The sequence below is a fragment of the Quercus lobata genome, chromosome 10 (genome assembly GCF_001633185.2).
Source record: "Quercus lobata isolate SW786 chromosome 10, ValleyOak3.0 Primary Assembly, whole genome shotgun sequence".
In the NCBI taxonomy this organism is placed as follows: Eukaryota; Viridiplantae; Streptophyta; class Magnoliopsida; order Fagales; family Fagaceae; genus Quercus; species Quercus lobata.
This window is the reverse complement of record NC_044913.1, coordinates 33,652,004-33,724,092: the sequence shown is the minus strand read 5'-3', so window position 1 is coordinate 33,724,092 and position 72,089 is coordinate 33,652,004. Positions and strand designations below refer to the sequence as shown.

Here is a 72,089-nt window from a genome sequence, read left to right as displayed (position 1 = left end):
AATCAAAGCTTCCTGAACCACAGCACATGCAAACAATTCCGGGTATAATTCCTTCAAAGGAGTAGGACCACTCCAAGGGTCATGCCAAAACCGAATACGATTGCCCTCTCCTGCTGCAAACACCACATGACTGAAAAAGTTGTCTGCACCTTTCCTAATATTCTTCCATAATCCACAACCATGAGTCCCTCTCACAACTCTAGTGCACCAACCTCCACTCTCTTCTCCATATTTGGTGGCTATAACTTGACGCCATAAATGAGTAGCTTCCTTCCCAAATCGCCAAAGCCACTTCCCAAGTAGAGCTTGGTTAAAAAGCCCAATCTTCCGAATCCCCAAACCCCCTATCTCCACCGGCCAAACAACCTTTTCCCAAGCAATAAGCGGATATCTGAAAACATCATTAGAACTCCCCCACAGGAAATTCCTCTGAATCCTCTCAAGTAGGTGACTTATACAGAATACATTACATGACAACCTGAATTACATATTGATTGGACAAAATTTTTTATTAGAGAACCTAAAACTTAACATATTATGGTTGGTCACGCAAATTTCAAGGACCACTAAAAGCTAAACATTAGTTAATCTTTATGCTAAAAGTAATAAAATCTTGAAATAAGGAATTGTATCGATATTGATTTTAGATATTAAAAAGCTTAGTAATAACAAACAAACAAAAAGTAGTAAATATAGATGAATAAAAAAAAGTAGTGGTATCGTTTCAATGCTTATGTAGTAAACGGCGAGGTCCCTCCTATAAAGTATAAACCAGAGCCCCTTCATTCATTTGATCAATGCTTGTTAACTTTTATGGTTCACACTTTTTGGCTCTACCTATGTATTTCTTGATTGGTAAGTTACACAAGCACACAATGGGTAATGAACCCATGACCTCATCCTCCACCTAGCAAGAGGTGCCAATTGAACTAGAGCTCATTGGCCTTTTGCTCTACCTATGAATTATTCAGTAATCAATCCTTTTAGCTCTAACAAATAAAAATCCACCAAGTATAGAACCGAAAATCGTACTCACAAACAAATCAATGATGATGATCTCAAAAGTATTAGATGACAAATTTGATTTTATAACATGCATAAATATTTCCATCCAAAATTGTCGCAGATCAAAGACTTCAAGAAAGAAATAAACTAGTCAAGAAACTCACGCAGGTGCTTTAGCCATGGTTTGCACTCTTTGGCTCTACCTATGCATTTCTTGATTGGTAAGTTACACATGCACCCAGTGGGTCATGACACATGACCTCATCCTCCACCTAGCTTTGCACGGGGGAGGAGGCGCCTGTTGAAGTATAACTCATTGGCCTTTTGCTCTACCTATGAATTATTTAGTAATCAGTCCTTTTAGCTCTCACATGTAAAAATCTACCGAGTATAGAAACGAAAACCATTCTCAAAAAAAAATCAATGATAATGATCTCAAAACTATTAGATGACAGAGTTGATTTTATAATGTGCATATCTATTTCCTTCCAAAATTGTTGCAGATCAAAGACTTCAAGAAAGATATAAACTAGTCAAGAAACTCACGTCAGGTGCTTCAGCAATTGATCAGCTCTGAATTTCTCATTAGGCCCTCCACACATTAGTACTAACTCCTTGAACTCTGAATGAACACTTTCACATATTATGCCTAGCTTGCCAGATATTATACTGCCCAATTCCACATGAATTGGATTTTGGATTTCAGACATCACCTAGCAAAAAGCAATGGCAAAATTAAGTACTCTTGAATGTTGATATTAAAACATGCTAAGAGCATTGAATAATTGAAAATTCACACATGGATTAACAAACTTCAACCGTCAGCATCAAATAGGAAGACTAACATTCAGAAAATAACTAAATGCAAGAAAAAAAGGCAGGGGGGAGGGGGATTCGATGTAAATTTTAAGCAGGGAAATCCTGCCCCACTGCTAAGGGAGAAAGAAACAAAATCTAATGATTGTTTCTTTTGGGTCAGTATTTCTCTCTTTTTATTCTATTCTTTTTGGTGCATGAATGGGATAAATGCATTGTCTTGGGCTAAGGAAGAAATACAACTAGAGTATGTTACCCATAGGTTTTGAGTAGAGTGGGTGATATGAAGAAATACAACTAGAGTATGATTTGAATGAAAAACACATAGAAAGCTAAGGAAACAGGCTAGAGAAGTAAAATACAAGTAATTGTGATTGATTGGTGTTGCATGTGTAAGAGGGGTGAGAAGACCACAGATCATTTACTCCTACACTGCACTGTAGCTAGAAAGATAAGGAATACAGTGTTTTCACTATTTAGGTTCATTGGGGTATGCTGAGTGTTCTGGAGCTTCTAGCTAGCTAATCTGGCAAGTTTAACGGGCATAGAACTTCAGTATATGGAGCATGATCCCTTTTGCCTCATTTGAATGGAGGAATGCACATACATTTGAAGGGAAAAGAATGCACATACATTTGAAGGGAATGAGAGATAGATTCATGACTTGAAACTTTCTTTCTTCCAGACTTTGTTTGAATGGAGGAATGCTTCAGGTTTTTTTTCTTTTAATTCTTTGCCTAATTTGCTTGATTATTGTACCTTCCATGCAATTTAGTTTTTGACACTTCGCTGATTCCATAGTCTACTTCCTATGTGATTTGGTTCATTGTATTACATCATCTTTTTTCAATGAAGTTCTTAACTTATCCATAATAATAATAAGAAGAAGAAGAAGAAGAAGAAAATCATAAAAATAAATAAACAAAATAAAATAAAACAGGCTACAGAGCGCAAAGGGACTCCTTTTTTTCTTTTTTTTTTTTTTTGAAAATAGGAAGGACTGTCAAAAAATAAGTAGCTGACTGATGCCTGTTGATGTTCTCAGTAGCCATTAGCCACATCATTGAGCGTGCTGAGTTGTGCATGGTGGGATGCTATATCAGACCATGTTTTAAGCAGTATAGCTATAATTCATACATGAACATATCAAGCATTTATTTTACACACATAATTACCAAATATCGATACTGCTCAATCTTAAAAACAAATGTTTCACTTTATATAAGCATTTTATTGTCATTATTACACAATTAAAATTAAGGTCAAGCCTGGCTCAGATTGGGATAGGTACTCCACACAACCTACATAGCACAGGTTTTTTACACTTTCAGTCAAGCCTTTATTCTTATATTAAATAAAAATCATACAGCCGACATAGTTCCCAACATCACATTAATGGTTTATGCCTTAAAAATTATGTTCCTACATCCTAAAAATTATGTTCCTACATGAAGATGCTAAAGATTATAGATTGACTAAGTATCATGAAGCACAGAACTTAAAATAAATAGGATAATATACCTGTCCAATCACAAACGCATAGTTTCCCTTAAACCGCTGCCTCAATTCACTCTCTGGAGTAGCCAGAAGTTTCTGAGTACAACCATTACTGATCCCTGATACAAGAGCAATCAAAGCTGTCGTGTCAAAGTTAACAAGATCACCTTCGGCTAACAAACCCCTCATTTCCTGCTTTTTTTTCACATGTGAAGGGAAGACTTTGAGGCCCGAAATGAGTGAACAGAAAGTATCAGCCGCAAGTTCCGAAAGCTTTGGCACAACTGAAGCAACAGTTGTTGAGCCTTTGACAGCACTTAAAACAGTAATATCATCATCATCATCATCATCATCACCAGCAACCTTTATTTCAAGCACACATGCCCCTCTATACGATTTTCCAAGCACATTTACATTTACCCACTCACCATCGGAATCATCAGAGAAGTAGAAATCAGAATCAAAATCAAAAACAGAAAAGTCCAATTCAATCTCATACGCCCCGAATTCTTCCCAAAGTTTTTCTCTAATAAAGGTGTTACAGTGGAGTCCATTGGAGAAGAAAAGAATGATAGAGGAAGGTTTCAAAGTTGTTGAAGAGCGGGCTAAAGTAAGGAGTTGTTGAAGTCGAAATTTCAAGCCCTTAGTTTTTTTCTTAGGGGATGAATCCCAGGAAATGTAGGTAGGGTTTCTATCGGATACAATAATCCAAACAGGGTTCCTGTTGAGAGTACAAACAATATCAAGATGATGGACAGGTGAGGAAATGGGTTTGCAAACTCGAGAAACTCCAGTTATAAAAGGCTGTTGGAGAATGTGAACTATTGCCTCAAGGTGCCCAATATTCAAACTGGAAGTGGATGATGAACGGGTGAGAAAATTGAGGTCAGAAAGGGCGAGTCTGAGGAGAGTGTGCCTGCATGACTGGCTCACGCCCAATCTCTCTATCCTATCTATCACGCCCTTGCATCTCTCTTTTGCCAATTCCACTTCTTCTTCTATACCTTTCTGCTTCATCATCTCTCTCTCACTCTAATTCTAATTCTATCCTACAATTGTAATTTACACCGATCCAGAAAAATAATAATATGGCCATTTTTTTTTTTTTTTTTTGTGCTCAAAATATGGCCATGTTTGGTAGACTATTACAATCCATGTAATAATTATTGTTTAGTTATTCTTTAGTTTAATTATGTTTTTATAATAATGAATACTTCTTTCTTATAAATAGTTATTCTTTAAAATGAGGGATAATTATTCTTTTTTAAAATAATTATATTAACTATTACTTAGTGTAATAATTTCAAAATTTAATATATTTCTAAATAAACAAACTTTCAATATACATCTAATAATTATAAAAATAAAAAATTACAAAAAATAACATATATCTCTCTTAAATTTAAAAAATAATAATTTTAAAGAGATATAATTATATGAGTAAGATATTTCTTAAAATAAATTTTCAGTTTTATTCTAATGTTATGACTCACAACTAAACTTATGAATAGGTTTAGTTATTACATTACAATATATTTTATTTATAGTAATAAAGATTACAATTTATGTCGTAATCCTCATTCCGTGTACCAATTGTACCCTAATATGAGCGTGTATGATAACTAATAAGGTTTTTTTATTTATCATAATTTTCCATTCGTCTCATCTCAATTTACTTTTCTTTTCTTTTCTTTTAATGGGATCTTAATTTGCATTTTGGTTTTTCATAGATAACAAATTAACAATTGTCTCATCATTTTTTTTTGTTGGTAGCAAGCTTAATTATGCTTTGAGGCTTTTTTTTTTGGTTTATGTATAATTTTGTATTTGTTCCAATTTGAGGTTTATGTATATGTTCAATAATTTTATGCATTTAAGAACTACTCATTCAGTTAAGACTGTTGTTAGGCTAGGCTCTAGCCATAAATTTTAAAAAAAAAAAAATTAAAAAGAACGTTGAAATAATATTGGAATCATTTGTTCATGTGTAAATGTGTTCATTATTTTATGCATTTGTGGGTGTATTAATTTTTTTTGTGCTACATCTCATTACATTGTATGTATTTTTGTGATTGAAAATACATCAACCATGAATAAGAATAAATGAAAACTATTAACATTTTTAAAAACATAAGAGTTTTTTAGCACGAGCCTAGTGCGAAGATGGTAGTCTATAGTTATGCTTTTAAAAATGTTAGGAATTAACTCACATTTGAAATTATCATATTTATGTGATGTCACATATCTATTCTTGAATGACATTTTACTTTCTATCATTGAATATATACATACATATATATATATATATATATATATATATATATATAAAATATGATTCCACTTTGGATTTTAACATGTTCATAGATAGGAATACGAGAAGAGACAAACTATTGAGTATTTCATAATTATTTGAAAATGCCAAAATTTCTAAACTATTGAAAGTAAACTTCAACAAATTAAAGGGGTTTAAGTAAAGGTAATTAAATCAAATAATGACATGTGTCATCCAAATTAAGGTCACATTGACATATTAAAATTTGTCACGAGTCATTTGACCCACAAGATAAAGATAAATTTCCTATTCAAAATTGATGGATAACTATCTTTATTAAAATAAATAAATAAAATAAAGATAAATTTCTTATTCAAAGTTGATGGATAATTATCTTTATTAAAATAAATAAATAAAATAGAGATAATTATTTATCTTTGTTAATTATTATCTTTATCAAAATATGATCTTTATCAAAATAGATAAATAGAAATAATTATCTCTAAGCAAAATTTGGGCCAATTAGAATCTACTACATATCTTCAAGCATATCAATTTTGAGTAGAGCTTATCCCCTTAAACAACAATAAATAGAGGACGCTCTAGAGAAATTATGTCTCAAAAATCTTTGAAGAACTTGAAGAACATTCGAAGGACGACTTGAAAAACAACAAATATCTAACAAGCTTAAAACCAAAGATTTGTTGTGAAGACTGTTCGATCTGTCTTCCAACCAATGTGATGAAAATTTTGCAAACACCTTTTTCAGTTTGTTTGATTTTCTACAATTGAGAAAATTTTGTGTTTACACTTTACACTCACCTCCTCCACCCTACTATATGATTATAAATAAATTAAAAATAAAGTCAACAAATTAAACCATCTAAACTGTTAAAATATTTTCTTTAAAAAATCTAATCAATTAGAATTGTTTAACATCTTCATACCCTAGTACAAATATAAACCAAATAATAACAAAATTACTGTTGGAAAAACTAGTTTTGCATCTTATACAAAACTCGCAATGAAAGTAACACAATAATCTACTTCATTCATGAGAGATAACATGTAACATTGAATTTTAGAACAAAGAACAAAAAGCATACCTTGATGTAGTAAAATTCAAAACAAGACTCGAGAATATCTTCAATCTTCATCCCAATTCCACATGGTACCCAAGATGAGTGGTTTCTCAATCAGTTCTTACATACATTGATTTTCCTTTTGAAAAGTGTATTCCCAAGATGCTACAGAGATAAACTGTTTTTTTTTTTTTTAGTCATACGTACGTTTTAACTACCTTGACAGTTACTTTATTTAATAACTCTTATTAAATAAACAACTGACTATCTAATTAAGTTAGCCTTTTAAGCCAGTCCAATTGGACTTTAGTATGTGGTTTGGGATGGGACCAAAGGAATAAATAAGACTCTAGCCCCATTGGGCCTCAGGCTTATCTATCAATTCTTAACAAACCCAAAGTTACCATTAATTATATAATAAGTATCACTATGGAAATATAATTGCACTCTAGGCCTTATTAATAAATTATATCCCAAGACTCTAATATAATATCATTTGACCACTCTATGAAATATCCATAGTGAATAAAGTCATAATAAATTGTCACTTTGTAAATAACTATTTTATTTCTTGAGTCACCGGTTTAATCTTTTAGTTATTCATATTTATAAAATCTAATTTCATTAAATATAAGTTTTAGTAACTCTTACTAAAGTGGTCGGCCCTGAATAATCAGTTCCCATTAAACTTATCTCAATGGGATATTTCATGTCTCTATGAAAGACATTATGAATTCCATCTTGAGAATATGTGTTCCCTCAATATTACGTGTGGTTATCCAACATATTGAGATCTTGACCGTTAAATTAGATCTCACTCCTAATATATCAAAGTAACCTACATTTTATGATCGGATTCACTATCCTTTCAGGATTGAGAGTCTATGAAATTAGAAGTTGTGGAATTAATTATTCAAGTGACAGTTGTTAATTGAATAATTAATTTTACAACATTCCAATTCAATATGTCTTACACACTTAAGACACATCAACTAGAAGTCTCCACTTCTATGATCAAGACAAATCATCTTAGTTGATATGTTATAGTCTTCGCAGATAAAATGTCCAATTTCATCACCGACTACGAACTATATTTTGAGTTTACAAGGAACTTGTGATTTATATATTTTGTAACTAAATCACATACAATGTATCTCAAAAATTATGATAATGTTCAATTAGTTCATTTACAAATAGTCTCATATAATTAAACAATTTAATTATTTATAACATGTCAATGAATTGGATTTTAGGGCATAAACCCTAACAATTACATGATGTCTTCAATCCATGGTAAATAAACCATATCTTGTTCCTGCAAAAACACGATTATACTTTCTCTCAATCGGCCATTAAAATTGCACAAAATTATTTTTCAGTGCTTTACACGATAGTTTCTTCATAAAAGCTTGTACCCTCTCCCAATTTTATTTATTTATTTATTTATTTATTTTAAAGATTGCTTTCTGCTTCAAAATTTTCTGTTAAAATTTTGAAAGATTTAATGATACGTAATGTCAAATTAAAGACCATAACCAAAAACAAAGTTCAAGCTTTGTTTTGAGATTTGTACCTTTATCGGAAAATTTTCCAATAGGATCATCTAAATGGAACTTCTGGAACTTCTAGAACTCCTAATAAATCTACACAAATTAGATTATATAACAATAATCATACGAAACATTTATCTATATGACACTTTGAGTATCTTTTTTTCCTTTTTCTTTTTTTTTTTTGAGAAGAACACTTCGAGTATCCTGATTCCCCAACAATATTATTCTTGGCCTTCAAAAGCAATGTGATTGAGAGAGATCCTATCTCTCCAGTTTGCCAATCCTATAGTTGACCGTTATTATTTCATTATACAACATATAACTTAAGGTATATAGACATAGTAATTTGGTGTATGAAGTTTCTTTATACTAACGGAAATTTAAGACCTCATGAAAAATGGAAATTTTGATTGTTCTACCATTAACAAAAGTAATAATGATAGTAGTAGTAGTAAACAGTACCATCTTGAGTCTTCACCATTAGAGGCATCATGGTTTGGGTAAATTGATCATTAACCTTTTGGAACTTCAGACCCATTGCCATCAGCTATTCACCGAAGTGAATTGAAACTCAGTAGCGGTGATGCTCCTGTGACATAAATTCCAGATCTTGTGCGTGTGTTTTTTTTTTTTTTTTGGTTAATTATATGACATGAACTGAAAGAAAATGTTGAGTAAATACTTTTTGGATTTTGTTTTTGAGTGTCTCCCTCTAGCACATAGTCACTTGTTACCAAAATGCAAAAATGGTTGTTGCTCTTGGTACAAAAAGAGAGGACTTGAGGATAGGAATGGGGAGAGATTGGATAACATTATAACTGCCCAATGATAATGGGGGAAATTTGCCATTATTGGGTGGAAGTTTGAAGTTATGTGTGTTAGAATTTCCAAGACAATTCAATTAGCGGAGGATTTTATTTTATCTATACTACTATTTAAGGTGATTCCTTTGCTTTGAATCCTCATTTTTTTTTTTACACTCTTATGTTTAAGTAGAAATAAAACTAAAGGACAATTCAATAAAAATACAACTCTTACTCCCACTAAAACATTCCCTAAAAATAGGTCACTTTCCTGTTGATTTTCAAATTATTTTATCCATTTACTAGCTTTATCATAATTTCCCTTTTTTTTTAAATTTCTTTGGATAAGTTTGTTTTAAAGACATGAATTAGTAGAAAAGTGTCCTATTTTATTGACATTTTAAGTAAAGTTTGAGATATATTTTTGCTGGGTTGTCCTCAAGTTTTTTCCCCGTTAAACGTAAGGTTTAGGGGTATTTCGGAATCATTTAAAAGTCCAATCCAAATAAGGGAATCCTCTTATAAATAATATAAATAAATTATATTCTCAAAATAAAAATTATATATATAAAATAAAAATACAAGTTTTTTTTTTTTTTTTGGCTACAAAATAAGACCACTAAGCCCAACTTTTTCACTTTTTTTCCCTTTTATCAAGACTTAAACGATTCTCTCTCTCTCTCACTTTTCTTTTTTTTTCTTTTTTTTTTTCCAGTTTCCTCTCTTCATATTTAGTCATTTTTTAAAAGTAGGCCCATGACACTCCTAGTTGTATTAGTAGTTCTAAATGAATGAAAAATTATGACACTAAAAAAAAAAAAAAAAAAAGAAGGTCTCATTGCTCGTGTGAAGCATGTGTAATGAGGCTATTTTGTTTTTAAAAAGATGATAATTGATTGTAGTTTAACCTATCCAATTGTCAACTGTTTTAAGTGGAGACTAAAAGTCTAAAACAGGGGTTTCTTTGTATTTTTTGTATTTTTTTATGTAACTAGTTTAAAACTCATGCATTGTATGGTTTTAAGTATAAACTCATAAAACGTATAATTTTATTTTAAAAATAGCTAAATGAATTATTATTTTATAATTGAAAGTAAAAATCATGCTATATGTGTGTGTATATTTTTCAGTCAAAATGCCCCAATAAAGACATAAGTTGGTGTATCATCAACTCAATGAACATACATTAGTCTAAAAATAAAAATATATCTAATGCTATTAAATGACTAAGTATGGCCCTGCAAGATACAGGAAATGTAAATCAGACATTGTCATACCCAAGGACCGCAACCCAAGCAAAGTGTAGGAAAGATAGATGAAACATGCCTACATCCAAGGAGTATGGCCTAATAAGATACATGAAATATAAAACAGACATATGCCATACCCTAAGAATGCAGCCTAAAGCTGGATACAAGGATGAGAACCCTAAAACAAGGCTTTATATAAAGGCTAAGAGAGAGAGAGAGAGAGAGAGAGAGAGATAAACCACATGGTGAGGCTAAACCTCATAATCTATTGAACATTGACCTTTTTGGGCTTGCGTCTTCTTACTTGCATCCTTGCCCTTTTTGCTCATGCCTAGGAAGTCACGCCTTTGCTTCAAGTGTGTACATGCAATGACAAAGGAAACAAGCTAGTAGACAAGCAAAGAAACAACTAGAAAGAAGGCATGCAAAAGGGCAAACTAACAAAGAGAGCCAACTGGGGGCGAACAAGCATGTTAAGCACACAAAGGGGTGAACAAACATGTTATCAAACAAAATGGGGTGTCCTAGAAGGACAAATGTAGGTTTGGAGGGTGTCTATTAGGGGTGAGCAGAAAGTCACCGGCACCGATCCAACCGACTGGCGCCGATCGTCCCGCACCGCCATTGCAACCGACCGACAAAGCCGAAGCCGGCGATTGGAGCGCGAAGGGAATCCCGATGCCGGTGCGGTGCGGTCACCAGAGCTAGAAATCCGAAACCGATACATGCCGAACCGAACTGATACCTGCATGTATATCGTTCTCCACTTCTCGGCTTCTCCAGTTCTTCTGAACTGAGTCTAGTTCTAATAAAGATAATGATGCTATATGAATCTATAATTCTTATTTCTTAATATATGACTTAATGAAACGGAACGTTTCAATTTAATAGGGTATTTAAAAAATAAATAAAATAAAATAAAACGACGTAGTATTACTTTAGGGTTACAAATTTTAACAAGTATATAAATGGTTCTTTTCACATAACCTACCTCAGAACTCTCTCTTTCTCTCTCGCCTCTCTGCTACTGCTGCAACACTGAAGCTGTTGCTCAAAGCTCACTGCCTGCTAGTCTGCCGCAACACTGTCGATGAGTTTCATAGTCACAAACAATTAACCTTTCTTCTCTCTCTCTATACTCTATGTCCACGAGAACTAACATCTTTTTTTTTTTCCCAACAATTTGATTTTGAGGGAGACTGAGAGAGCTATCACTCTTCAATCATTCACTAAGAAAGATTTTGAGCTATAATCACTCAAAATATTGCTTAGTATTTTCAAATTTTTTTTTTCAGTATTTTTGTATTTTTATTTTTATATTTTTTGACTTGGGGATTTTGAGCTACTTAGTGTAACTACTGTGGTACTGCCATACTACCTATTAGGCATTGGCTTTAGTTTATTTGTTGTAGGATATATTCATGGTAAAGCATTTCTTTGGTCAAAAAAATTATTTATTTATTTATTTTTACATGAAAGTCAATATTAATTTTATTTGCATTACATTCTGATTATAGTTGTTTAGGTTATATATATTGAGATTGAGTAATGTATATTATTGGTGTCTGATTGAGTAATGAGTAATTATGGTATAAGTATGAGTTGGAATATGCTTTTGTGTGTTGGCTAGATGTAGAAAAATATTATTTGGCATTTTTACTTCTTCTTTTTTTTTTTTTTAATTTGACTTTTCTTTTGCTTCTATTTTATGTGTGACTAGATTTTTCATGGCTTGCTAAATAAAAAAACAGTTTGCATTTACTTGAAATCTTGAACAGGTTGATATATTGATATTGGGCTTGAAAGCCCAATTTTTATTATTAAAAAAAACAGTTTTTTTTTTTTTTAAATATTTCAAACCGACCAAACCAACTAAACTGACCTCAAAAAACCGCATTGCTATAAGTCGAAAAACCGACTCTAGGCGGTGTGCATCGGTTCTAATTATGAAAAAACTGATCTCTATCTATTCGATAATAAATTTGGAAAAAAATCCGCCTCTACCGAACCACGCACACCCCTAGTGTCTAAGGTTCCATTATATTGGAGTACGGACGCACACATGCCATCAAGTAAAATTCCTAAAAGGGACTCGGGGTCTCATGTATGAAAGATGAGTGTGAACTAGCACGAGATGGTAGGAATTAGGCTTGATGACATAAGCAAGCATAAGGACTCATGCATGAACATGTAGGTAGGCGTGCAAAGATGTAAAGAAACAAAGAGAGTCAAACAGGGGCACAAAGCAAGCAAGACAAGCATAACATCGCATGGAGCAGAGAAAGGTTATGCGTCAAGCAAACTAACATCATGGGGATGTGTTCTCACAAGTGGTCACACCTAAACAAACCACAAGAGGGACAGATGCAACCACACAAACAAGTGGCCTTGAAGACCAAAAAGCACAAGTCCATGGAGGGCACAAAGCATGGCAAGAACCTAAATCTAGCCAAAAAAACATGGATATAAAGTGTAGAAGCAAGCAAGCAAACAGATGCATAAAGAAAATGATCCAAACCCTTTAATGTAGGCCTAGGTGTATGGAAGTAGGCCTGGACCACAAGATCTAGATTTACACCCTACCTAAGGGGCAAAACACAAGAAAAAAGTATAATAAGAGATTAAAAAAAAAGGCTATAGCAAGCACTAGGCATAGCATCCAACATGTAGATCTAGGCATAGACATGGTAAGGAGTACACAAACATGTAGATCTAGGCATAAACATGACAAAAAGCATGGAGACAAGTAGATCTAAGCATAAACATGGCAAGGAGCACATGAACATGTAGATCTCAGCATAAACATGGCAAAAAGCACCTAGGCATATGGACTTAAGCACAAACATAGTATTTAGGCATATCGTAACCCAAGAAGGCTATGCTAACATCATCAAAACAATAAAACATGTTACAAAGTAAGGAGACATGCTAGAAAAACTATAAAACACGCTAGGAAGCAAGATAAAGCAAAAGATATATTATGAAAAGCAATAAAACATATTATAAAACAAGAAAAATTAAAGGGTTCAGATGTAGCTTATAGTAGCTAAAAAGCTACATCTACACCCTTAAAATCTCAAATCCAAAGTCCTAAGACCAAGGAGAGGAAGAATAGTACAAGAACACTACCTCTTGATTGTTGAGAAAAGAGATAAATTAAAGGTTTTTGGGTGTGTTTGGGAGAGAATATAGAGAGGAAAAGAGAGAGTATCTACCTAAAAAAGTGCTCCAAAATGCCTAGAATCTTTTTTTTTTTTTTTTTTTTTTTTTTTTTTTTTAAATTTTTTTTTTTAAATTTGGGGGTCTAGGACTTTATATAGGCTTTTGGCACACTTCCCGAGGCTTGGCGCACCTTTAAGTTGTGCCGGGTTAGGCCAGTAGCCACTTTATATGCGCTAGGTTGGGTATGTTAACATCAGCAATTTTGTCTTTTTCTTGCTTGATTTCAATCACATATTGGAAGACTTTCTTGGACTTCGATTGAGCTGATCTTGGTGTCCTTGGAAAGGTTTGGATGTTTAGTTTGTAGAACACTAAAGAAATTGAAATTCCAATGGTCGGATCTAGTTATGACCTCTGGAAGCATGCTGACGCGCTCCACATGGTTTTCGAGATATCTTAACCGTTTTAACTCCGATTTCGACCCATGAATAGTCCTTGGAAAGGGAATTCCCCAACCCATTCTGATAGTTGAATCAAAATTAGGGGTTTTGGTGCCCTCAAGAGTCAACCTTAAGTCAAATTTGACAAAAATCTTCGAGTGGCTCGGGTTTGATGTAGAAACATGAAAAATGTTGTTTTGGGATGATTTTGACCAATTTTGACTTTCGATCAACCTAAGGTTGACCAATGGCATTTTGGTTATTTTGACTTGAAATGGCACTTTAAGTGCTTTGATGCCCGAATAGGTTGTGCCACATTAATCTAGATGTTTTGGTGGCTCCATGGAGAAAATTTAATATTTTTGGAATTTTCGGGGCCCGACTCGCAAATCGAAGGTGGACAAAATACGGTATCTATAAGAGTTAGAGATTATTTTTTAGCATGTTATTCTTAAGTTTTATCTTTACTTTTTAGTAGTTTTATTTTTTTATTATTATTTTTTTTTTTAAATTTTAACTCAAAACTTTGAATAAAAAAGAAAAAGCAAAGGTAATAGATTAAGGAGCCAGGAAACTGGGCATTAAAAAAAAATTGGAAAAAAAAAAAAGAAAAGAAAAAGAAAAGTGAAAACGTTGATGCTTAGTTTGAAAACCATGTACCTATTTTGTAGGCAATATTATATGTGGGAAATAAAGATATATTTTTACTATGTTATCTTCAAGTTTTATCTTTACTTAAACTTATGGTGTAAGAGTATTTTTGAAAAAAAAAGATCCATTTTAAATAGGGAGAACCCCTTAAATAGTAGTATATATGGTATGTATTTATATTATTTTATTATTAGTGTTTGGTCAATGGCAGAGCCACATTGGGACCCAAGGGGGCCTTGGCCCCTCCCAAATATTTGAAAAAAGTTAGTGTATATATATATATATATAGAGTAGAGTTATTTTAATAAAGAAATGTTATATTCACAATATTTTTACAATAAATTTTAAGTGGCAAATTTTTATTAGCTGTTACATGTGCGTAAAAAAGTTATTTAAGTTGTGGATTAAAATTAGAACTAATAACAACTTACCACTTAGGATTTATTGTGAAATTGTTGTAAAAATATTGTAGAGGTAGCACTTAAATAATTTTCCTCCACTGCATAACCATGTGTGTGGTTAAAATACTTCCTGCAAAAGCAGGTGTGTAGCTGTGTAGGCTACTCTCACTTTCTCATATTTTTATTTGTTCTTAAAATATTAAAATAATCAATGTATCATAACATCATAAATGTATATGATTAAAATATATTATTTTTATCATTTAATTTATATAAAAAATAATATAACATGTATTTGGTTGTAGTTATAGCTTTTTTTTTTTATTTATTTTTTTTTATATATTGAAATTTGAATGATTGTTTGTCTTTTATTTAAAAATCTTTAAATTATTAGTATTTTTTAAAATTTTAGTCATTATATTTAATGGGTGATAATTTAATTTAAAAAATCTAGGTTTATGGACAAGTTTAGAAGATGGCAATTCATAAATAATACACTTTTTTGATTATTAAATTGTATGTACATTACTGTTAGTATGGATATAATTAATATATACACAAAAATAATTAATTGTCTAATTTTATGTTTGGCCCCTCCAAATATAAATTCTTAGCTCCGTCACTGAGTTTGGTTTAACTCAAGTACATTAAAACAAAAGGAGATTCCTTTAAAAAAAGTATTGGAGGTAAGCTAAACTCATTTTATTAATCAATACTAGCCTCATTACACGCGCTTCGCGTGTGTGATGAGGTTTTTTTTTTTAGTGGTCCTGTTTTGTAAAGAAAAAAAACTATGTTTTTTATTTTATTTTATATATATAATTTTTATTTTGAGAATCTAATTTATAAGTGGATAAAGTAATTTAAAAATCAAGAAGAGAATGACCCTATTTTTTAGTCATGTTAAGTTGTATTTTTGTTGAATTATTATTTAGTTTTATCTCTACTTAAAAATAGGAGTTTAAGAATATTTTTGTACAAAAAAAATAAGGATCCTTTAAACCCTAAATAATAGTATCGATAAACATCCATAGATTCCATTCGCACAGGTACACGCTCAAAAAAAAAAAAAAAAAAAAAGAGCGTGGGTTGACATTTTACACTTACATTTCCCAAAGTACCCAATTTCCAAGTGGGGCAAAAGGGGAAATCTGTAAAATATGTAAGGGCATATTTAGAAGGAGTAGAAGAAGAAGAGGGAAGAAGGTCGGCGGATCAGCTCTCCCAAAGAATAAGAAGACGAGCCAGAGGAGATCGGCGTGAGAGAAGGAGAGAGAGGAAACTGATTTTGGGTGCAAGGGGCACTCTCAAAACGCAGCGTTTCAGGTTAGGATTTTTACTTTTTATTTTATTTTTATTCTCTCTCCTCGCCGTGTCCGATTGTCCTGTACGCGTACGACACAGGCACGGCAGGCAAATTGCCGTGTCCGTGCTTTAATAGGAGGGAAGGAGGTTCTTCTAATACGAACATAACATAACAACTGTAGAGATAATTTTGAAATAGTTCCAAGAATGCATATTTTAATTCAGAACAATAAATGTTTGGTTGATAAGCTCTTTAGGGATATACTTTTGAAGTTTAAATATTTGGATAATTTTTCTGATGAATGTGCTGAGACTGATTTTCTTTAAAAAAAAAAAAAAACCAAATAAGAAAAGACAAGATTTTAAAAATTCTAAAAAGAGAGTTGTAAGCTAAAGTAGTTTTGGAATGAAAGCCTTATCATATATTTTTATTTTTTTATTTTTTATAATTCGATAGTTAAAATGGGGGTTTGCAGTTAGAATGAAACCCTGGACAACTCCTTTAGAAACTCCCAGTTGAGCTACAAGGCTCTTGGCGAAAACTTAATTGTAGTTGAAGCTGTAGCAATGTAGATTAATATAGATTACTTTGGTGAATCTATGTAAATGGAAGTTTATATGAAAACAAAGATGAGTCTAGTAGAACTTGTATGGAAAAAAAGTTATATGATACAGGTACTATTAGCATTTCCTTTACAAGTCTTTAATCTAAACAAAGTATGAGGTGAAACAGTTTTCGTAACTTATTAGAGAAGAAGTGATGCACTTTTGTTTGCATGATTCCCAAATTTTTTTATTTATTTGTGTGTACAGCACTGGTGCATTGATGGCTGCAGAAGAGGACTCCATTGAACAAGCTGCAGCAGCTCGCCGTGAGCGGCTCAGAACTCTTAAAGCTGCTCAAGAACTGCTAAACACTCCAGATGAGGATTCCGCTCAAGTTGAGCATAAGACAAATGATGAGAATGGAACTAATGAAGAAAAGTGAGTGTACAATATCTTCTCTTTTTGAATTTTTTTTTTCTTCTTTCCATTCTTTATTTTCTAATTTCCAATTTGTTATGCTGTTTTGTTAGTGTATGAGTGTATGGTGTAGGCCTTTTTTGTAAACCCTTGTAAGTTTTAGGTATTAATGCTTACTTCCATTCAAGAATTTCAAATTAGCAATGAAGGGATTCCAGTAGTTGGTTTTACATTTTAACTTGAGCTTGCATCTATGAGGAAATATGGGTTGTGATAGCTTTGCATTTTGTAGTGGAGCATTTCATGGGTTTTGAATCATAGGTACAAGGTGATGAAACATAACACTGATACTATAAGCTCAATTGGGGAGATAGTATAGCAAAGCATATAGAAAGTTCATGTACGACCTAGGGTAGATTTTTTCTCATGGTGTGCTGCTTTGTGGAAAATTTTGGCAACAGATAATCTTAAGAAGCTGAGGATAGTTATTATGGATTAGTGTTATTTGTGTAAGAGCCATACAGACTCCTTCATTTTAACATTGCTAAGGAGTTTTATATCATTTTTCTTGGTTGGTATGAATTGGGTTGTTGTTGTTAGTGAGAATGAATTGGGTGGTTGTTGGTGAGAATTGGGTAATGCCTAGCTGTGTGCTGGATCCATTATCATGTTGGAAAGTACACTATGGCTAGAGAACAGATGGAAGGCCGTTCCGTTATGCTTAATGTGGTGCATATGGAGAGAAAGGAATGCTTGATGCTTTGAAGGGGAGGAATTACCTTTTTTTATTTGATAAGTAGAGGAAGGTACCTTTGTCAAAGTTGAAGTTTCATTTTGCAGGCTTTTTTATGAGTGGACTTCAGCTCTATTTCATTCTAGATTTTAAACTTGTTAGGGTTTCTATGTGTGTGTGTGTATTCTTTCCTTTGTTATCTTTTGGCATTGCCTTTTGTATTCTTCCCCTGTACTAGGGTTGAACTCCTTTTGTTTTAGGTTTTTTTTTTTTTGGTCAATGAAGTTCTTACATGTAGATACAAGATAGTATGGAATCATATCAGATTTACATCTTATCTTTGGATGACATAGCTGTTGCATTTTTTTTTTTTTTTTTGATAGGTAAGAAATAAAGCTGTTGCATTTAAAAGACTGTCCCTGTTAATAAATAATTTACAAACAGAAAATGCAATTGTTTACAGAAATGTTGAATTTTCATCATGCTTGCATACATTAGGGTGGGGATTAAAGGTCAATAGTCTCAATTTCTTAATTCTTTTTTTTTTTCCTTTTCATTTCTCATTATTTCCAACACTCTGATCTCGGTTACTTTTTATTTTTGGGAGGCTCTATACTGGCTCCTGAACTTACTAAGCTTATTCTGCTGCATGTTCATTGACCAAAGGGGAAGGTTAACTAAGTTTTGTATTTAAGTAAAATAATCAAATCATGCTCAAAAGCCTTCTACTATTTTTTTATTTTTTTAAATTTTATTTCTTACCAATACATGGTAATTTGACTTCATATCATGACGAATGTACTTGTTTACTTCGATTGTTGCTGATGTTTTTAGATTATCAACAAGAATTAATTGGCATATAATACATGTTTGGAATGTGTAAAGGTTTGTTCTATTTTTGGCTGTATGCATATTTGGCATCTGCTTTGCTAATTATGATCATGCGCTAACTTTAACTCATAATTTTGTTGCAGTAATTTCAACATGAAATTTCGGAACTATGTTCCTCATGATAAGCAACTTCAGGAGGGAAAGGTTTCTCCACCAGTGCTACCAAAGTTTGAAGATCCTATTGCAGCTGCACCTCTACCATCAGCAGAGGAGGTAATTGATTACTTCCATTGTGAAGTTCTCTGAATTAATAGCTTTAACATGTGTGCTTTTGGTTTCATATTCTATGTTCGTATGCTCTAATTTGAGAGAAATATTCAGGACCCATTTGTGAATATCGCTCCAAAGAAACCAAACTGGGACCTCAGGAGGGATGTGCAAAAGAAACTTGATAAGCTTGAAAGACGCACCCAAAAGGCATTATATAAACTTATGGGTAAGTAATTACAAGTTTCTTCTTAATTTTTTTCCCCACGAGTGTAAAGGGTGATGATGGTTACACTCAACTGTCCTTTAGTCCCTGTTATATTAATTTATTTGCTGATTATCTATTGATTGATGTTTTTCTCTTCCTTTGCCACTTGGTTTTGTATCTGTTTTCTTTGCCAAGAGGTTGTTATTGCTGTCCAATGTAAAGAATTTCATCAAACTTCAAAAAGTTCAAACTAATGGCCGCTTGGCAACATTTTTTAGGTTCCATAAGGTTTTGGTGACAAAGAATGCTCTTTCTAGGGCCTTTATTTTTCTTTTTTTTTTGATAGGTAAGAAAGATGTATATTCAAAAAGCTGCTAAATGCAAAGTAGCATATCAAAAGTACAAAAAAAGATGGAAACGAAAAAACATAAAAAAACACTAATTACAAAGAAGAAGAGAGCTAAGGAATAAAGGAAGATAATCACTAGATGTGAGTTTCCAAGCCCTAGCCCAATCAAAAAGAGAACTAGAAAAGAGAGCAAGCAGTTGGTCATCTGATCTATCCAAATCTTCAAACATCCGCCGATTGCTTTCCCTCCAAATACACCACATCAAACACAATGAAACTAAATTCCAAATGTGAGATGAATGCGTCCCAACCAATTCCACCAACCAAAAAGAAAATCTGACACCGTACATTAGGGGACCCATGAAATCTCAAAAATTCTAAAGACAAAGCACCACAGCTAATAAGTCTTTCCACAATGTAACAACAAATGATCCACTGTCTCCCCACAACGACACATAATACACCAGTCAACAAAGTCAAAGCCCCTAAGCCGCAAGTTACCTCCCGTGAGAATCCTATCGCATGCGACTGTCCAAACAAAGAAAGAGACATGCCGGGGTGCCTTAACCTTCCAAATACCTTTCCATGGAAAAACAATAGAAGAAGAACCATGTAACTTATGATAATATGAGCGGATAGTAAAATTCCCGGTCTTTGTCAACTTCCATCTCATACGATCACCGTTAGTCACTAAAGGTAAATTGTGTGCCAAGAATTGAAAGAAATCATCCACCACATTTGCCTCCCAATCATTAGGACCCCGAATGAAATGAACATCCCAAGTTCTCCTATCCCTTGCTCCTTGACATATCAAAGATGATTCTATGGAAGCTTCTCTATTTACAGCAAAATTGTACAAGACCGAAAAAGCCAAATGGAGAGGAAGATCTCCACACTACTTGTCTGTCTAGAATTTCACTCTATGTCCCACTCCAACCTTAAACTAGACATTTTTGCTAAACACTTCCCAGCCCATTTGGATACTTCTCCACAAACGACACCCATGAACACCCCTTCCCAACTTAGAGGTCCATCCCCCCTTCTTCCCAAAATTTCAAAGCTACCACCCTCCTCTAAAGCCTATTCTCCTCGATCCCGAAACGCCAAAGCCACTTTCCTAGTAAGGTTTTATTGAAAGTGGTCAATTTCCTAATACCCAAACTGCCATTAGGAATAGGCATACACACCTTATCCCAACCCAACAAATGTGTCTTAGAGTCAACCCACAAGAAGTCCCTTTGCAGCTTCTCAATTTTGTTCGCCACGTGTAGGAATGGTGAAAAGAGATAAAAAATAAGTAGGGAGGCTAGATAGTGTACTTTTAAGCAATGTCAGTCAACCACTTTTTGACAAATACAACTTCTTCCACTCTGCTAACTTCCGTTCAATTTTTTCCAATATAGGGTTTCAAAAAGAGGGGAACTTCTGGGACACCCTCAACGGCATACCAAGATAAGTCATTGGCAGGGCCCCAATCCTACAACCTGATATCTCTTCCAAAGCATGCACATTATTTACCTCCCCTATAGGAACCATTTCACTCTTAGCTACATTAACCTTCAAACCGGTCACAACCTGAAAACAAAGTAGCAACAATCGAACATGTAGGATTTGCTCCACCATTGCATCAAAAAACAAAATAGTATCATCTGCAAACAGCAAATGCGAAACACATTCCCCTTTGTCCCTCCTACCATCTGTCCTAAAGCCACTAAGTAATCCTACCCCCTCCATTCTCTTCACCATCCTACTAAACACCTCCATCATAACTAAAAATAACATGAGAGACAGCGGATCCCCTTGTCTCAAACCTCTAGAGCTACCAAAGAAGTCAGTTGGAGACTCATTGACAAACACAGAAAACTGAACTGTAGAGATACAAGTTCGAATCTAGCTACACCATTTCTCCCCAAAGCCCATTTTCTTCAACAACTTCAGAAGTGCCTCCCAATTCACATTGTCATAAGCTTTCTCAATATCTAACTTACAAATCACCCCTAGAATCTTACTCTTCATCCGGCTGTCAACACACTCATTGGCAATGAGAACTGAATCAAGGATTTGTCTGCCTCCCACAAAACTATTTTGAGATTCAGATATTAGTTGATCTAACACCACTTTCAATCGATTTGCCGAAACCTTGGCCAAGATCTTATACATACTCCCCACCAAAATAATAGGTCTGAAATGTCAAATGTTAGAGGCATCATTCTTCTTAGGGATTAAAGCTATAAAGGTAGCATTAAGAAATTTCTCAAACTTATAGTGCTGATAAAACTCTTCAAAAACTGCTAAAACATCTCTTTCTACAACTCTCCAGCAATGATGGAAAAAGGCCATAGAAAAGCCATTTGGTCCTGGAGCTTTATCCTCTTCCATATCTCTAACCACTGATAGTATCTCGTCCTTCTCAAACCTCCTCTTCAGCCAGCCCCTCTCCAACTCCCCAGTTTGATCAAACTCTAGACCTTCCACAAAAGGTCTCCACTCTTCGGACTCCTGATACAGAGTTTTTTAAAATTGAACTACTTGAGCAGCCACTTTTGCTCCTTCCTCATAAATCACCCCATCCACATCTAAGAAACTCAGATGGTTATACCTTCTATGAGAATTAGCCATCTTGTGGAAGAACTTAGTATTATTATCACCCTCTTTAATGCACAACATCCTCGATTTCTTTCTCAGCCATTGTGCTACATTCTTCCCCATGAAAACTGACCTCATAGAGTATTTGCCACGCTTGAAAATCTGTAGTGAGAAATAACGTCCCCCTTCCTCTATAACTAATTGAAAAAGCTTGGATTCAATGAAGAAACTGTGATAGCCCCCCATATCTGATCGGAGAAGATGAAAAGAACAAAATATCTGACCTCATAGAGTATTTTCTCCATGTCTATGAATGTTTCTTTCCATGTGTTACTTGCTAAGAAACTCCAGAATGAGGGTGGGTCTTTGTGTGGTTGGTAGATGGGTTCTTCTCTTGCTTCAGCATAAGCTGCATGACATCCAATTTGGTATTACCTTGACTTTGAAGAGGTTCAGAATAGTTTGGACAGAAATCAAGTGTAGAAAGCCGGTTTAAGGATGGAGAAATGATGACCAAGAGGACATTGTTTTCATTAGCATGACCAATAAGACATTTAGGGTGTTTGAACTTGAGCATGGCTGGATGATGAAATTTTTTTGAGCTGTTTCTGCTTAAATGTGTTTGTTTTGGGGATCTTCCCTATGTCTATGCATCTGAAGATGAGAAGAGGCATAGTCCAGTCATTTTGCGATGTATTTAAAGGGCTGCTTGATATACTAAACAAATTGGTAGCTTTTCTTTAGTCAAGAAGAATAAATAAGAGACTGTATCGCTTATTAAGTGTGAGGCATTTTTTTGGATGCTAAAGTCTCTTATAACAGTTGATGTGGGTGGGTTACTCTGTGGATAATATTCTATAGAAATAGTTGTGCTATTTTCTTAGCAGGTCAAAACAAGAAGGGTCTATGATATAATTTGGAGCTAGATATTGGTCACAAATACCTAAGCTGTTTAGATGTCTATCAGCATCCTGTTTTATTAACCAATCATATAGATACTGTTATGGCAATTTAGTACTCCTCTGCTGCTTGTAAGAGTAAGGTGGTGGGTGAGGTTGTGGTTTCAAGATCCAGTGGGTGCTTGCGTAAGTCATAAAAAAAATAAAAAATAAAAACTGAAAAATTAAACAAATAAGAAGCTAAAAACAGCAAACCCTACTCATTTCCAATACCTAGCCTGATTGTGAATGGTGTACCTGTTTTACTAATTCTACGGTATAAATGATATACAGCTAAAATTTGACTCTGATCTCATGGCTTATTCCAAACATTAAATATCAGATTTTGTAATCTAGTTTGGCATATTTTAACCAAAATTTCAGTAAGAGGGAGAGTGCAGATGTTGACAGCATTTGGTTCGATCTGTGATTTATATGATGTTTGGTGTTCCTTGTTTGTATGACACTGCTGTTGAGGTATCCTTCATGAATAGTGCATGATTAGTCAAACTCATTGGTGCAACTAGCCATAGGTAATTAAATGAATTTCGGACTTCTTGAGGAATTTTGAACTTTCTTTACTTTGTATATGTATCGTAAAGATATATGAATGTTTGTTATGATATCAATGTATTGTAGGCTCGCATGCTGTAACAAATTTGCTGTATTTAGTTTGTAGATTTCCAGTCAATAGTTTCACTTTATTGCAGTTGTCATAAACACACTAATTCTCTAGACTATGATATGATTGGGTGGCTGTCACTGATTGTTGCTCTTTTTCCTTTATCTTATTTTTTTATTTATTTTTTTGCTGTTGCTGGTTTATTGATCCTTAATTTAGGTGTTTTTTTTGGGGGGGTTAACTAGAATGGTTTTGTGATTTTTGCAGAGGAGCAAGAAAAACAGAAGCAATTGACTGAAGAAGATGGTGGCACTGGTGCAGAAGATTAGAACTGAACTTATGTAGGCATGTTGATAGGTCTTCTCGATATTGTTGTGTGCAATTTTTTTTGAATTTTGGTACTTTTTAAGTTAGTGAAGCAAATACCTTTATATATTGTCCCGTGTTTTTGCTTTTCTCAAATTTCTGTAGTAATTTTCCTGATTGTGTCGAAGGATACCAGGAATGAGAGCAAGTAATGTATGCATACAGTGCTATAAGGGTGTAATTTGCCAATGTCGCTTACTCTAAAATTTCTCCATTATGTAGGGTTGGGTTTTGTTTTTATGTATTTTTTCCCTCCAACTCCTCAAGGATATTTAAGAAATGGTATTGACCTATGCAGGCAAACAATTGGGTGGTTAATGGTTAATATTCGCTCTCCATTTTACTTCCAAATCCTGTTGAAACTGGGATTCTTTAATGACCCACTTGTGTGGGTTTGGATTAATATTTTTTGCTGAATGTTGGTAAAGTATAAGGGCAAAATACTACCTTAGGTTCCCTTCTCAAATTTTTTCCATCTGTTCAGTTAAATAACCATTCAAATGGCGTTAAAACACTCTCTCTTCTTTTCTATTTTATTTGTTGGCCCTCGAGAAAATCCATCCACTTCAAACCTCTCACACAATTTCCTGGTTCTATCCCATATCAACACCCAGATCAGACGCACTGCAAACAGATTAAAGGGTCTCCTTCAACTTGAACACAATCTTGATAAAATTTTTGTCACTATATAGAATAACTTGAAGGCCATCTTGATGCTATTTGGAAATACATGGTGAAGTCGTAAACTTTTTTGCTTGGAGAGAACAATGAGGTGAGGAGATTACTAAGGTGGTTGCAGTGAGTAGAGGATTGGGATTGGGTTTGGATGGAGTACTAGCAGTAGGTCCTGATGCTATCTGGGAATGAATATGATGGAGCTCCTGTTGTTATAATGGATATTGTTCCAAACATAAGAGGATTGGGTTCTCAAAGGAGAACGGCACTATGGCAGTCTCTAAAAAAAAAAAAAAAAAAAAATTCAGCGGTCTGTCTAGCATACAAACATAGCGATGCAGAAAATCGTTCTAGCTATGATTTCCCGCTCCTCTGTCCTCCTTTGCTTGATTTCGATTAAAAATTTGAGGGTTATAAAAGACTATATAAGCCATATTTCTTCTTCTGGTATTGTGTGAGAGAAGTCTGAAAGAAGCCTATGGGTTTTCTCGCAAGTTGAGCCCACAAAAAAAGAGGTGAAATTTTGTGGTGACTCTTCTGGGTTGGGTATGTTGGTGAAGTGTATTATGGTGTTTTAACACCATCTATATAACCATACACATGACAGAAATTTGAGAGGAGAACTTAAGGAATCAATCAAATATTCAATAAATATATAAATAAAAGTGGAGACCTCAAGAGAGCTTAGATATAGTAAGATTCATTTGGTGTAGATGCGATGATAAAAGGAGAATCACTTTTTTGTTTATGCGTTATCTTTATATATTAAGAGGATTCAGAAAGTTAATTATATTTTTAGAAAATGTCAAAAATACCCCTAAGCTAATTAGATAATCATTTTTCTTAAAAAATAAAAAATAGGGTTAAATTTATAATTCAACAAAATTAAAAAAAAACTACCAGAGAAATTTTTTCTTAAAATTAGCACACTCTATTTAAATATATCTCATGCACGTTTGATATATATATATATATATATATATATTTAAAAAAACTAGCACACACCTCAACAGTTTACTATATTTCAAATTCTAAATTTTAGTTTCTTAAAAATCCCTTCCTGTGCGACTTTGTTTATTAATCAACTTCTTGATTCTTGGGTGAAAAGTTTTGGGTGAGCCATGTTTAATTTATGAATTCATCTTTACAAGTGGTATTTAGTAGTCATGAGGACCCATTTTTGGGCTGTTTAAATATTTTATGATGCAAAATGTGTTGTCTGCTATGATATCATAGATAATTGAGGTGATTCAAATACCATGAACATTTATGTTCCTACATGAAACTATGAAAGAGTACCTAGTTATTATGTTAAACTAGTTACAGACCAATGCGATGCGTGGGAATATATATAAATATAATGTAATGGGGTGTAATATATAAAAAGTAACACTTCAAGTATTGTCAATTAAAAAAAAAAAAAGATTTATACAAGTATTTTTATCTCTACAAATATATCATTCTATTATTTTTTGTGTGTTTAATTAATATTTTTTTAAGGTGAATCATATCCTTCTAACTTTTGTTGTACTGTGTTATGTTTGCCTAATATACAACTAAACTTTATAAGTTTCAAATTTCTCATCTTTTAAAGAATAATGTGATTATCATAATAATTAAAACTTATTACAAAATTACAATGTTATCTTAACCAGAATTAAAATAAAACCAAAGGAATAAAAGATAAGACTTTAGGCTAAAATGCAAAACACACCCTCTAAGTTTTACCATTTTTCATTTCGGTCCTATAAGTTTTAGTTTTGTTATTTCAGTCCTCTAAGTTTCATTTCTTATCAATTAAGTCATTTGTTAATGTTTTGTTAGTTTATGCAGTTAAATTTTATTTTTTTACATTTAATTCAATTTTATTTTTTCTTAATTTTAGAAAAAAAAATGTTAATAAAAAAGAAAAGAAAAACCCCACTCCACCTGATCTGTGAAATTGATAATAAGAAGAAGGGGAAAAGAGGGGGAAGAGCCGCGAAATCCGATGAAACCCAAGTTGTGGCTTTCTGTGTTGGTGTTGGTTTTGGTCTCAGTTTGTTGTTACATACTTGAATCCAATTGTAGCCCAAGATGTGATTTGGCTTTAGCTTCATACTACGTCTGGCAAGGGTCAAATCTCGCATTCATAGCTCAAGTTTTTTAGTCTAACAAGCAAACGATATGCGAACCTAACCAAGTCTGAGTTGCTGCACAAATATAATATCTATCTCCCAATAATTTACCTGATTCTAATTCCAATGCCAAGTTGAAAATAGCGGTCACATGTTTTTGTGGCAATAGCTCGGTTTCGGAGGATTACGGTTTGTTTATTACTTACCCACTTCAGGGCAAAATTTGCCCAACAATACAATTTCCGAAATATTTCAGCCAAATAGCACGCGTTCAAACTTATTTAGTAAGTTGGACTCTTTTTGGAAGTCGATTTTAGTAAACTCGACTTCCAGGTAAATTCAACCCCTCATCCAGCAAGTAAATAAGTCTGATTTGTACTGCACCTGAAAGTTGAGTTCAACATACTCGACTTTCAGTGGAAGTCGAGTTTGTTAAACTCGACTTTCAAGTGTTCTACACTTTTGCAGAATTGATTTTTTTTAGGAAGTCGAGTTTGTTAAAATTGACTTCCAAAAAGAGTCTAACTTACTAATTAAGTTTGAACGCATGCCATCTGCCTAATTTTTTCCCGAAAATATATTGTTTAGCAAATTTTTCCCCCACTTCAGCCAGAGGACACTATGGAATTGATTGCCTCAGTTGCAAATGTAATTGTAGTGTTGCTGGAGAGTTAGAAATTGGGAGCGAATTTTACCCCACTCCAGGTGTACTCTCATGAGATTAGCTACCGAATGCTCGACACTGTTAAGATTTGTGCCTCCTTTGCTGCCTCCGTCTTTTATAGTACTATAAGATTTGACATTCCCTCCCCCCCCCTCGGATTCTCAAATCAAGAATTGGGTGGGGTGGGGTTTTCTCATTTTATTTTAATTAAGAAAAAATATATATATATATATATATATATAAAACAAAATAAAAGTTAACGGTAGAAACTTACCATATATTAACAGAGGATTTAATTGGAAAAAAAATAAAACTTATAGTACTAAAATGTCAAAACAAAAATTTATAAGATTGAAATGAAAAATTGTGAAACTTAGAAAGCATTTTTTGCATTTTAACCAATTTTTATTTTTATTTTCTATCATTCCATTTTTTCCACCATTCCAATCAAATGGACCTAAGGATAGCCGGCCCAAAATTTGGGACAAATTATATTTTTCCGGCTTATGTTTCAATAAAATTTTTGCCTGATTTTTTTTATAAAAAAAAAAAGAAAAAAAAAAAAAGGGGACAGGGTATGTCCCGGCCTTAAAAGTTTTTGAATAAAAACAAAACAAAACCAGAAATCTGTTTAGATGAGAGGGTGTTCTGCGGTTATAAAAGGTGCAGGTGCAGGTGCAGGTTCAGGTGCAGCTGCAACGGCCATGGCAATGGCAATGTGTCTCTGTCCGGTTCCAAGTATGAGTAGAAGTAGAAGCATTGTTGACGTTAAGCTTAAAAACAAGCCTGTCAGCGTTTTTCAATTAAACCAGAAACAAGTCTGCTCAGCTTCTCTTAGCCCTCCAAATTCAAAACGATTCCTCCTCCTCAATCACCACAATTATGGCGACTCAGACGCTGAGACTGAATTTGTGGTCGTCAATTTCTACCGTTTTACGTTCATTAAAGACCCAGCCGCCGAGGTCGCCAGGCACCTATCCTTCTTAAAGGTACCATTTCCTCTGTTTTTGTCTATATCTACCCATGTAATTGGGATAGATATTTTAGGTTCCAGTTTTCCATTATACTTTTAAAAACAGTCCTAGTATCTAATTGAACTGAGAATTTGATAATTCCAATTTAGATTCAATAAAATTTGGACACAATTTAGGTAATTAATTTTATTTATATTGTGGATATCTTTTATTAGGATCTAGACATACATGGCCGAGTATATCTGAATGAACAAGGCATAAATGCACAGGTAATGACTTCTTCCTCTATTTCTATAATAATTTCTCTAATATTGTCTTTAGTGCTTCTCTGTGTGTTGTTTAATTGCCCTTTGGTTTTGAATAAGACTAAAGTTTGGTACTGGGAGTGGGAGTCCACATTGAGTGTGTTATGAGTTATGAGTTATGACTAATGATACTTAGTGAGTCATATTATATACAGTATAGATGATACTTAGTGAGTCATATTATATATAGTATAGGCTCTTGCATCCATAGCAGTGGAGCTAAAAATTTAGCTTTTTGGCTCTACCAAAAGTTGCTTTATCTATTTTACCTATATACATGTTGCAGCAGTGGATCTATTTTAGCTTTAAACATAATAAAATAATATAAACATTACAATAAAATAATATAACTACTACAATAAAATAATATATCCTACTACCCAAAAAACATTCACAGCACCAACCACAACCACAACCACCTCTACTATCAGCACAGCCACAAGGCCCACAACCACAGGCAGCACCACCAACACCAGTCCACAGTAGGCAAAAAAAAAAAAAAAAAAAAAAAAAAAAAAAACCCAAATCTCCAATCTTTTTCCTCAACCTAGACCAAACAAAATCACTAATCACAAACAAAATAAAAAATCACCAATCACAAACAAGCACAACGTTGGCGAGCTGGGTTGGCAGAAGGGGTGGGTCGGCGAGCTCCATGGGTTTCCCAGTCAGGTACCCAATATCCACGAGCAAGCACTCCGATTGACGGCGTGGGTCTGAGGTGGATGGCGGCGTGGGTTTGAGGCTGATCAGCGGCATGGGACGACTGGTGGGTCGGTGACGTCGAGCTTCGGTGGCGGTGAGGTGGACGATGAGAGATCGGAGTTGAGAGAGTGAGCTTCAATGATGAGATGAGAGACCAGAGTGATGAGGTTTGAGAGACTGGAGTGATGAGGTTTGAGAGACTAGAGTGATGAGCTTCAGAGATGAGATGAGAGACCAGAGTGATGAGCTTTGAGAGACCGGAGAGATGAGAGTGAATGAGAGAGAGAGAGGCACTGTCTGATAAAAAGAACGAAAAAAAAAGGAGCAAGTGGTAGCCGGGTAGAATAAAATAACATTTTTTTTTTAGCTCTCATGAACAGTGCACATCTATCTATAGATGTGCACTGTAGCGATGGAGCTAAAAAAAATAGATTTAGCTCCATTGCTAGAGCATGATTTTAGTGTTTGAGGAGCTGAAATATAGCAATATAGCACCATTGTTATGAGTGCTCTTACTTGCCTTCTTTCTCTCTTTAAAAGCATAAAAGCCCACCAAAAAAATCCTGTCCCGTTACCATTTATATTGGTGGTTCTAAAAAACTTAACTTGGGTTAGTAGGAGTAGGAGAGTGGCTCTATTTTGTAGGTAGTGTAGTGGTTTAATTTTAGCCCTTTAGTTTTGTTCTTTTTAGGAAATTTTAGCCGACTGTGATTTTTATTTTTTGAAAAAAAAGAAGAAGTTAAGTCTTGTAAAAAAAAATTGCTTATTTAGTGGAATTGCACGTTTCTTTGTGGTTAAGGGATGAGGCTGATAGGGTTTTTTTTTTTTTTTTTTTTTTTTGAAAAACTATAATTTAGGACCAAATAGATAATATCTTAATTTTTAGTAACTTTATAGTCCATAGCTTGGAAGCCAGCTTGGAGGCTGATAGTTTTTTTTTTTTTTTTTTGAAAAACTATAATTTAGGACCAAATAGATAATGTCTTAATTTTTAGAAACTTTATAGTCCATAGCTTGGAAGCCAACTTGGAGTTCACAGTTTAGAAGCCCGTTAAATAGTAGTATAGATACATAACCTAATAAAATAGTATAAATGGTCATTGTCATCAGAACCCACCACCACTTCAAAAGAAAACACCCCCCCAATTTGGCCAACGAACCCAGAAAATCCAAAACTCGAAATCGCAATCGCAACCCAGAAAACCACAACCCAATCGCAATAGTCGATTTCGACAAAAAAAAAAAAAAAAAAAAAAAAAAACTAGAGAGAGACCCAATCTCTAATAGTTTTTTGCAGAAGTAATATAAAACAAAATTTATATTTTTATTTAAAGATCGTTGTACCACACAACCATAGATTCTAAATAGAACAAAATTGCGTACCTCTCTTAGCAACCCAAGTGTGTTGCTTCCCAAGGTATTCACGTCTCTCTCTCTTTGTTTCTTTTTGAGTTTTCAGAAGACTATGGTATCACTCAATAGTTCTGATAGCCAACAACTGATATGATGTTTTAAAATCTTATTTTTTATTTAAGACTACTAAAACCCAAAAGAGAGATTGGATGTGGGATCCTTAGGGATCCTAATCTTCAGCTTTAGGATTCATTAATAACTTTTTTGAACGTTATTGACTTATCTTGAAACTCTTTCAAAATTATTTCTTAATTTTCTCAACCATATCAAGAAAATATTTGAACTTCTAAAGATTGCAATAATGTCCATCAACACATTGCAATTGACCCCTGAAGATTAGAGAATTACAAATGAGGTCCCATTATTTACAATTTTATATCTATGTCATTCCACCATACTATATTCCCACAAGCCACTAGGACTTGATTAATATCATTGTCATGTTCCTAGCTTATGTGACCATTAATTTCTTGATTTCATAATTTCTATTGAGCTCTAAAATATCTTTAAAAAACTCTTTAAATATATATATACAATGTTATATATATGAAAAACATTTTTGAAAAATGTCATCGGCCGGTTTTGTTTTGAGTCCAACTTCAATATGAAAATCAATTTAATATACTATCTTCTTTAGAGGCTGGTGGATTCATTGTTGAACATTTATATATTTACTCATTACACATATAACCTAACGTGTCTGTATATAGCCTTTAAAATTAGCATCACCAGTTGACATTGTCAAAGTTATGTGCATAATAAATAAATATACACAAACCCCTCATGTTTGAGAACAATAAAAAAATTGTGATAGAACAACCTTTTAATTAACAGTGATCACATTTAGTGTATGTACTTGTTACATTATACCCACTTGTCTGCTTAAAGTTACTACCTCAATGATGAAGTAAATCATCCTATCATATAGTAGCACAACAAGTGTAGGCTTCAATGGTAATATTCAATTAATATTTACAGCCTAGAACAATTTAATAATCTATGAAAAATTATCACTCCCTGTCTTTGGTTCCTTAACCATTAACATGATTTTTCTACAGAGGTGACATCACATGCCACATTTAAACAATGAAATATACCTATAAAAATTATGAATGTGAAAATAAAATTTTTTATTATCAAATAAAAATACATAGTATTGTTTTTTAGGGCACATAATTCTAACAATCTCAACATTTACACTCAATCACTGATCTCAGACCCGGTTTGCTGAGAGAGAGAGGTGAAAGAGGAGAGAGAGCACGAGTGAGATTGTTGACAGTGGAGTTTACTGGTGGAAGATAAATGGTTCGTAGACAGCAGTATCCTTACCTATGATGATTATTTGGATAGAAACAAGAAAATTAAAATTGATAACTTTGGGTTTGATTGAGGAAATCTTGACCTCAATAGATTACTTTGCATAAATAATTTTTCTGATGCTTTATTTCAAATAATACCAATCTTTAAATACAAAATAATGCAACTACTTACTACTATGCAAAAATAACTCAACCCCCTATCTCCTAACGTTACCTAACAACACAAAAGATTCGGACTCTTAAATGTACAAATCAGATACTCCTAATCTAAGTGGCCTTCTGAAAATGACTCAGTGCAGCTGATACATATCAGCTCCTACCCTCTTAAAAGGGCCCTTGTCTGCAAGCGCATAACCTGGAAATTGTTGGTGCATCAGCTGCAAATCTTCCCATGTTGCGTCACTAGAAGGTAAACCTTGCCAATGAACCAAATCTCTTTTTTTTTTGATAGGTAATAAGAGTATTATTAAAAAACTATAAAACTGAAGTAAGCAGATACAAGGTGTTCATGATGGTGAACACAAAGAAATGCAACAAGCAAACAATCAGCATCAAACAACAAGTAAAAACTTAAAGCGCAATACTAAGAGAAGAAATAAACTCCAAGATAGTAGAGCAATCCAAGAAGCTCCAACACCTAGACCAATCAAATAAAGTCTTCTGGTATAGAGCTTGTAATTGAACCAAGGATTTCTCAATATCCTTAAAAGAGCGCCGGTTTCTTTCCGTCCAAACAATCCACATCAAACAGTTAGGAACCATATTCCATATGTCTAAATTAAATTTTCCCAGCCAATAGCTCCAACAATACACCAAGCTTTCCACAGAGCCTAGCATGACCCTTTGGATCCCAAAGATCTAAAACATATATACCCACAATGAGTGAGCTACAGGACAATGGAGGAGGAGATGATCCATAGTTTCCTCATTATGATGACACATACAACACCAATTCACCAAAATGCGCCCCCTAAGCATAAGATTATCCAATGTAAGGATCTGCCCATGAATCACTGTCCATACAAAAAATGCCACCCTCTTAGGAATCTTAACTTTTCAAACACCCTTCCACGGAAAATTGGGGGCAGATGCACCCCGAATGTTATTGTAATAGGACCGAGTATCAAACTTGCCATTCCCATTGAGATACCAATGAGAAGTGTCACTCCCAACACCCCTAGGGATCCGAGATTGAATGAACTCAAGGAAAGAGACAGTAGCCTCTAATTCCCTTTCGTGAAAATCCCTATAAAATCTCAAATTCCAAATTCTATCGTTTCCGCCCTCCTGGTAGCATACTACATTAGAAATGCAAACATCCTTGTCATTAGAACACACATACAATTGAGGATAGAGCATTTTAAGTGTGTTATCTCCAACCCACTTATCATGTCAAAAAAGAATACGAGTGCCATCACCCACCACTAGGGCCACATGTTTGGTGAAACTCTCCCATCCATCATGAATACCACACCACAGACCACACCCGTGGGCCCTTCTACATGCTTTAGTAGTCCACCCCCCTTGACCCTCTCCATATTTAGATGCAATAACCCTCCTCCAAAGATGAGTGCCTTCTCGTCCAAACCTCCATAACCATTTCCCTAACAAGACTTTATTAAAATGCACTAACTTCCTGATCCTCAAACCACCCATTACTAACAGTAAACACACCTTCTCAATTTTTTTACGCCTCTACCTTTGATCCAAAACTGCCTGAGGTTGAACCTTCAACTCCTCTTGATCTTCTGTGGCAACTAGTAGTTGCGGTTGTGCTGAAATATGTGCTGAAATATGAGAACCAAGCTTTTTCTTTCAATAAGGACACGTGAAAAACCGGATGGATGTGAGACCCTATAAGTAATTCCAGCTTATAGACGACCTATCCAATATGCTTCTGGATATGAAATGGACGATAATACCAAGGAGCAATCTTTGCATGGCGTATGGAAACCGAAATCTGTCAGTATGGTTGAAGCCGAACATACACCCATGCACCTTCTTGGTATTCCTCTTCCCCGTGCTTTGAATCATAAGACATCTTCATCTGCATCTGGGCTTCTTTGATGTGCCCTTTCAATAACTTGAGAACTTGATCTCTTTGCAACAACTCTTCCTCCACTGTGGCCACCTTTGCAGTACCTAGTACATACGTTAGTAGAGAAGGTGGCTCTCGACCATAAACAACTTCAAATGGAGTCCTTCTAATTGTTGAGTGCCAACTAGTATTATATCCTTGTCTATAATCGATCAAAGGAGCAACGTTTGGACCACATAAATCAAGTATGCATAGCTCTAAGGCAAGAGAGCTTTTATGCAAACCTCAAGAAATGCTCTTTCTTTACAAATGAGGTCATCTTCTTAGGATTTGTAGTTTCTTTTGAGGGAGTGTCAGTTGACCCACAAAAGATCAAAGCTATTGTGGAATGGCTTGAGCCCAAGAATATCCACGAGGCCCGTAGCTTTCATGGACTTGCAGCTTTCTACTGACGCTATATACGAGGGTTTACCATTATTATGGCGCCTATTACTGATTGTATGAAGCAAGGGGATTTTCAATGGACCAAGGCTGCAACTCGAGCATTTTAGGAAATCAAGAAAAAATGACTGAAGCTCCAGTCATGTGTCATTGGATTTTACAAAGGTCTTTGAGGTCAAATGTGATGCGTCTGATATTGGCATTGGAGGTGTACTTAGCCAAGAGCACCATCCAATAGCCTATTTTAGTGAGAAACTAAATGAGGCTAAACAAAGGTACTCCACTAGGACAAATAATTCTATGCTGTCGTACAATCTCTTCGAAATTTGCACCACTACCTTATACCTAATGAGTTCGTCACTTATTCTGACCACAATGCCCTCCGCCATCACAAAAGAATGCTTACAACGCTACTCTTTTGTGTTGAAGCATTGAGCTGGGGTTGAAAATAAGTTTGCTAATGCTCTAAGTCCCTAAGTGACCCTCCTTTTTGTCATGAGTGCCAAGGTTTCTATAGGGTTTGAACGACTTAAAGAAGAGTATGAATCATGTCTTGATTTTGGAGAGATCTTCATCGCATTGCGTGAGGCACCACGCCTCGTCAGCGATGACTATTCCCTCAAAAATGGCTACTTATTTAAGATCAACAAGCTATGCATCCCATGCACTTCCGTGCGAGATTTCTTGGTATGGGAATTGCATTCTAGTGGGCTTGTTGGACACTTTAGGGGCATGATGAGACTATTGAAGAGGTGGAACGACAATTTTATTGACCAAATCTTAAGTGGGATGTTGCCAAGATAATTAGCCAATGTTGACAATGCCAATTGGCGAAGCATCGTAAGCAAAGTGTTGGCCATTACATTCCCTTCCTGTGCCTGATATACCATGGCAACTTTGTGTTAGGCCTCCCTAGAACACTCAGAAAACATGACTCCATTCTTGTTGTTGTTGATTGATTTTCTCAGATGGCCCATTTCCTCCCTTGCTCTAAGACATCTGATGCATCAAAAATTGCTAGGTTGTACTTTGACGAGATCATCAAATTGTATGGCCTACCCAAGACCATAGTGTTTGATAGGGATGTTCGCTTTATGTGTTATTTTGGAAAACCTTGTGGCACCTTGTTGGTACAAAATTGAAGTTCTCCACAGCATACCATTCCCAAATGGATGGTCAAACTAAGGTTGTCAATCAAAGCCTAGGAAGTTTGTTACGATGCCTAGTGGGTAAACACACTAGAAGTTGGGATGCTATTCTCCCTATGGCTCAATTTGCGTACAACAACTCAGTTAATAGGACCATGGTATGAGCCCATTTGAAGTGGTGCACGGGTACAAGGCAAGGAAACCTCTAGACCTACTCCCTATGTCACCCTATATTTGGATGTCTGAGTCGGCTGACTCTTTTGCTAGACACGTACAGGATCTGCACAAGGAAATTAGCAAGCGTATTCATGAGAGTAATGCTCACTATAAGATTTAGGTTGATGCTCGTTGCCGTCATTGCGAATTTCACATTGGAGACTATGTTATGATCCGAACTAGGCCTGAATGGTTTCCTTCACGGACAGTTAGGAAATTGCAAGCTCGTTGTGTTGGCCCATTTAAGTCCTAAAGCGCATTGGCCCCAATGCATATGTTATTGATCTCACCCAAGATTATGGTATTAGTTCAACATTTAATTTTGAAGATTTACTTGCATATAAGACACCAGTACCCATTCCTAATGACCCATTTGTTGATCCCTCTACTGGCCCTACCATTAAACATACACCTGACCCTAGTTCATTGCACACTCCACACGCACAAAGAATCCATTGATGTTATTTTGGATGAGCAGTTTGTTCTTACTAGGGATGGAGCGGTCCGATGCTTCTTGGTTCCCTGGCATGGTCGACCGGAGTCTGGCTGCACTCAGATCACCAGAGATGATCTCCAGCAGCTAGATCCAGCCGTATCGGAGCATTACCAGAGTGGTTAGGATGCACTAGACACCCAGAGACATCGCCCACCTATCATGCAAGTTTATGAGAGACGGAGGCAATGTAGCTCGTACCCAGTAGCCCTTTAGCTCTACAATGATGGATCACTCCCCTATTGACACTTTCGGGCACCACCCAGGATTTCTTAACTCGACAGGGTCAAGTCTTTCTCACCTTGGGAGAGTTGATGCAGACACCAGAGCATGGACTTTTAGCACTTATTGCTGATTTCATTTCCTTAATTTTGTATTAGCCTTTAATTCAGATTTGCATTTGTGTTATTTCCTTTTGTATTAGTTGACTTTATTTTGCATTTACATGGGTTGTATTTTGGGAGCCTATTTGAGGAGGCTCATCAGACTTTATTCGGGACTGCATTTTGAATAATAAAATATTTCAGAGATTTTTGTCTAATTGTGTAGTGTTTGGTGGTGAAGCCAAACATCCCTAAGGTGGTGAAGCCTAGGATTTTGTATTTCCTTGTTCTTTCTCTCATATTCAGCTGTTCTATGTACGTGTTCTACACCAGTTTGGTTGTTTACTTCCTTTGCCCTTCTCTTCTTTTGTTGATACATAGATGTTAAAAAATGTAATTGTTTGAAGACATGGAAAAAATGAGTTCTTTAATGCATTATAATATATTAAATAATAACACTAAAAGGTGAACTATGGTGCAGGAGTGTTTAAAATCATTTATAATACTTCCCAGCTTCATTAAAGTAATTTTTCACTGTCCGTTTAGCATCTATCTGTTCATAACTCCTGATTTGATTCATCTTTGAGCAGTACAGTGGACCGTCAAAAGAGGCTCTTTTGTATGTTGAATGGTTAAGAGAAGATGATCGATTTTCTGATATGTTGGTTCAGATTTCTCAAGCAATAAATGGGCATGCCTTTCCAAAACTGAAGTTGCGGTATAAGCCTTCACTAGTGCAGGCAATCTCTCTCTCTCTCTTGGTCTCTCTCTCTCTCTCTCTCTCACACACACACACACACACACACACAAGCAACTTCCCTTATTGAGTTCATATTTTGTTGATTAGTTTTTTCCTAACATTATACCCTATCCCCTTTTTATAGCACTTCTTCACGTGTTTCTTTCAAAGAGATTTTCTGTTTAGTTGTTTATCTATGTATGAATGCATGCATATTTTTAGATGTATACATATATTTATTTTTCTCTCCTTGATAGTTCCTTGTTTGGTTAAGGTGTATGGATTTTGGGGTTGGGGGTGATAGATGGGTGGCATTTGGCTCCAGTATAGTTCCAAAGGGACAACTCTCTTTTCATTTTTAGGAAGTTGAGCATGTTTCTTTATATATATATATATATATAATTTTATTTATTATTTATTAATCCTAATCAGCCATATAGCCGAAACTCCCTTATTTTATTGCATTGTTGTACCTGTAAACAGTGGGTCTTGATCTCATGATGTCACCTCCATATATTTTTTCCCTCTTCAATAAGAGGATTGAGCCATACACACAAAGAAATTTTCAGTGAAGATGCATTGTAAAGTAATGGAGTTTTCAATTGAAGATTCTGATCTTTTTTTTTTTTTTTTTTTTTTTTTAAAGCCCAATTGCTGTTTCATAGTGAGCCTGAGCCATTTATTCATTTATGCGTTACTCCATGAGTTGGTACCTGGTACTTATGAAGGAGGATAAGGTGGTTTAATCTGCTCTGTATATACGAGAAGTCGGTAACATGCAACTCTCCAATAAAATGAAAAAGATATGTCTCCATTGGGAATGGGAATATAGCTGAATCCATCCTGTTCTGTGTTTGCTTTTGAGAAGAATTGTCACTTCATTACAATTATATTTCTCCAGCTGGAAGGAGGCATTTCACATCTTCCTTTGCTTGACCCTTCAATTCGAGCAACACCTCTTGCACCTTCAGAATGGAGAAAAAGACTGGAAGCAGTGAATGAAATCGATGAGGCTTCAAATGAGAATATTAATACAGAGCGTATTCTGTTGGATGTGAGAAACGGTAGCTCCTCTTCTTCCAAAATTCTATTTTCTTGCATTCTCTTAGCTGAAAGTGCTCTCAATTTTGGTATGTTTTCATATGTATCATACTTCTTTCTCTTTTTTACATACTGAACTTTGTGTAATGGGTGTTGAGTTGGATGACACTGTTATTGTTCTCGTTAAATAACTAAAATTAATCTTAACATGGGAAGCACTCCTACCGTTGTATAGCAAAGCACAACTAGCTATCTGGATGAACATAGAATTTGGACTCCTGTAATCATATGATTGATAGAACAAGATGTAGGTTTGTCAAAATATCTGTCAGGGTGCAGCCTAATGGTTGGAGGCTTGGGATGAGCTGTAGAACCAGAAATCTTGGGTTCAAATCCCCATTAAGAGTTCCCTTGAATTACCTGATACATGATTTTGATGGGTGGGGTTGTGTATCTGTAGTTTACTCTCCAGGAGTGGGTCCAAAGGGCCTTTTCTTGGTGAGTATCCATGTCATTAAAAAAAAAAAAGAAAGACATAGGTTTTTTTATTTTTTATTATAAGTACTCAAGTTATTCATTCTCACTAATTTAGGCTAGGAATTGAGTTAACAAGAAGCTAACGATTCACAACTCTCTGAATGGTGTTGATTTGGCTTTGTGTCCGTTGGAAACATGTTGGCATCTGAATCTATAGATCTCCTCATACTTGACCATCTGCTCATTAACTGAGCTCATAGGACACAGACATGTAAGCACATGTACAGTTACACATAGTGCATCTTTTTTTAATAGGTAATTAAAAATTCTTATTGAAGATTGAAAGAGAGCATACTCCCCATGTTCACAGGCAGTGTACTAGGGATGCTACAAAATTCACCTAAAGTTACATAAACCTAGAAATTCCTCCAAGGTGGAAAATGGATTCTCACTTAAAGCAGCCATACGTAGAACTTAATAAAAAAAAGTTTTATCTCAAAGATGAATACTCAAACCCTTCAAAAGTATGCTGGTTTCTTTGTCTCCAAATGGTCCATGTGTCACTGGAATGGCCCCCCCATAAATCAGCAGAACCATGTCTACAAAACCCAGTCAGCAGACCACTAACCATCTTAGGTATAACCCAATGGAGTCCAAACTAACAAAACACCAAAGTCCATAGATTGTGTGCATAATGACAGTGAAGCATGGCAAATCTTATCATGAAACTCGAAATAATTTCTTGATTTTGAACCTTAGAACTTAGAGAGAAACTAATTTGAAGTGTTGAAGGTGTGGGAATAGCTATTCTCCAAGTAGTAGGAACTAGGAATAGACATTGCTTTGGAATATCTATTCCATGCTGTTTAGTGCAACTAAAGCAGGAATAGACATAACCAAGGGATAGCAATTCCATTCATTGTTTTACTTGCACACCATATGTGTTCACTTAGGTTTTTCAAAAACTTGCTCCAATTGGGAAAGCATGGAAAATTTTAAATTGTTCAAGAATTAAAAGTGGTTAAATGTCCCTTACTTTGAGGTGGAAGAATCAAAAGTGTGAAAGGCAATACTATGGCTTTTGGACATAGGGGTAGACTTTGGAAAATTTGAGATGGATCTTAGATAATCCACAAGTTGGAGAAATTTGGGCCCATTTTGTTAAGACTTTGCTTGCAGACATTAAAAGCTCAAAAAACTGGGTGCAACCCTAGTGCACGGGAAGTATACAAGAGAGACACATCATAAATTTTAACCTCTAAAATCTAAAAGTCATTACATTCTAACAAATTAGGAAAATAATAATAATAGGTAGCAACTATCTAATCGTACAAAGACAGTAGAAATCGAGTCTTCTTCAATAGTGATCCAGCTCCTTCAAAGTTTCATGACCAGCAATCTAATCATGCTGGAAACTGCATCCACAAAGGAATTGCATTCCAAATAACACTACTACTATGCTTCCCAAAACTCCCTTGCTAGCATGCCAACAATGCATCCTCTATTTTAAGCATAGCCCAAAAATTTCCAAACATACAAAATAGCAGTCATTCTTTTGGCAAGATAACAATGAAGTAGTTGATGGTCTGTTGTTTCCCCACTTGACTTGCATATGATACACCAATCCAATAAACTCACACTTCTTTTCCTTAAATTATTTATGGGCAATTGACGATGTTACTCTAGTCAGGACCTGAGCTTCCCAAAAAAAGTCCTAATATACATGGTCATGAGCTTTCTGAATCCATTCAGAATGATCTGTATTCATTGGGAAGACCATTAAGAAACATATTTGAATTTTAATTTCATTACGAGTCAATTTTAAGGGCAAAACTATCGAGTGAAGAGTTAGCATAGACATGATGTATATGTGCTTTGGGAAACTTTCATGTGTACTTAAATGTAGTTTTATTTCTTAGTGCTTGCTGATATGACTACCTTAGTTATGCATATGTGTTTGTATGTGAATCTTGTATTAAAATCTATCATTGTATCCATGTTCATAAGTCTCATTGAAGTTTGAGCATTTTGTGATTGCTTGTAATCAGGTTATGAATGGGATATTGGTCATTTCCGAGGGGCTCGACGGCCTTATGTAGATTGCTTTAGAAGCACTTCATTTGGACTATCTGAGACAGAGGTATGGTCAATAACCAACTATTCTTTTCCTTTCTCTTGTCAGTTGGATTTTGGGGAGGGGTGGGGTGGGGGGTGTAACGGGTGTTGGTGAGATTTGAATCTAAGACTTACCCCAACCCCATCCCATTGTTTCACCACTTAAGTTGAAGCCCAAGTAAATAGTCAGTATGAATTTGTGTGCAAGGTAAGTAATTTTCTTGATGATCATAACCTAACATTTAACCATGGAACATGTATAGAATATGCTATCTAGTAATTTTTCATCATAAAATATAATGAGTCAATTTAATTTATTTTTTAATGTAGTAATTTCTTCTTTAGCTTTTAGAAAATTCAATTATGTCTTCTATCAAGAATCTTGTAGTTCAATGACATTACCTGGTCTCCATTATGAAGGAAATCAAGGTTCAAATTCCTTATCCTCACTTGTTGTAACAATTTAATTATCAAAAACCAAAAAACAAAAATCAACCATTTCTTCTTGTTGGATCTAAATGTGGAAAAATTAGATATATCCTTCTAGCAGTAGATCTGAAATCTAGCATGATATTCTCAATTTGGAGATCACCCTTTGAATGAAACAATGTAATGCTGTAAATTGCCTCTTTTCTAGGTCTTCCATTTCTTCTTCCCATCATTTGATATCATTTTTGCCCTTTGTGCTTAAGATATGCCATTTGACATCATTTCTTCTTCCCATAATATGATATCATTTTTGCCCTTTTTGCTTAAGATATTGAAAGCATCCACCTTTTGGTATCACTTGACTATCAAGTTTTACAACCCATTCATCTTTGTTTCTATTTTTTCCTAAACTTCATCTTTGTTTCTATTTTTTCCTAAACTTGCACTCCATGTAATATGTTTTAGTCTTATTTAACTGAAAGTCATTAGATTCTAAAGCATCTCTCCAAATTTTCAACTTGCCGTTGACTGTGTTTAGATTAATCCACTAAAACTCTATCATATGTTGTGCCCTAGCATTTTTTTTTTAATTAGTCCAGTAACATATTAGTTTGAGCATTACTATACTGGGGAGAGTTGTAAAAATTTATTCTTTTGGCAGTGGCTATGAACGCACTTCATTTTGTCCCTGTTTCTGATTGTCCAGGACATTGCTTCAGATCCTTTAGCAAATGTTGACAAAGAAAAGACAGATATATTGATGTATTGTACTGGAGGTATTCGTTGTGATGTGTATTCTACAATCTTAAGGTAACTCACTCTTTCGTTCAGTTTTCTTTCATTTCTGTCTTTCTGCATTTGACATTAAATGTTTTGGTAATCAACTTTTTAAATTTTATTTTTATTTTTAGGTAAGAAATTTCATTAGGAAAATACAAGAAGGTTCACAAGACAATAAGGGTCACAATACTAATATGCGGGATGTATACAAGAAACACGCACATAAAATGTAGCATCAAAAATTCAAAAGATTGAAGAAATCCAACAAATTCAAACAAAGAAAATGAGGTGGTAACTGCTGTCCAATCCTAAATAGATATTAAGAATAAAGGCTTTAGCTTGATTACCGATGATCCACGGTACTTAAAAGTGAGTGCATTCATTTCTCCACAAAGACATCACATTAAACACAAATGAATTACCTTCCAAAATTCCCTACTACAGTGTCTTTTTTGGAGTTTCCTTTCCAGCTATTCAAGAATCAACTACCATTCATTGCATGACCCACTTAATCCCAAACAAGTTAACTCTGCCAACACCTCATCCATTGGTACTAATTCAGATGTACAAAGGTTTATCTTTAATCCCAAAGCTGCTTCAACCAAAGAAATACACATCTCAATAGTTGAAGTTGAGTTGGATCCACTCCACAAAAATTAAGGAATCATTAGCAAAAAGAAAATGAGAGAACCAAATGATCAGTAGCATCAGGTTTGGCAATGAAACCAAATGTGTGTTCCCCCTTTGACAACCTGTGATAACATTCCACAAAGAGTCTCTATAATAGTAACAAAAAGAAGTGGAGAAAGAGGATCTCCTATACTTAATCCCCAATTTTAGAAAACCCAATTTTTTAAGAGAATATCATTTACTGTCTTGTTTATTAAATAAAAAGATAGAAGTTTCCAAAATTAACCTTAGCTAATTTATAAAAAATTACTATTTTTTAAATAACAAATAGTTATAAAAAATTTGAAATATAGAGTTACTGGTTGGAATGAACCTTCTTTTTGAGAATATGTGGTTGAAGGCGGAGGGGTTTGTGGATAGGGAACAATCTTGGTGGAATAGTACTCTTTCGATGGCATGCCTAGTTTTGTGTTAGCGAAGAAATTGCAAGCTTTGAAGGAAGATATTAAAAAGTGGAATACAAGAGATTTGGGAATGTAGGGGTGAATAAGAAGAAGTGGTTAGGGGAGTTGGCGGGATTTGATGAGAAAGAAGGGATTCATGGTCTTTTTGAGGAGGATAAGAGATGGGAGGGGGTGAAATTAGAGGTGGAACGTTTGGCCTCTTTGGAAGAAATTTCGTTGAGACAAAAATCAAGAGTTTTGTGGCTCAAAAAGGGGGTTAACAATTCTTAGTTTTTTCATAGGATGGCAAACTCTTGTAGGCGGCAACATAATCACTTGGGTTCTTTAGAGGTGGATGGGGTGGTGAATGAGGATGAGTCAGAGGTGATTGATCAGGTGGTAAGATTTTATGAGAATTTGTATAAGGAGATAGATTCATGGACCAGTGGTGGATGACTTAGATTTTGATCACAAATTTTGTTCTGCATTTCCATGATGAAATTTTCCATTCTGATCAATGGTAGCCCTAAAGATTTCTTTGGGAGTTCAAGGGGACTGCGTCAAGGTGATCCACTCTCGCCGCTTTTATTTGTTATTGTTATGGAAGCTTTAAGCTGGTTATTAGATGGGGCTGTTCTGGCTGGTCATATCTCAAGATTCATTGTGGGTCCCAGATCTCATACCCCCTTAATGGTGTCTCATCTTCTTTTTGCGGACGATACTCTAATTTTTTGTGATGCTTTACCTAGTTAGATTGGTAAATTGAGAGACATCTTATCTTCATTTGAGGCTGTGTCAGGTTTGCATATTAATTTGGCTAAATCCGAATTGGTTTTGGTTGGTGAAGTGTTAAATATGGGTGAGTTGGTGACCCTTTTAGGGTGCTGGTAGTCCTCACCGCCAATGACTTATTTGGGGCTTCCATTGGGAGCTAAATTTAAGGATAGGGCAATTTGAAACCCTATTCTTGAAAAAATGGAGTGAAGATTAGCAAGTTTGAAGTGTTTGTATCTATCAAAAGGTGGTAAAGTTACTTTACTTAAAAGCACTTTCTCAATGTTGCTTACTTATTACCTATCTCTCTTTCCTATTCTAGTGGATATTGCAAATCGCATTGAGAAACTCCGGCGGGATTTTTTATGGGGTGGTATTGATGAGTCCCATAAATTCAATCTGGTCAATTGGGCCTAGGTGTGTAGCCCCTTGAAGTCTGGTGGGTTGGGTGTGTAGAATTTGAGAAAATTTAACCAAGCTCTGCTTAGTAAATGGCTGTGGAGGTACAGTACAGAGACAAACCACCTTTGGCGGCAGGTTATTGAGATCAAGTATGGGAATATTTAGGGTGGTTGGTGTACAAAAGAAGTAATAGTTGCTTATGGTGTTAATCTATGGAGAACTATAAGACAAGGCTAGCTAGCTTTCTTTAAATCCATCATCTTCAAAGTTGGTAATGGTAATAGAATTAAATTTTGGCATCACTTGTGGTGTGGGGGTTGTACTCTTCGGGAGGCATTTCCAAAACTCTACAGCTTTAGTTGTAACAAGGATTCTTGTCTTGCAGATGTCATGTCTTTTCCTAATCAGAGGCTTCATTGGGATCTTCAATTCTATAGAGAGCCCCAAGATTGGGAGATGGAACAATTTGATATTTTTTGGAATCTTATACACTCTATGACCTTTACTGGTGAGGGGCATGAAAAACTTTGCTGGAAGTTGACAAAGAATAAGGGCTTCAAGGTTAGTGAATACTACTTATTCCTCTTCTCGACCCCTGACAACCTTTTTTCGTGGAAACTTGTGTGGTGCTCAAAGATCCCTCCTAGAGTTGCTTTCTCTTCTTGGACTGCCGCCTTAGGAAGATTTTGACCCTTGATAGATTGTGGAATAAGGGTGTCCCCGTCATGGATTGGTGTTATATGTGAAAAGAAGTCGGTAAACCATCTTCTTCTTCATTGTCCCATTGCTTTCGAGCTATGGTCTATGGTTTGGAGCCTTTTTGGTGTGATTTGGGTGATGCCTCAAAGTGTTGTAGATTTATTTGCATCTTGGCCGGGTCTGTTCGGTGAACAGCGCAATATAGACCTATGGTGGGCTGTCCCACATTGTGTGTTATGGTCTCTTTGGCGGGAAAGGAACAGTAGATACTTTGAGGGAACGGAATGGTTGATTCTTGAGATTAAATCTCTTTTCCTTCACTCTTTGTTTGCTTGGTCTCTTTTTTCTCTTCTTTTTCTTGCTCTAATCTTTTTGTTATGCTTAATCGTTGTAATTTTCGATCTTGATGTAACCCTTTCCGTGTACGCTCCCAATGTACCTGGGGCTTTTGATTAATGAAATTTCATTATTTATCCAAAAAAAAAAAAAAAAAAAAAAGATTTTGATCACATTGGAGTAGATGAGAGTGGGTTGCTTGAGCGGAAATTTGAGAGGGAGGAGATTTTACAGGTTGTGCTTGATATGGAGGGGGATAAATCCCCCAGTTTGAACGGCTTTACTATGGTTTCTATCATCATTGTTGGGGGGTAGTGGACAGTGATGTTCTTGCGTTTTTTGAGGAATTCTCAATTTGGGAAGTTTGAGAAGTCATTGAAGTGTCATTTATAGCTCTCATCCCTAAGAAGTATAATAATGCATATAACATTTAGGACTATTGGCCTATCAGCCTAGTGGGTAGTGCTTACAAGATTTTATCAAATGTTGCTTGAGAGGGGTGCTGGATGGACTGATTTTGGAGTCTTAAAATGCCTTTGTAGGTGATCATCAAATATTAGATTTGGTTTTAATTGCCAATAAGTGTGTTGATAGTAGACTTCAAAGTAAAATTCCGGGTGTTATCTGCAAGCTAGATATTGAAAAAGCTTATAATCGTGTGAATTGGGATGCTCTTTAGGGAGGATGGGATTTGGTCTTAGATAAGCAGTGCATTAGTAGCTGTATTTCTATAGTTTAGTTTTCAGTTTTGGTTAATGGTTCTTTGGCCGGTTGTTTTGGTAGCACAAGATGTCACGACCCAAACCCAAAACTTGGATTTAGATACATGGCTTGTCTTCTAAATATCAATATTAAAGAATTAAATAGAGCGTAATTAAATATCTACAAATAAAAAATCAAACCGTTAAGCCTTTCTTATAAAATCTATTAGAAATATGTGGTTAAATGATTAAATTTACTATATTCCAATAGCTTAAGTTTTTGGGACAATCTGTATTTTAACATGATATCAGAGCATGAGATTCTGAGTTTGATTCTTGTTTACTCCATTCTACCTCTTATTTAAATTTTCACGTGTTGAGCCTCACCTATTAAAAGGTAGCTTCGGCTCATATGTGAGGGGAAGTGTTAGAAGTATTGGTTAAATGATTAAATTTATCATATCCTAATGGTTTAAGCTTTTGGGACAATCGGTAGTTTTACATGTATCAGGGTATGAGATCTTGAGTTAAATGATTAAATTTACCATAGCTTAAGCTTTTGGACAACAATAAAAAATAATATCATTGAAAAATATATAATCTTTACAAAACACATGCATATAGTTTTAATCTTTCCTACCATCTTCACATATCCAGTCACTTCCCCCTGTTCCCTTCTTTTTCCCAGCTCAGTATCCATCACCTTTTGGCTTTATCGCTTACACAAATCCATGTCCAGTATCCATCACCTTTTGGCTTTATCGCTTACACAAATCCATGTCCCTCCACGTTTACACCAACAGCACCTATCCCTTCTCCAGCACCTCAGTTGCCTTAGTCAAAACCTCCACAAACACTTATTCCATTACCTAAAAACACGGTTTTTTCCACTAAACCAACCCCACAAAATATACCATCTAAACCTTTTCCTTTTAGCCAAGGGGGGCAGTAAGGGCTTTTTACGTATTGATGCAAAACATTTCTCTCTTTTGATGGTGGGCGGGTGGTCTGCTATCCATGAAAGCCGTTGAAATGGAAAAATTTCCATTTGGGTAGGACGTAAAGCCATGGAATGGATTATTTCTTGCTTTGTTGATATACGTGCGGAAGGATTTCCTTTGTAAGCAATTTAGAGAAAACAACAAGTGGTTGGAATTTTGTGGTAGATTGAATAAAGTTGGTCTCTTTATGGACATAGCAGTATATTACGGCGGAGCTTGTCGGGGTTGTGTTATGATACCGTCAAGCTACAATGTATAGAGATCTGGGTGGTCTTCTTTTCAGAAAGGGTTGGGACTTTTCTTATCGGGGAAAAGTCATTACAAGGTGATTCTTGATACCACTGGTGGTTGGTTTGGTGGTCAGAAGGGGTAGTTGATAATTAATGGTAACTAGCTGTTAGGAGCATTATGGGTTGCTGCTGATGGCATGAGGAATGACGGTGCTTGGGCAACATTGAGTCAATCACTTGACTTTATGTTTTCTCAACACACTCATGGCTCCTCATGCCTAACTAGTGATGCTTCTAAGGGCTCTTTGAGGAGGACCAGCCCAGTCTCCCTACTCGTGTTGGATCGATGAACTGTGATGAGGGGCAGCATGTGGAGGCACCTTGCTCCACATGATGCCCCAAGGCCATGGTAGACAGAGATGGTTGTGATGATGGGCAGCAGCAGGTGGTGCTGACCCTACATGGTGGTGCATGGCATTGGTGGCTTAGTTGTTGGTTCCTTGTGTGTGGGCTTGGTGGTTGGAGTGCAAGGCAGGGCTGGGCTGCTGTGATGATTAAATGCTGTGTGCAAGGCATTGGGCTAGTGTGGGCTGGTTGAATGCATGGACAAGTGCTAGTGGGTTGATGGCAGTTATTTGGTGTGCTGCATATGGGCATGCTATGTGGGTTGTAGTGCTGATGGGAGACCTTGAGCATGGGCCAAGCCTCTCTAAAACGTGTGGGAACTAGTTGTGTGGACTACTGGAGGATGGGCAGAGGCCCCATGGTCTGCTAAGACATGGGCTGTGCATGTGCAGTGGCGGTTACTAAGTAGTTACCAAGTAGTTCCTGGCTTTCCTAATGATCAGACTTGCTGTGTAGGGGCTGGAAACGTGGAGAGTAAGCCAAGACAGCATCAGTTGAAGGTATTTTAAGTTAGACCACAAGTGGCAGATTGTCCAAGACCTTGGTAGTTACTAAGCAGTAACTGCCATAGCAGTTAATTCTGTATATTTAACCCTAAGGCTGCTGGGGGTGTTAGCAACAGAGTGTATTTGGCATTGGAAAAATTCTGTGTAATTCTCTAGGCTTATAAAAGGGTTTCCTTTGTACTTGAAATTAAGTAATAAAGGTTGGGGGTGGGTTCCCTGTAAATATTGTGTGTGCTGTGTGTTTAAACGTCCCTAGATAATTTGTTCTAAGTGTTATTACAGTGTGTGTGTGTGGTGTTGGCTGAGACTAAGTTAGGGACTTAGGGCCATCACAGGCAGAAAATTTGAGTGAAAAATTGACCTTGTGACACTAGCGGAAGTTAAAGGAATTTTAGGCCTGAGAAACCTATTAGGACAACTGGGCCTATCAAAGCCAACCAAGTACCTAGTGTTGGAAAAAGCCCATTTTGATAGAAATAATAACTCTGAGTAGCTTGAGGTGAGAGCAAGGACGGTGTCCCAGTGCTCTGGTTTCAACAGTAAGATGGTTCCGACAATGAAGGAGTCACCGATCATGTTTGTGTTTCATGACCATCAGTGGGTGGGTAATAATTGATTCTCTTCTCTATTTAATCTGGGTGGTGCGATGGGTGTATGGTCTGGGGGAGAGGAAGATTTAATGGAGGAGGCAAGTGTGTACAAAGAATAGGGTTGTGCCCAAGAGGTAGATGTGGTGTCGCCAATTCTGACGGGGTGCAGTAGCGAGCTTCTTCTTCCATGGGATTACAGTGGGTTTGAAAAAAATGGTTGCTTGGGTGGGGAGAAAAATCAGTGTCTTCTAGAGTGTCCACCTCTGTCCCAGTGGGATCCCATTGAAACTAGGGAGGTCATGCTGGATCAGGAGTTTGCTGTGGGTATTTTGTGATGAAAGAGGTGGAAGATTCAAAATGGGTGACTGAGATGATGAAAAGTTGGGTTTTCCTATTGTGAAAGATGAGGATCAATGTGTGGCACTATTTCGTTTACTGGAACAAGATTGTATGGATGATCATCACGATGGGGTTTCTATGCGACCATTTAACGCCTGGTCTCTACAGTTAACTATGATGGGTTATCTTCTAGAAGTAGGAACAAAGTTTTCTCAACTTGTTTGGGGGCAATTAGTTGTTGTAAATGAATTTAAAACTTCTATCTTTGGAATGTTAGGGGGTTAAACAGTCTCTGGAAGCATGAGGTATGTAAGAATCTTCTTAAGGAATGGAATGGAAGTGTGATATTGTATGTTTTCAGGAAACTTCTGCTTTAAATTCATCTATTGTTCAGAGTCTGTGGGGCAGCCCTTTCTTAGACTGCGCTGTTTTGGATGCAGTTCACACTAGTGAGTCTTGCTGATTTGGGATAAGAGAGTTGTGGGTGCAAGCACCCGCAATAAGTGATTTTCTTGTGGGAAGTACGCCTCAGCCTAGAGTGGACCAGACAGAAGGTGTAAATGGAGTCATCACATAGATTAAGTCTAGGAACCATATATATATTGCCTATGAGAATGACTGATTTTTATTAGAGCACATGTTTAGAGTTTAGGTACAGGGATGTGAAGGTGTTAGGCACCCAACCCGACTTGACTCATAAATCGGCCTCCACTTATTGTGTTCCAAATTCTAATCCCATTAAAGGACTTTTTAATGGATTGTTGTATACACACACTAAGCCTATCCTAACATGCATCTAACACACAACATAGCATTCCATCACATTGCATTCATGGCACATACACGCCCAGAAACACAGTGTTAAAGCAGCAACAAAACGACAATCAAACAAAACCCAGCATGCCTCTAATATATTAATTCAACTCTTCATTCAAAACATGGTGAGACACAACAAATCAAAATCAAACAAATCAGCTCATATTTCTAAGCATGCATCAAATCTCATATTAAACCAAGGACAACAAAACATAAATCAAAGCATGTTAATGTATATATATACAATAACATATTAATGTGTGTGTGTATATATATATATATATCAACCTATTCATACTTAAACAAAATTAAATACAAAGGATTAAGACTAAACAAATCAAAAATAACTTCTAAGCATGCATAACATATAAATCAAATTAAGAATAACAAGAACATAAGTTATAAAGGTCCAAATTAAGGAGGAGCCATGGAGCACAAAATAAAAAGATGTTAATGTTCACATATATATGGAACATAACTTGGTAGATATTTAACTGGCCCCTCAGTTCCTACACAACAAAATCAAATGATAATCAAGGGAATCAAATATATCAATAATTCATTAGTATTCAAAACTCAAAATAAAAAGTTGTTCTTGAAAAACTTTAGAAAGAATGTTTGAAAAACGTTTCTTAAAATGAGATAGATAGATTCTTCCTTAAGACTACTTGAGAGAGGTTTATGAAGGGCTCAAAAACGTGCTAGCTGCTGTGATATCAGAAGATTCAAAGTGAGAAGATGTTCTTGGAAGAGTTGTAGAGAGAGATACAGATGGAGAGAGAGAAATTCAGAAAATGAGGAGAGAGAAATTTATTAATTTTTTTTTTCTTTTAGCACAAGTATGTACACTTCTACTAAAAGAAGAGTACGGACGAAAACGCTAAATTTTTTAGAATATGAAACATCTGATGAGAAGGTGTTTTGGGTGTTTGGTGTGCCAATGCTAAAAAATTAGCATTTGGCACACCTAATGCCAATGCTCTAATACTATATACGAACTATTGGCTTGCCTTCAAATTCAAACTTATCCTTTAAAGCAAATCTAAAAAAAAAAAAAAAAAAAAAAACTCCTGGCTACTACAATGCGTCTATTGGGATTTTTTATAAATTTATTTTAAAAATGATTTCAAAATAAAGTAAGGGCATAATAGGAAAGGTAGTAAATTATTGGCTTCTAATTTTAGAAACAGGACAACATTTTTAGATTTTTCAAAATGGAATACAGGACCAACAATTTGGGATGAAGGGAATATCTATTATTTCCAATTTTGTCCATAATTAAACCACTCCAGCATATATGGAAGGAACTCCAAATTAACAAGATCATTATCTTTTTCCAAATACAATTTTCTTATACCCTAGCAATAAAAATTAAAAATAAATACATAACACACTAGAACATCTGACTTCAACTTGCTATTCAGACACTAATTAGCAATTATATTAGATCTAAAATCTGTGCTTCCTGTTGTACAGTATTTTTCCTGGCACATTATTCAATATTGTAGGTAAAAATTTCACCAAAATTTTGTAAACACCATCAACAACACTAGAAGGACAGAAATCCTTAACATCCAGAGCCCCCACCTTCTTATAAGCCTGAAGTATTTAAAATTGACGTCCCCCACCTTTTGCTTAGATTGACCGTGCCCTGTGTTGCATATCCCTCTCATTACATTTGGTTGCTTGTGTTACTTATCAACAGAAAACTAAATTTGCTTGCTTGTGTGCTTAACTGGAAGTCTGGAACCAGTGAAACTGGTGCATGAAGCAACGTTACCAATGGGTAAAAGTGATCTATTGATATAATGAAGTTTGAATCTAAGTATTATGATACATATGAACTTAAGTTCTAAACCCATTGTATCATAAAAATTTAGGTAGATTGTTGGAAGTGCTTTGGGTATTTGCTAGTGAAATCCAAGCATGTTTATGGAAAGCACTCGGATGTTCAAGTGCATTGCATGAACATATTTTCTTCCTGGGCATTGGACAAGTTTCCAAGTTGACTTGGGTTACGTGATATATAGTTCATTAGTTTATCATGTTTGACATATGGTTGGAATAATTGGGATATGGCTTAGTCTTAGTAATTTCCAGTGCTTATTCCAAATTGTCCTCTATTGGTCTACTTTAACAAGCTATAGAGCCATAGTTAATGATTTAGCTCCTTTGCATTACTTATTTCTTACTCGTCCATTGTGATGTACAAGATCCCACTGCACATTGCATGAAGGCCCTGTGTTGAAACATGGGCCTCACTTTGATGCATAGTGGGTCACTAGATGGGTATGAGAATCAAAGAGAAGAACTAGAAAAATGATGGTGTTGTGAGATTGTTCCATTGCCCTCCTCCCCCCCCCCCCCCCCCCTCTCCCCTCTTCTCTTTTCCCCCCATTTAAAAACTTATCTTCTTGATGTGTCAGACAACGAGGCTTCCAAAATCTGTACACTCTAAAGGGCGGTGTTTCCCATTATCTAAAGAACGAAGGTCCTGCAGAATGGGTTGGGAATTTGTTTGTGTTCGATTCCCGTCTTTCTCTCCCACCTTCTGCCTACAAGCCTAAATCCATGGATAAAGTAAGCATGGGTGAACTAGATTCTAAGAATAATCCATTTGCAAGATGCTACATATGTGGTTCTCAAGTCTCTGAGTTGAGGCATCGGAACTGTGCAAATCTTGACTGCAACCTTCTTTTTCTGTAAGTTTCCTTCTCTCTGTCCTCCCCACCTGAACTAAAACTTAAAATTTGTACGTGTATGAAAAAGGCTCTCTTTTCAGATGCTGTAAAGACTGTGTGAAGGACTTCAGAGGATGTTGCTGTGTAAATTGTATTACTGCCCCTCGACTTAGACCTGTTCTATCTGAGCATCAAAGATACAAAAAATGGCACATATATCGAGACTTGGAATGCAAAGCAAGTTGACTGCTAGATCAGATGTTTGTTTTTCTTCAGTTTGGAAATGGATAAATATTGTAATAGCTGAAGGTGCAGCTGTTACTGAAGATTTGGAATTTCTTTTTGGCAAGCAGATTGTAGCTTTTGCATTAAAAGATTGTAGGGGAGGTAGCTTTAGAACTTGCCAATCATGAGTATTAACGTTAGTATAGATGGCAGTCAAAAGAACCAGGCATAAGCAAATGTGAAAACATCGCATGCTACCATCTAAATCTTTACAAACACAGATAGTTTCTTGTATTCCATACCTTTTTCTAAATTTCGAAGAACATTGTCAAATTGAGGGATAAGTTATTCTTTGTGTATATCATTAACTGTTATGCTGCAATTGATTTTGTAATTGAAAATTAAAAGAGCTGAGTTTTTTCTTTTTAGTTGAAGAGCAGTTTGAAGTTTGAGCTTTTGAAATGGGTAAATTCGTATCGGGCATGACTAGAGTATAGACAACTCCCCCCCTCCTTAAAATATTGTGAATATTGAATAGAGATTGCTTGCAAGGTTACAACAATTGAATGAAAAATGTGAAATAATGACTCCATTATAACTTTTTGGTGTTTTTAATGGACACATCTAGAGCGCTTTTTTGGGGAGGGGGGGGGGGGGGCGCAATTGAGCCAGTTCTTAAGTCTCTTTTTTCCACTTATTCAAACCTTTTTTTTTTTTTTTCTTCTTACGGAAACTTAGTCCGTGTACAGTGTGATCCAAAAGCAAAAAACTAAACAAAATAATACTAATAATTAAAAAAAAAAAAGAGTACCTACTTGTGGAACTAGGGCTGTAAATGAACCAAGCCATTTAAGAGAAACTCGGCCTCAGCTCGGTAAAAGCTTGTGAACGCCCCAAAAAAGGAAAATAAAAGCTTGTTTAGGGCTTTTCCTTATTTCTTTTGGTTTGTCACACATTGGGTCATTGGCGACGTGACTCTTGTGTGCTTATGTCTCTAGGGTGAGGTGTGTGTGAGTCCCTTTTTCTTATTTTTATTTTAGGAGTCGTCACTAACCATTGGTTTTGTATTAGATGTGATTCACTTATTTATCTAATTCGTTTTAATTTTCCTAATTAACTAAACCAATTTTATGGGTTCATTAATTAAAGCAAACCAAAAAGTCTTGAACCAAAGATCCTGGACTTAGAAGTTTGGTTATGCGTGGGGAAGGTGTTAGACACCCCACAATGCCTATCCGAAAATAATACCTCATTTTAACATGTGAATATTAACGTCAAAGAATATTTACAATCAAAGCATGTGAGATATATACATAGGAAACATGTGAGGTGGCATACAAGAATATATAATAGCATGTGAGCATTTATTTACTAAGTACGTAGCATGTGAATACTAAATACTATACACACCAAAAAAAAAAAAAAAAAAGTTATAAGACAAAAACTAAAAAGAGGGAATTGGAAGGGTAGCACTTTGTTGTCATCCACAATTTTCTCATTTTTACCGAGTAAAAAAATATGACAATAAAAATACATTAATGCCAAAGGAAAGAAAGGGACAATGTAATCTTGATTGCTGGCTATGGGCTTAACTAACTTAATGGAATTGGGCCATAGGCACAAATCCTTAACAATGCCTTTCTAAAGAATAGTTTAAATTATAATGCATCAACAAGTTTTAACACATTAACTCCATTTTTTTAAAAGGAAAGTTAAAATAAAAACATATTTTTTGAAGAAAGATTTTTTTTTTGAAAAGAGGAATTTTTTAGAAAAAGTTAGTTTCATCATTTTTTGAAAGAAAGGATAAAAGATTTTATTTTATTTTATTTTTTATTTTTAAGAACTCATTTTCGAACTTAAAAAAAAAAGAAAAAGAAAAAGGAAAAGATATGTATTATTTTTTAGAAAGAACATTTTTAGGGAAGAAAAGATTTTGGGATCAAAATATAAATTTGGAAAAATTTTGGGGTTAAAAAAAAATTTTGGAAAACTTTTAGGGTCAAAATATAATTTTGGAAAGATTTTGGGGTCAAAATTCAATTTTGGAAAAGTTTTAGGGTCGAAATACAATTTTGGAAAAGTTTGGGGTCGAAATACAATTTTGGAAAATGGAATCAAACTTTTTTATTTTGAAAAATCATTTCCTTAGAAAAGCATATTAAAGGAAATTTTTTACCCAAGCATATCGATCTATGCCAACATTATTGATGAGAAAAGTAAAGAACAACAATAAGAGTGCTATAAATTTTAATAAATAAAGTGTTGGAAATTAAATGAAAAATAAAATAAATTGCTGGAATTTAAATGACATCGAAAGTAAAGGCTGAAATTTAAATGACATAATAGTAAAGGTTCATTAAAAGTTTTTTTTAGAAGTCTCTCTTAAATAAACTTTAATCTCTTTCAAGCCCTATGAATTCTTCACCAAAAAGAAATGGGAGTGTGCTACTTGAGGTGACATATCCGTATTGTGTGCTACTTAAGGTTTAAGACCTATTTAAAAGAGAAGAGTAGAAATTTTTTTTTTTTTGGTGGTGTCTAGATAGTAGTAGTTAATTAGGTTCAATTACATGCAATAGCGTGTCAGTACAAACAAATCAGTAATTAAACTAAATGCAGTGAAAAATAAATTTGACACGTGTGATTTGTTTACGAGTGGGAAAAACCACCGAGGCAAAACCCCACCGGGTAAATTTAAGATCACCACTCCTAAGAATCCACTATTATCAATCACAAGCGGTTACAAGTATAAGGAATCTTATCAAACCCTTTGGCCTATCCCGAAATACCAACCTACAGTTGAACCATTACTCCAATACTCAATTGGACTTGTATTGTAAGGGCAATCTTCCAGTTCAATGCACGAATCCCAGCACGTGACTAACTAATGATGCACGGCTCTAAGCATGTGACTAACACCAGTAACTTGAAGAAGATGTTGGTTGCAAAGTTCTTCAGTTTATCAACGATGAACATTAGGAAGCTCCTTGGTTACAAAACCCTATGGCATAAAGACGCAGTAACTTCTTCAGAGAGAATAATGAACTAAGTCACTTTTTGCATGTGTTCTCATTGTATGACGGCCTTTAAAAATAAGCCTTATATATGTCTAGGGTTGTGAGAAAAGAAACACTATACAAATATACAAGCATGGGCCGAAAATCAGATCTGAAATTTCTGATTTCGTAAGTCTTGACAAAAACAGTTTCTATCGAGCTTCTATCAAGTTTCAACATTAAATCTCAATAGAAAGGATTCTATCGAGACTTCTGTCGAGCTTTAATGAACAACTCTTCTTCACTTGTTTTTTGGTCAGATCTTCATGGCTTTAACACTTGACTTGAACAATATGTTTCTTAAAGTCTTAAACCCATCCTAGATCTACCAAATTACAAGTAAAATACATTTTGTCAAAGGATTAGCCAATTACATAAAATATGTCCCTAATAATCTCCCCCTTTGGCAATCTGTGACAAAACCACAAAAAAAAAAAAAAATCATGAGAAAAGTCTTAAATCACTAAACTCATAACCACTTGTTGTATTACAAAGAGCAAGACTAGCCATGCGAGCCTGTCTGCGGGCAATGCAACCAACTCGGGTGTTCATCTGACACATCTTATTTATGAGATAGTCAAGACGACCACCAAAGTCAGCCTCCATCCACTGAAGCTGTGCCATGATGGCCTCGAGGGTCTTACCACTAGCTACGGAGGTAGAAGGAGCCGAGGAAGAGGGTGGAACAGTAGAAGTTACAGGGTCGGTTGTCTCCATTCATGGCCACTTCGATCAAAGCTGAGCCTCACTCCGCTGGACAAAACTAGCGTTGATGGTACCTATGATGATGAAAAGAGGAGAGAGAGGAACAAGAATGGTGAAGTGTGTGAGGATACACGTGATAGCCAAAGGGAAGATGAGCTTATCATGTGTAGCAGTGTCTTGATACACATCTATGATAAATGTGATGAAGTGATGGGGTTGTAAATGAATCAAGCCGATCATGAACAACTAGGGCTTAGCTCGATAAAAAGCTTGTTCATGTTTGTTTGTTTATAAATAAGCCAAGCTTAAGTTTTAATTTTAGGCTCGTTTAATAAACAAGCCGAGCCCTAGCAAAAAATTTTGTTCATGAACAAGCTCGTGAGCTATTAGGTTTGTTACACAACAATTCAAGCATAGACTCATTTATAAGTTTATATGTGTTAGCTAAATATACTTATTACACATATCTTAATAATGACATGGCCAACATGAGACCACTACCTATATTACCTTAATTTTTTTCCTTCCCATTAAATTGATCAAGAACCACTTTAGATTATAGTTACATTTAAAAATAAATAAATACTTAAGTAGGCCACATATGATCATTCCCTATCAATCATCTAAAGTAAAGTTATGAAACATATTAGTATTTTCTCATTCGTAGTGATTACAAACATGTATTTTTCTAGTCGTTCACCATCTAACGTGAATGTAAAAATTATATTTTGAACAATTGCTGAAACTGCAGACAAGGAATGATGAATGAATGAATTTAATTATGTAAATTACTAATTTGAATAATGGCTAATCATAAGTAAGACTAGATGTATGATAAAATGTGTATACTATTTTCTTTTTCTTTTTTTCTTAATTTTAGAGATTTAAGCATTTAATAATGTAATTTTTTTAGATCTCAAGCTCAAAAACTTGACTTGAGCTTGAGTTTGAGCTTGATATTAAGCTTGAGTTTGGCTTGACTAATTAATCAAGCCAAGCTAGGTTAAGCTTAAACTTTTTGGTTTTCCTACGAGCTTAAGCTCAAACACTATTTTTAGGCTTGTCACAAGCTTAAGCCAAGCTCAAGCTTTTAATTTTTTTTGACAAGCCAAGCTTGAACATGCATTACTTGACAAAGCTCGGCTCGTTTATAGCTTTACGAAGTGAGAGGGACAGTTAATGGAAAGATCCTCCATCAAGGAAAGAAGAAAACGAGCATGAGGCTCAATGATGGAGTTACAGTGAGACTGGTGTAAAAGTGAATGTCATCACCATCTTAAGGAATCTCGGGCCTTTAGCAAAACCAAAGCATAGAGTGTTTAGCTTACCACTCCATATGGAAGGAGTCTCACAAAAGTGAGAGATGAGGTTGTCTCTAGACACGGTCTGAAGACGCGCACAGCCAGGGTAGTTAAGACGCGCTACTCTAGGGACGTGTAGTACCTTGGATATAAGATTCGGAGTAACTACAATATGTGTACCTTTGAATGTAGAAACAAACTGAGGCATAGAGGTATCGATGCCATGTATGTTGGAATAAAACTCCTGAATAAACATGACGGGACAACGCACAGGTTTCTCACAGAGAGATTCCCATCCCCGAGTTCGAATGACATCGGGTAGCGTAATGTCGAAGAAATCCGACAGAATGACCAAGCATTTCGGATGAATGCCATGATTCTGGAAGTCCTCAAAGAAGTCCATCTTGGCCTTCTCATCATGGAACGGAATATGAGATGGAACAGGAGGATTAGAAGAGGATGACCCGAAACCACGAGGAGGGTTCTGAGTCGAAGTAGATTTGCGCTGTTTGGGTGCCATAAGGAGATTCTATTTGAGAGAGAGAGAGAAAGAAAGAATAGAAACACAACACAAGTTTAGAATAGGATAGAAAAGAAAGAACGTATGTATGAAAAACTGTATGAACATGTGACGTGCAAAAATTAAAAGCATCATGGGTAAAACCAAATCCAAACCTAATAGCACTCACAAGTTTAATCAAGCACACAATCCTAAAATGCATGAAACATTGTTATAATGTATAGAAGATGCAATGCGTGAACATATAACAACAATTTCACAAAGCCAAACCCAAAAATTTCGTGAAAAACTCAAAAACCCCAAAAATTTTGACAAACCCTAAAACCTAGGTCTAAAATGCATGAATGCATGAAAAGAGAGAAAATGAGAACACTTACCAAGTGTTTGGAGCTTAATCTAGGCCGAAGAACATGAGGGTGAGGAGATTTGAGAGTGAGAAAGAGTTTTGGGTTGAGAGAGAGAGTTTTCTATCGAGAGAGAAGTGAGAAAATGAAAACCAGATCGTGCCACAGCTATATATAGAAAAACTCAACTCGATTGTTTGAGGATTTGTTGAGAATCTGTTGAGCACTAAATCATGATAGAAGAGAATCTGTTGAGGTGCAGTTGAAGATTTGTCAATGGCTAAAGGATGGTCTCGATGGATCGAGGATTTGTCGAGTAGGTGTCAAGGAGACAGAAGCTCAAGGTAATCTTCTTGATGGATTGAAAAGTTGTCGAGGTGCCATCGAGAAGAAACCTAGAAATCTCGATGGATTGAGAAAGTGTCGAGGATTTGTCGAGCAGACAGAGAGGTCAAAAGAAAAACTCAATGGATCGGCCTGCTGTCAAGAATCTATCGACAACAAAGCAAAGAGGCTCGATAGAAAGATTGTGTTGAGGTATCTGTTGAGAAGTTGTCGAGCTTGAAGAAAATGAGTTTTTCAAAGGAGGAAAAACACATAAAGATGAATGCAACAAGCAAGCTACTCAAATAAAGATCCACTCAACATGTTAAGCTCTTAAAACATCTCCCAACATATAAGCAAAGCATCCATAGATCCAAAACACACACACACACACAAGTCTAACCAATTTTATATTTAAAAAACGAGTTAAGACAGTTTAGTGAGCATATATTAACACATGTATTCCTTGTGATGACCAAATCACATTGTACCTGCATATGTATTAAAAGTAACAAAGAGTATGGGTGTTATGTGTGAAAACATAGCAACAGTGCACAAGTTTCTCATATTATGAAGATTCAAGATATGAGGTGATCTAATACACTTCACACACAATCATATCTGTTTTATGGGGACTATCACCTTTGATCTCATATAACTCCCACATCTCCTAAAAACACGCTTATAACCATTTTTAAAAGCATTTCAATCTTTTTTCTTTTCATGTTCTTTGAATATTTTTCTTTTTGAATATTCCATGCGTGGGCTATATAGAGAGAAAAGAAATACCCAATTATGTAAGCCAAAAACATCACAATTTTGCTATGCCGGAGCATACAGATACATGATTGGCGGGCTTTAGTGGTGAGATGGTTATTTATGCCTTTCTCTTACGATTTTTTAGTCCTTCCCATCAAAAAGAGTGATTAGAGTATAAAGAGTGAAAGATCACTTGATCGTACTCATCACAAACATGAGTTACAAAGCGCACTTGCTTAGTCGTGCATAAAGATGCTCATCTAAGCTACAAGAGATACAAAGTTTAGAAAACTTTGTTTCATAGGCCATCTAAGGTACAAAAGTACCAATATAAACAAATACACACTGTTTTTGTATTTTTATTTTTTTTTATGTAGAACCAAAAAAAAAAAAAAAAAAAAAGAACTGAAAACAAGCAAACAAAAACATGAAAGAAAACACACAAAGCATAAAGACTAGATTGACTCAAAAACAGCTTGAAAGCAAAACAAACAAGTTATGCAAGAACAAAAAGGGAGAGAGAGAAAAAGTGACTGAATCACTTGGAGCCTTTTTCCTTCCACACTTTAGAATTGGAGGAAGATCGTTTCCTAGAGTTGAACCTTTGTTTTGGAGGTGAGGGGGAAGAATTGAAACTGTTCAAGTTTGAAAGGAACATGAGGGCCATGAGAAGATCTCCAAGAGGACCCAAAGATGGTGGAATCTGACCTTAACCACCAGTTGATAACACAATATTGCTCTGTTGAGTGGCTAACCACTTATAGCAATTTGGACAAGTGTGTCTTGAAGCTCCACAGTGATGACAAAAATGTGGCTTCTTTTGTTGAGACTTTTTATTATTGTCTTTCTTAGTCCTAGGGTTCCTAGTCTCTTTATTTTCAACTTTAGGGGTGCTCTTAGAATAGATTTTCCCTTGTCTAAGTTCTCACTAGCTATTTCAGTTTTAGCTTCATTATTTTCAGCATCATTATCATTAGCAGGTGAAACAAAAACAATCTTACTCGAAGAGGCAATATTAGGAGAAGAGAATTTATACCCCAAACTGGTTTTGTCAAAAGCAGCTTTCTAAAAGCTTAGCATCTCATCGAGCTTTGCATTAGAAGTCCTCTCCAATTGAGCTTTGACTTGAAACAGCTCCGCTTTAAGCTTCTTTGTCTTTTCAACTAAGAAATTGTTCTCAAATCGCAATGCTACAAAGGTTTGATTGGCTTCATCAACCTTGGTAAAGAGCTCTCTCGATCTAGCTCCACATCGCTTAGCTTCTTAATAGCAATCCTATATAGTTTCTCATACTTGTCAGAAACCTTGTACAATTTTGCATAGGCTGTGTGGATGTCATCTTGTTCATCCATTTTCTCAAACTTAGATTCCACCAAGTCCTCTTCTTCATCCACTGCTTCTACCATTCCCTCAGTAGGATCCACTGTGGCAGTGAAAGCACTCATCGTCATCACTATCATCTGACTCAGTCTCAAGCTCGGTATCACTCAAGGTAGCAGCAAGAGCCTTGCTTTTCCCAATTGACTTGAGATATGTTGGACATTTTTGTTTTATGTGTCCAAAACCTTGACATTTGTAGCACTTTGGTCCGTAGGTAATAGTATACTGACCGCCATCCTTAGTATCCTTCTTCCCTTTGTTTTGACTTCTGAATTGAGAAGAACTGGATTGCTTACGGTCTTTGTCAAAACCTTTCACATTGGCATTCTTCATGAACTTCTTAAATTGCCTAGTGATGTAAGACTTCATCTTGGAATCTTCATCATCTGAAGACTCATCAGTCTCATTACTTTTGGCCTTAAAGGCCATATTCTTACTTTTGGTTCCTTTCCCAAGTCAAGTCAAACCCAATTCATAGGTTTGCAAGTTGCCAATCAGCTTCGTCAAAGGAATGGTTTCAATGTCCCTTGATTCTTCAATCGCTGTTATCTTGGCATGAAATCTCTAAGGGAGAGATCTGAGCACCTTTCTCACAATCTTGGGCTCGGGAATATGATCACCAAGATTGAATGCTGAGTTCACTATGTCCTTTAGCTTGGAATAGAACTCATCGAACCTCTCATCCTCCTCCATCTTTATCTCCTCAAAGCTAGTCGTGAACCTTTGGAGCTTTGAATCCTTGACAGCCTTAGTCCATTCATAGGTTGTCTGGAGGATGGTCCATGCTTCCTTTACAGTTTTAGTTGAGGATGTTTTCTTGAACTCCTCATTGGTCACCGCACTGAATAGGGCATTCAATACTCTGCTGTTGAAGTTTACTGCTTTGATCTTGGCCTCATCCTAATTAGCTGGTGCTTCCTTTGGCTTCACCCAGCCAATTTCCAGCTTGCCAGACTTATTCATCTAAAGATTGCAAGAAAGCTCTCATGCGTACTTTCCAGTATGCATAGTTAGTGCCATAAAATAAAGGAGGTATTATAAGAGACTGTCCTCTATCCATGACAAATAGGGGTCAATGGATCACACAACAAAGATTAAAACCTAATCAGAGTGTGCCCGCTCTAATACCACTTGTTGGGTTAAAATGAATTGATCCCTCGCAAATTGATTAATTACCTAAGTTAATTAATTAGGCTCAATTACATGCAATAGCCTGGCAGCATAAAAAAATCACCAATTAAACTAAATGCAGCGAAAAATAAATTTGACATGGGTGATTTGTTTATGAATGGGGAAAACCACCGAGGCAAAACCCCATCGGGTGAATTTTAGGTCACCACTCCTAAGAATCTACTATTATCAATCACAAGCGGTTACAAGTATAATGAATCTTACCAAACCCTTTGACCTAGGGGTGTGCAGAAAACCCACCGACCCGCCAAACCAGACCCAACCCAACCCGACCCACCGGGTTGGGTCGGTTTTTAAGGCTTGGTGGGTTGGGTTGGGTTACAAAAAAAAAATTTATAGCAGCATTTCCTCAATTCCTCCTACTAATACTAATTTAATATATATATATATATAATATTATATAATTAATAAATTTTAATATATTAATATTTATATTTTCTTCTACTCAATTTAATAATAATAAAAAAAATTTGTCTGACCCACGGGTTGAACTCGACCCAACCCGACCCATGTGGGTTGGGTTGGGTTAGGTTGGACTTATGTGATGGGTTGGGTTGGGTTGATTTTTTTTTGACCCACCATGGTGGGTTGGGTCAAAAAATCCTCTCAACCCGACCCAACCCGACCCATGCACACCCCTACTTTGACCTATCTCGAAATACCAACTTACAGTTGAACCCTTACCCCAATACCCAATTGGACTTGTATTGTAGTGGGAACCTTCCAGCTCAATGCATGAATCCCAGTACGTGACTAACCAATGATGAGGGATCTAAGTATGTGACTAACACCAGCAACTTAAAGAAGATGTTAGCTACAAAGTTCTTTGGTTCATCAATGATGAAGATCGGAAAGCTTTTTAGTTATAAAACCCTATAGCGCATAGATGCAGTAGCTTCTTCAGAGAAAATAATGAACTAGGTCACTTTTTGCATGTGTTCTCCTTGTATAACGGCCTTTAAAAATAAGCCTTATATATTTCTAGGGTTGTGAGAAAAGAAATCCTATACAAATATACAAGCATGGGCCAAAAATCAGATTTGGAATTTTTGATTTCATAAGTCTCGACAGAAACAGCTTATGTCGAGCTTCAACATTATTTCTCTATAGAAAAGATTTTGTCAAGACTTCTGTTGAGTTTTAATGAACAGCTCTTCTTCACTTGTTTCTTGGTCAGATCTTCATGGCTTTAACACTTGACTTGAACAACATGTTTCTTGAAGTTTAAAACCCATCCTAGATCTATCCAAATACAAGTAAAGTGCATTTTGTCAAAGGATTAGCCAATTACATAAAAAATGTCCCTAACAGAAGGCTTGGTGAGAATAGCGTTTTGGTTGCTATAACGCATTTGAGGCAAAGCACTGCCAGATTTCCACCATGAAAATAAGGTGAAATGCTGCCGGATTTTCATCGTGGAAATTTGGTAGCGACTTCAAACATACTTGTAAAGCATTGATCGGGACCACACCCTTTTCGAAACCAAACCTCAAAGCCCAACACAATTAAAGCCCCGAAAGCTAATGCCAATAGCTTGCTTTCAACTGCCAATGTCCAAAAATTATAAGTTTACCAAAACAAAATATTGTCTACAGACAGGCATTATGGGGTGCCTAACACCTTCCCCACACGTAAACAGACTTTCGAACTCAAGAATCAAGATGTTTTTCCCATCCATATTAGATTAGGAAAACTTCCCTTTTTCTTAACCTAGGACCAGTAATAAAATAAAATGAAGTTAGGTAACCAATCACACCTTAGAAAAAACCCAATTATTGGTGGCGACTTCATTTACCCTTGGTAATATCCTTAAAATTGACTCATATTCTAGTCACACACCCGAGGTACGACACACCTCCACTCCACACGCATATAGGCGCATTGAGCGTCACCGCGATGGGTGATCGAGTAGGCACGGGGCATCGACAAGAGGTATTTTGAAAATTTTGATATTTTTGAGGCAAAAGAGATAGGATTAAACGGTCGTGGCTAAATTTGAAACCCAAAAGTGAGGTATTTTGAAAAATTGGATACTTCTGAGGCAAAAGATATAGGATTAAACGATCGTGGCTGAATTTGAATCCCCAGAAAGAGGTATTTTGAAAATTTTGATATTTTTGATGCAAAAGAGATAGGATTAAGTGGCCATGGCCGAATTTGAATCCCAAGAGAGGTATTTTGAAAAAAAAAATTAAATTTTTGAGACAAAAGAGATCGAATTAAATGGTCGTGGCCAAATTTGAATCCCAAAAAAGAGGTATTTTGAAAATTTTGATATTTTTGAGGCAAAAGAGATAGGATTAAATGGTCGTGGCTGATTTTGAATCCCAAGAGAGGTATTTTGAAAAAAAATTGATATTTTTGAGGCAAAAGAGATAGGATTAAACAATCATGGTTGAATTTGAATCCCAAGAAAGAGGTATTTTGAAAATTTTGATATTTTTGAGAAACGTGACATTTTGGTATGAACAATGCATGATATGTGTTAGGTAGTTGGTTTAGACATACTTACCTATTTACTTGCATTGCCAAATGTTTTTGGGCTTACTAACCAATCTTGAATTTGCTTCTGTAGGTTATGTCTCGACAGACGAATTTGGTGGTGCTCACGGGAAGGCTCCCGCCATTGTTCCATCTCGAGTTGATTCATCTAGCAGCGATGACGAATTTGAGGAGTTCTTAAGGATTCCTCCCTATTCCATGAGGCATGTGATACCGGAGACTTTGGTGCAGTGACTTCACGTAGAGACTGGCACCTTTCATCTGACCTATAGGGAGTATGCAGTCCTTCCCCTTAACTGGACGGCCATTTTGGGCCTTAGAATTGGTGGGTATTCGGTCTCGACTGTTTTTGTAGATTTGATGTTGCGAGCGAGCTCTTGGGCATTCGCTATCCCCTTACCCCAGCGAGAAGACAGTATTTTGGACCTATCGATGAGCCTTAGATCCACATAGAGTGGCTGAGAGTGAGCATACCTTGGGAGGCAGAGCCGGATGACATTACTCTTTGGTGATTCTTCTTCTATTTCATCGATAGTTGCCTGTTTGGAAACAAGTGGTCGGTGCTGACTTGCACGCTACTAGGAGCCATGAGAGTAGTGTCAGATATAGGGGCATATGATTAAGGGGCCCTTTCTTATGAATTCTTCATCGCTTTCCTGAGGCAGGCTTTGTGACAGGGCATCAGGGGCCTAGAGGGTTGTTGGCGGATTCTTATGTGGTGGGCATATGAGTATATCTCGACTCTGCGTCCACAGTATTCTTTCCTTTCTTCAAAGATATACCCTAGGACATATGCTTGGTCCCTCTGCACGATCACCAAAGTTGTTTTGGCATAGCTGTCCACCATCGGCACTGCATTGGATTATGTCACCTGGGGCGAGATACTCAACTGCCCCTATGATGGGTGATTGTTGGCTAGGTGTGAGGTTACCCATGCCATGGCTAAGTCACATGCATAGCGCTAGTTTGGGCTTTGTTGTGCTAGGAGTTCTTCTTAGTCCTACCATCAGGTTATGCTGGTTTTTAGAGTACCAGGGAGCCACCTCAGGAGCTTTCATGTTTTGAGGTGATTTTGGATGATCTTGACTATACAATAGGCTCCTTTGACAGTTTCATCAAGGAGGACATTGATTACTTCACTTGGTTTTTGCAGTCCTCGGTCGGACCCATTATGGATGATTTCCCTGTAAGTGGTGGCAAAGTGCTCGATGGCATCGCACGCGCTCGTTGGGCTTTAGAGGCCCATTTGAGGTTACGTGTAGATACCCTGCAGGCTAGGGTGAGAGATCTTGAGGGAGCGGTCGTCGCTAGAAAGGGGTATATACAGGAGAAGATTGCTAAGTCGCTAGCTAGAAAGGGACCTATGGCAGAGAGAGTGAGAGGCCCATGCCATTGCCATAGAAAGAGAAGGGTCAACTTCAGGTTGAGATAGGCCTGCTTCACGGGAATATCGGCGTTTTGATTGGCCAGATAAGGGGACATAGGATGTCTGTACCTCCTACACCTTATATTCCTAGTAGAGATCCTCCTATTCATCGACATGAGTCAGAGTACATTCCTGCTCCTCCCGGACCAGCTGGTAGTTAGGGATATACCCCCTTAAATTATTAGGCTTAGGGCCCTGTACCAGATCAGGCACCATTTCAGGCTTCGAGTTATATCCTAGGTTCTCCGACGGACCAAGTCGGTCCTTCTATAGGTCCTACTGTGGGTGATGATGCTAATGATAGCAATGTTGGGCACTTTGTTGATGATGCCGTTAGAGATGATGATTCCCCTTAGGCCAGCCATGTATTGTTGTACCATGATGTAGCCAATGCGTAGGCATGTTTTTCTCATTTTTCTTATATTTTATAGACATTGCCCCCTGGTGGGCCAAACACATATATATTAGACTGCCTTTTGGTAGGCCTGGACTGTATGTATTATATTGCCTCTAGGTAGGCTTTACATGTATGTTTCTGGATTTCTCCTGTTGGTAGGCTCTTGATGTGTGTATGAACATTGCCTCTTGGTAGGTCTTACATGTATGTTTTTGGATATTGCCTGTTGGTAGGCTCTTGATGTATATTTGAACATTGCCTCTTGGTAGGTTTTACATGTATGTTTCTAGATTTCATCTGTTGGTAGGCTCTTGATGTATAGATGAACAATGCCTTTTAGTAGGCCTTATGTATGTATGCTACTAGCACTTTAGTATTTAGGAACTGGTTGCACCATTGTGGTCACTTTGCATCGCACCATACTTTCATAGATTTACAGATAAAATCTAATGTTGACTAATCCACTGAGGGATATGGAGAGAGGAAAGACCGCATAAAATAAAACTACCCCAGTGTAGGTTCCTGGCGGGACGGACTCATTCTTGAGTATATTGATTAGTAGAAAACGGACCGAACCACGTAAAATGAACTGCCCCAGTGTAAGGTTTTGCGTGGTTCTAAAATGATCAACTGACTTGAAGCGAGATTAGAATCGTATTGGGTGATACGGGTTTCTTTGACAAACCTAATGATGATCGTGGATTTCCCCAGTGGATTTTTGGACTTGCCATGTGGTGGAATGCATTGATTGTCTTAGTTATCGACTGAATGGATCGATGCTTCAAGAAAATTTCCCTTGAGGAATTAATCATTGCGATTTTCATACCATGCTGGATGGACTACTCTTAGTGATTGGAATGGCCTTGGCACTGTCCCATTACATGTCTTAATGACGAAGGGTGAACTGGTTTTCGAAAATGAGGTTTAAGATATTCTAGGATGCCGAACGAGACGCACAAAGATAAACTGCCCCAGTGTAGGTTGTGTGCGGTCTTAGTTGTGTGAAAAAATATTTTGAAGGACAAGTTTGCTACTGAACCTGCTGCACACCACTATTACTGTAAAAACCAAGGGAATCTTTGTTCCAGAGCTATCCAAAACCCTTTATCCTTTGGATTTAAGTTTAGACTAGGTGTGGGTTTGTGCCAGGTGGTTGAAAAACCCTAGCACGTGCCCCGAGAAGCGGTGGCCCTTGTAGGTGTACCGCTTGGGGCCGGCGGCCCTACAAGGTGTGCCGGCCTCAGGAAGTATGCATAAAAGCTGGGCACCTCCCCAGACCTTCTACATTCTGGTCTATGACTTCTGGGGTATTCTTTTACCCTTTTTCTTCACTAAATACTCCTAGAAACAACATTTTTCTTCGCTTTTCTGCATGGATCTGCATCAGAAAACTGAATTCTTTCAAATCTAAGCATGGGTGTTCTTTTACTTAAGACTTATCATACTGTGGTGAAGCTTGAGCGGGAGAATTTTCAGGAGAGGGAGCTCATAAGATGGTGGACTTCATTCTCTTCCAAGGATCGAGCCCAAATCAAGCAGTTCCTTGGAGATTCCACTTCACTCTTTCTCACTTCTTTGGATTGGCACTTACTGGAGGCCATAATTACTTGTTGGGATCCCGCTTTGAGGTGCGTCACCATCGGGGATGTGGACTTGGTCCCTACTTTGGAGGAGTATGATCGCTTTTTTTCTCTTCCTTCCCCTGTGAGTCGGGTTTATTGACTGCTGACTCGATCTCGCTTTCGTAAGTGGTTGGTGGAGCTATTAGGCCTGAAGACGCCTGTTGTGGATGTTCTGACCTGATATGAGAGTGGTTTGGGAGGTAGCATCCCCTGGGATTTTTTGTTTTGTCGGTTTGGCAAAGCTAAGTGCCTTGCTGCTGACTAAGGAGACTTTATGGATTTGGAGGAGCATTGGACTTTCTATAGATGCCAGGCCTTTATGGTGGCCTTCTTTGGCTCAATGCTATTCCCTTCTCAGTCGGGTTCTATCAGCGTTGCAATTCTATCCCTGGTGAGTACTTTGCCTCATATCACTTCTTTTATTCCCTCTCTCCTCTCTGAGACCTATTCGATCTCTTTCTCTGTGTCGTGAGACGGGAAGTGGTAGGCTTGGTTGTTGTGTGCATCTGCTGCTGTCACGCCCTGAACCCAAGTAAGAGCTAGGCACATGACAACAGCCACACACTTATAAAGTTTACACCCTACAAGTGTGTAAGGCCCTCTTAACAATTAAATAATTATCCTTAAAGAAAATTTCATCAATAAATTTTAAAAATATCCTCAATAATGCAATTCTCAAAAGATCTCCTATAATAATCTTCCAACATCAAAATAATAATAAAATAAACTAAATCCTTTAAATCTAAAAGTCTACACAAATGGTAATCTTAAACATAAAAGTTCAAATCTTATTCCATTGATTACCTAAACTTCACTCATGCGCACATCCCAGCGGAAGCCTAAACATATGCTACTCTTCATGATCAAAACCTAAAAAGAGAAAGAGGGGGATGAGTTGACAACTCAATAAGTAACCAAAATCCTAATAAGTTCTATTAAGCAATAAATCTGTAAAGTAATAAGATGTAATATAAGTCTTCAAAAGTTATAACATACTATGTGTTTTCAAAATAACTGAAGAAGATTCATAGTCTTAAAATAATAAGTTACACATAGATCACATACTTTAATCTTACAAATATATCATAGATGGTTTAGAAAATAGTCAGTTTTCCATATATCAAAAGCTATAACTTACAATAGGTTCCAAAACATATAAGCAGTTTTAGTGACTCAAAATAGTTCAACTACTCAAACATTGCCAAAATCACATATGTAGTTTTAAGGACTCAAAATAGTTCAAATATTTGAACGTAACTCATATTCTTAACAATCTTATGACTATGGTCACGCTATATCCCCGTGACTGGGCATTAGAGTACCAATTAATAACTCCTATTAGTTTGGGTATCAGAGTAACAATGAATAAACCCCATTGGCTGGGTATCAGAGTACCAATAAATAACCTCCATTAGCTGGGTATCAGAGTACCAATAAATAACCTCCATTAGCTAGGTATCAGAATCAATTTATAGTCAGATTGTTCATAATCATATATAAGAAACCGTAGTTTCTAACAAAATATATCTTATTCAAGCATGTATATAAAAATCATATACTCAGTATTAAAATATATTTGTAATAATCCTTTACTTGAAATCAGTAGTTCTGAAATAAAAATTCTAACAATTATGAACAATTTTTAGTAGTTAAAAATACATTAATATAAGCAAAATAAAACCCAATTAGGATAAGGTTACTTACCTCAGCTAGCTCACCACAAAGAACTTGTCCCTAACACTTTCTCTAAAATCCTAAGATCTCACCTAACAATTTATAAGCACCATTTACTCAATAATCAAATAATTCAAGAAAGACTTATAATGGTACTCGACCAGAAGAACGACTATTAAAAATATCCCATAATTGTCTGCTTATCTCACACCAAAATTCCACCTATCATAATATTTTTCTATATATATATATGTATGTATATTTATTTATTCTGCCACCATTAATGCCTTGAAAGATAAGGCTATATCTTCTAGTACTATATCACACTAGGAAAGACAAGGACGTGGGCCATCCTTCAAGTACTGCACTTACATTACAACTCTTTTTTTAGCATACCCATCTTCAACAAAATTCACTGTTATGTACACTTTTTTTTTTTAAACTTGTTAGACCTCAAACCTAAACCTATACTTAGTAGCCTTTTCCCCCCCCCCCCTCCAAATCCATCAATTCAATACATTTTCTTGACACAAACACTATGCAGAACTTGACCCCTCACCCGCTTAAATTTGCAGCTTCAATATGCGCTTATCATTAAACGTAGAAAAATCTGCAGGTATGTCGTCCAGTTTACAAAAAAAAAAATCTAAGCTTTTCTTTGTTTGTATCCATAAAACTTTTGAATATTTAAATAGTTTCTCTACTGGTCAAAATACCCACATAAAAAAACTCTAATTCTAAATAAAGCTTATATTTGAAAAGAAAGAGGTTTTTAGGCTCTTACCTCAATTATGCAGTCAAACCTTCTCTACTTCAGTATTTTGAATAGTCTCCTCTCTCAAAACATCTGTCATTATATGTTGACTTAAAAATTAGACTATGTATAACTAGGGTTTCAACCTTATTTTCTAAAAACCCCCTTAGTAATATTAATTATAAAAGTTAACCCCATAAACAAATTTACTTAAATACCCCTCCTTTTATTTTATTTTTCCGGGTATTACCGTTGCAGTTGTGGTTTTGTATTCATTTGAGTGTGATATCTAGGGCACAACCTGCTAGGTTCTTAAGGAAGAATAGAGTTAAGATCACCGTGGCCCTTGATCTTCCTTTTATTGGGGACACTACTGGTTAGTTGCGGTATTTGTTTGGCTTGGGTCCCCCTAACTAGACAAGGAGGGTCAAGTGGGGAGTTGCTAGGTGGCAGGGTTAAACCCATTGTGTTGGTTTGCTTGGTGTCCCTTTAGTGGGCATGTGGGGTTGTGCAGAGTACTTTCTAGGTGTGGCCTTGAGGCATGTAGACACCGTATTTTGTCCGCCCACAATTTGTGTGCCAGACCCCAAAAATTCCAAAAATATTATCTTTTCTTCATGGGGTTGCGGAAACATCTAGAGTGACATGGTGCAACCCAATCGGGCATCGAAGAACTAGAAGTGCCATTTCAGGTTAAATTGACCAAAATGCCCCTACTCTACCCTAGGTTGATCGAAAGTCAAATTTGGGTCAAAATCATCCCAAAAAATAATATTTTTTATGTTTCTACATCAAACTCGAGCTACTCGGTGATTTTCGTCAACTTTGACCAAATTTGACC

The 72,089-nt window shown here is 36.0% G+C and overlaps 3 protein-coding genes and 1 long non-coding RNA gene across 7 annotated transcripts in view; 2 read left to right on the top strand and 2 right to left on the bottom strand.

Annotated features, from left to right (window-relative positions):
* The window catches only part of LOC115963975, a 15,285-nt gene extending 10,892 nt beyond the window's left edge, over positions 1-4,393 (bottom strand). For 2 of the 4 annotated variants that reach the window (XR_004085971.1, XR_004085970.1), the window contains exons 1-3: positions 3,343-4,393; positions 1,552-1,718; positions 1,170-1,338 (exon numbers count right to left, since the gene is read on the bottom strand). Coding sequence is in view for 1 of the 4 variants with exons in the window: in XM_031083248.1 (XP_030939108.1) it covers positions 1,552-1,718; positions 3,343-4,338 (1,163 nt within the window). In the remaining 3 variants the exon portion in view is untranslated. The remainder of the gene's footprint in view (positions 1-1,169; positions 1,339-1,551; positions 1,719-3,342) is intronic. The other 2 variants (XR_004085969.1, XM_031083248.1) reach the window with 2 other exon arrangements.
* An 11,653-nt stretch (positions 4,394-16,046) lies between these two features.
* Positions 16,047-24,344, top strand: LOC115966002 (coiled-coil domain-containing protein 12). Its single transcript, XM_031085336.1, has 5 exons — positions 16,047-16,258; positions 17,051-17,221; positions 18,908-19,037; positions 19,146-19,260; positions 24,002-24,344. Exons 2-5 carry the CDS (start codon positions 17,064-17,066, stop codon positions 24,061-24,063), a joined length of 465 nt encoding a protein of 154 aa, XP_030941196.1. The 5' UTR covers positions 16,047-16,258; positions 17,051-17,063; the 3' UTR covers positions 24,064-24,344.
* A 3,820-nt stretch (positions 24,345-28,164) lies between these two features.
* LOC115962713 (rhodanese-like domain-containing protein 8, chloroplastic) lies at positions 28,165-53,718 on the top strand. The gene is made up of 8 exons (XM_031081593.1): positions 28,165-28,545; positions 28,746-28,799; positions 37,522-37,671; positions 38,572-38,734; positions 41,237-41,328; positions 42,439-42,542; positions 52,811-53,086; positions 53,167-53,718. Exons 1-8 carry the CDS (start codon positions 28,192-28,194, stop codon positions 53,309-53,311), a joined length of 1,338 nt encoding a protein of 445 aa, XP_030937453.1. The 5' UTR covers positions 28,165-28,191; the 3' UTR covers positions 53,312-53,718.
* LOC115962715 lies at positions 45,596-50,676 on the bottom strand. Its single transcript, XR_004085574.1, has 2 exons — positions 47,247-50,676; positions 45,596-47,200 (listed from the first exon to the last, which is right to left on the bottom strand). It is a non-coding gene; the product is annotated as an uncharacterized LOC115962715 (long non-coding RNA).
* Positions 53,719-72,089: the final 18,371 nt, after the last annotated feature.

Bases quoted from the DNA above. Each gene is read 5' to 3' on its own strand.
- LOC115966002 (XM_031085336.1), top strand. From the start codon at position 17,064: ATGGCTGCAGAAGAGGACTCCATTGAACAAGCTGCAGCAGCTCGCCGT. The intron at 17,222-18,907 runs GTGAGTGTACAA...ATTTTGTTGCAG, and splicing joins AATGGAACTAATGAAGAAAA to TAATTTCAACATGAAATTTC. The intron at 19,261-24,001 runs GTAAGTAATTAC...TGATTTTTGCAG, and splicing joins GGCATTATATAAACTTATGG to AGGAGCAAGAAAAACAGAAG.
- LOC115962713 (XM_031081593.1), top strand. From the start codon at position 28,192: ATGAGAGGGTGTTCTGCGGTTATAAAAGGTGCAGGTGCAGGTGCAGGT. The intron at 28,546-28,745 runs GTACCATTTCCT...ATCTTTTATTAG, and splicing joins GGCACCTATCCTTCTTAAAG to GATCTAGACATACATGGCCG. The intron at 42,543-52,810 runs GTAACTCACTCT...TTGATGTGTCAG, and splicing joins GTGTATTCTACAATCTTAAG to ACAACGAGGCTTCCAAAATC.